Here is a 72089-nt window from a genome sequence, read left to right as displayed (position 1 = left end):
CGATTAGCCAACTTATGTAATCAGTTACATTACACAGGGGTAACAGAATTACAACCAACTTGCACTATGTCAAAAAAACATTTTTTATACCTATTAAAAAGGCCTTTTATACCTGTTTTTTAGTACCTATAGATGCAGGGGGTATAAAAAGTTTTCATCCTTTTACACCGATTCTAGAATCGGTATAAAAGTTTAATTTTTTACACCAGTTATTTTTGTAACAGGTATAAAAGTTTGATATTTACACCTAATATTCTTGGATCAGGTATAAAAAAGTCGCCTCTCTTATTAAAAAAACTCACTTTTATACCTGCTGGTAACATACAGGTATAAAAGAAGCACACTTTTATACCTTATGATGTTATAACCGGTATGAAAAAAATAAGACTTTTTATACCTAATGTGGCTTTAACCAGTGTAAAAAATGACATTTTTTTAAAATATTTGATTTGTATGTGCTACTATCTATATCGAGACCTGGAAAAAATTCAATCCAAGATTTACCTAACAATATTGTTTCTATATTCAATCCAAGATTTAGTTGAAGAAGATATTAGAATTATTTAAAAGCAATTTGTAGAAATTAAATATAGTAGGAAAGTCTTGTAACTTTGTAAAACTTGCATTTTTATTGCCATAATCGATTATGGAATGTCAATAATCGATTATCACAAGTCATCCAGGAATAATCGATTATCACCTCATATAATCGATTATCACATTTTTTGAAAATCTGTAACGGACTTGAATCATCGATTATCACTTACAATAATCGATTATTCGTGGCAGTTGAGACATAATCTTAGATATTCAGAACAGCTAGCTATATATTGAGTTTATGTGAAGATCAATGTAACGTTGTTGAACAGAAGCTCTTGCAGAATACTGTTTGTCAGAGGAAGTTCTCAGAAGCTATAGTTTAAGTTCCCTTGCTTGGTCTCGTGAACAGGAGAGGCTCGCGTGTCGTGTGTTGATAGTCGCAGCAAGCTCTCTTCGAGTTAGTAAGGTGCTCTGCCTGGTCTCGTGAATAGGAGAAGCTCGCATTTCGTTTGTCGATAGTCGGAGCGGTTCTCTTCGAGTTGGCAGAGTGTTCTTCTTCCGGTTCGTTCGTCGAAGGAAGGTTTATTTATCTGCTTTATTCATTATTTGTTGTAAGTTGTGAAACATCTTTTTAGTGGAATTGTTAATCACTTTTTACAGTGATTAACGACTGGATGTAGATTCTGTTGAATCGAACCAGTATAAAAATTACTCGTGTGATTTTCTATTCCCTACACTCTTTATCTTTTATGCATATCAACTGTTCGATAAATTTTCTGAAAGAAAATTGATTTTCTAAAAACGGACCAATTTATTTTAAAAAGGGTGACCGAACACGCTTTCTGCTACTCTAGTTTTATTCCGCTGCGTTACACTCTGTCTGGTACCAGCCAACAATTCGTATCAGAGCTTGCTTTGATAGTTTTTCAAAATTTGCGAAAATGGTCGGTCACAACCAACATCTTGTATATGCCGAGGGTGCTTCTATTAATAGACCACCACTTTTTACTGGTGATAACTATGCGTTCTGGAAAGTCAGAATGGAAATTTTTATGGGGTCTGTTGACAGAGGTATCTGGGAAGCTGTACAAAATGGTCCTTATATTCCTAAAAACAGAGTTGAAGGTGTAGAAGTAGAAAAACCAATTTTTGAGTGGACTAATGAAGAAAATAGACGAGCTCAGTTTGATATTAAAGCTCGTAATATTATTTCATCTGTTGTTGTCCTTGATGAATTTTATAGAATTTCTGTGTGTAAGACAGCACAGGAAATGTGGGAAGTTCTCAGAGTCACACATGAAGGAACAGAGGATGTGAAACGTGCAAGGAAGAACACTCTCATTCAGGAGTATGAGATGTTCAGAATGCAACCTGGAGACACAATTTCTGATGTCCAAAAGCGTTTCACTCACATAGTGAATCACTTGACAGGGTTGGGTAAGACTTTTGATACTGATGAATTAAATGTAAAAATTTTGAAATCATTGGACAGGTCGTGGCAACCAAAGGTGACTGCCATCTCTGAGTCTCAAAATCTCACTCAAATGTCAATGCCAATTTTGTTTGGGAAACTCTGTGAGCATGAGCTTGAGTTGAGAAGATTGACGGCTGAAGAAGATCAAGGTAAAAGAAAGACACTAGCCTTCAAGTCCGAGATCTCCAAAGGAAAGAACTCTAAAAGGATTGAAGATGATGATTCTGATGATGAGGAGAACATGAGTCTCATGATAAAGAAATTTGCCAAGTTTATGAAGGCAAAAGGTAAGGACAACTTTCGTAAGGAAAGGAGAGAAAATCAAGAATCTCCTTCAAGTGTTAAATGCTATGGATGTGGAGAAAAAGGGCACATGAAAACTGAATGTCCAAAGAACAAGAAAAGTGAAGAAAAGAAAGAAAAGAAATTCCCAAAGAAGAAGAAAGCTTACATAGCTTGGGAAGACAATGCATCTAGCTCAACAAGCTCAAGTGATTCAGATGAAGAAGCCAATATTTGTCTAATGGCTGACTCAGAAGATGCTGGAAGCCAAGTAAGTGATTCCAGTTTTGAATCTAGTGAATTAGACTTGCAAAAGGCCTTCTGTGAATTGTTGATTGAATCTGAAAAACTTGATGTTGCACATAAAAAACTTAAGAAAGAGCACAATGAATTAAAATTGAATTATGAAAAGTTGCTTGATGATGAAGTTGTCTTAAGAAATAAAGTTAGTTCTTTAGAAACAAAATTATCTGATGCAAATGCTACTGTTGAATCTGTTGAATGCTTGTCTTGTAAGAATCATATGTTTGATATTGACATACTTGAAACTTACTTGCAAAGGAAACCAAGACTAATTCACATGCTAAGACAAATCTTAAGAGAAGCAATGTTAAAAATAGAAATATGCATCAAATAAATAAGTCCAAAGTAAGAAGAACTCGTAGAGTTTGGGTTGAAAAGGGGACTTTTATTAAAAACTAAGTAAGTAATGCTTGTTGTTTTTACTGTATGAAGCATGGACACACATCAAACAAATGCAACATTAAACATTTTGGTGTTCCAAATGGTAAATATGCATGGGTTAAAGTTGTAAAATGATTTATACTTGCATGAACTAACCCCAAGGACCCATAATTAGATTGGGGACCTAAAACTCTTGCTAATTTGTTTTGTAGGAATCTACTAAGTCAAAGAAGTCATTGTGGTATCTTGACAGTGGATGTTCAAGACACATGACCGGTGACAAGAAAAGATTCATCTCTTTTGAGAAGAAAAAGCAAGGATTTGTGACTTATGGGGATAACAACAAAGGTAGAATCAAGGGTACCGGAGACATTGGAGGAGGAAATACATTGACTATAAGAGATGTGCTATTTGTTGAAGGCCTCAAGCATAACCTCTTAAGCATAAGTCAATTATGTGACAAAGGTCTCAAGGTAACTTTTGAAAGTGATAAATGCACTGTTTACTTTAAAGACTCTACTGATATTGCTTTGCAAGGTGTTAGGCATAACAATATTTATTTGATTGATATTGAAAGTGCACCTAATCATAGTATAACATGCTTAGTTGCTAAAGAAGAAAATCCTTGGCTATGGCATAAAAGAGCTGCACATATTTATATGCAACATTTAAATAAATTGATTTCAAAAGATCTTGTGATTGGTTTGCCTAAACTGAAATTCGAGAAAGACAAATTATGCACTGCATGTCAAAAAGGTAAACAAAACAAATCTTCATTTTCATCCAAAAGCATGATTTCAACATCAAAACCTTTAGAACTTTTGCATATGGACTTATTTGGTCCATCTAGAATTAAAAGTTTTGGTGGAAATTACTATGCTCTTGTAATTGTTGATGATTACACAAGATTCACTTGGACCTTCTTTTTAAATTTGAAAAGTGAAGCTTTCAAAGCCTTTAAATCTTTTGCTAAACGTATTCAAAATGTAAAAGACTTGAAAATCCAAACATTGAGAAGTGATCATGGTCGAGAATTTGAAAATGAATCTTTTGATAAATTTTGTGAAGAATATGGCATAACACATAACTTTTCTGCACCTAGAACTCCCCAACAAAATGGTGTTGTTGAAAGGAAAAATAGATCATTAGAAGAATTAGCTAGAACCCTTATGAATGAATCTAATGTGCCAAAATATGTTTGGGTTGATGCAGTTAGTACTGCTTGTTATGTGTTAAATAGGATGCTTATTAGGCCAATTCTGAAATTAACTCTATATGAACTGTTGAATGGTAGAAAACCAAATGTATCTCACTTGAAAATATTTGAGTGCAAATGGTTTGTCTTGAATAATGGAAAAGATAATCTAGGTAAATTTGATGCAAAATCTGATGAAGCAATTTTCCTAGGATATTCTTATACCGGTAAAGCATATAGAGTATTTAATAGAAGAACTTTGACAATTGAAGAATCAATGCATGTTGTCTTTGATGAGATTGTGGACCTTGAGGAAAACCCTCTTGAGTCAAACAAACCTATTGCAGGTGATGAGGATTATTTGAAGGAAGCTCTTGAAAAGATGTATCTAAATGAGAACTATCCTCCAAAACTTCAAGAAACACCTCAAGCTGTTGATTCTAAAAGCTATCAACAACTAAGAGGACTTTCCTTGAACAACATCATTGGAGACATTTCAAAAGGAGTAACTACTAGACATAATCTTAATAATCTTTGTCTAACTGTAGCTTTTGTGTCTCAGATAGAACCCGAGAATATAAAGGAAGCTCTTCAAGATGATAAGTGGTGTGTTGCTATGCAAGAAGAGCTAAACCAATTTGAAAGGAATGAAGTCTGGGAACTTATTCCAAAGCAAGATAATTATCAAGTCATAGGAACCAAATGGGTATTAACAAGCTTGATGAGGATGGAAACATCACAAAGAACAAAGCAAGGCTAGTTGCAAAGGGCTACTGTCAAGAGGAAGGTATAGACTATGATGAAACATATGCACCAGTGGCCAGGTTAGAAGCAATTAGATTGTTGCTTGCATATGAATCTTTGATGAAATTTAAACTATATCAAATGGATGTGAAAAGTGCGTTTTTAAATGGTTTCATAAAAGAAGAGGTATATGTTAGTCAACCTCCTGGTTTTGAGGATTTCAAATTTCCTAATCATGTTTATAAGTTGAAAAAGGCCTTGTATGGTCTTAAACAGGCACCTAGGTCTTGGTATGAAAGACTTAGTACCTTCTTACTTGATAATAATTTTTCTAGAGGTAAGGTTGATTCAACCTTATTTATAAAGAAAGTAGGAAAATACATCTTGATTGTACAAGTTTATGTAGATGATATTATCTTTGGGTCAACTAATGACTCCTTATGTGAAGAATTTGCAAAAATAATGCAAGGTGAGTTTGAGATGTCTATGATGGGTGAGCTGAATTTCTTTTTAGGACTACAGATAAAACAGATGAATGGAGGTACTCTTATTTCCCAAACAAAATATTGTCGAGAAATTCTTAAGAAATTTGGTATGGATACGTGTAAAGAAGCTAGTACACCTATGGGTACTTCATGCTATTTAGATAAGGATGAATCCGGAAAAGGAGTAAATGAAACTATGTTTAGAGGCATGCTAGTAGACCAGATATTATGCAAATTGTATGTGTGTGTGCTAGGTACCAAGCAAATCCTAAAGAATCTCATTTGACTGCTGTCAAGAGAATCTTAAAATACCTTAAGGGAACCACTTCTTTTGGACTTTGGTATCCATCTGATGCTTCACTTAGTTTAATAGGTTATTCTGATGCAGACTATGGTGGTTGTAAAATTGATAGGAAAAGTACTAGTGGTACTTGTCATTTTCTGGGCTGTTCTTTGGTATCCTGGAATTCAAAGAAACAAGCGTGTGTAGCCTTGTCTACCACTAAAGCTGAATATATTGCTGCTGAAAATTGTTGTGCCCAAATTTTGTGGATGAAACAACAACTGGAAGACTTTGATATCTTCCTTGATAATATTCCTTTAAAATGTGATAATATTAGTGCTATAAATTTAACTAAAAATCCCATAATGCACTCAAGGACTAAGCACATTGAGATTAGACATCATTTCTTGAGAGACCATATTCAAAAGGGGAATTGTCAAATTGAATATGTTGATACCTTACATCAATTAGCTGATATTTTCACCAAGGCATTACCTAAGGATAGATTTTTTGAGCTTAGAAGAGAGTTAGGAGTATTAGACATGTCTTAGGATCAACACTTATAAAAATTTTCACATTTTCGTAAAATTTACGCTTCATAATCGATTATCTCAAGGCAATAATCGATTATTCAAGCTTAAAACTCAAATCTGGGAATTTTTGAACGAATAATCGATTATCATCAGCCATAATCGATTATCACGCTGCCAGTTTCAAAAATAAAGTCGTTGGAGCATCCAATAACAGCTACAAACGGCCATAAACGGCTAGTTTTTCCATTCTTCTTATAAATAGCCTCCTATAATCGATTATTAGACACTTCTTTGCACCTAGAAACTACTGAAATCCAATCTTGAGCTAAAAAGCTCTCCATTTTTATTCACTTTCTCAAAATCTCACTACCTCAAACTTTCTCCATGGCGGATTCAAGAAGACATCGCCGTAGAGCTGCTGGAGCATCGTCTTCCTCTCAACCACGTCCTGCAACCATTGATGGGTGGATTTCAGATCAAGGAAAACATGCGGACTATGTTAATTCTTGGCAAGAAAGAAGAATCATGGCGGTAAAGTATATTCGCCTTGATTTTTTCCGTTTCTATGGATTTCAATTTCCAAATCTTTTTGTTGTTCAAGGACTCACAAATCTGGTGGAGCAAAAAGGTTGCATTTATCCCAATCTCATAAGAGTTTTCTACTTCAACTTGAGATATCGAGATGGGATTATATCCACTAAAGTAAAGGGTGTCTGCATAATTTTAGATGATGATGTGTGGACCAACGTTGCTCAACTTACCATCTGGGATGATGCTGTAAAAGTTCATCTAGGACTTCAAGATTTCAATAGGTTGATGACTTTCCAATCCTTCTTGTGTCACCCTAAACAGCAGACCAATCGAAGGCAATTGCTTGTTGGAGGTTTCAAGGTTGAAGAAAGGATGATTCACTACTTGATTGTCTGGATACTATGTCCTAGAGAAACCAATCATGCTCAATGCTCTGAGCAGGATCTACTTCTTCTGTATGGGATCCTAAATAACATACACATCGATTGGCCTGCTCTCATTGCTGACACAATGGTCAAAGCTAAGAAATCCCATTCTTATCAATTTCCCTATGCTCTTCTTATTTCTAGAATGTTGGAGTACAACGGTGTAAATATTGAAGGAGAACTTGTCCAAGCCATTCAAGCTGTTGGCTCAGAAATTGGAGATACTACCTTTCGTCAGATGAGATTCATTACTAGAGGACAAGTTCCCATTCACAAAGATGATGACCATCCTGATGAAGATGAAGATGATGATATTGATACTCATATGGCAGAACCAGTTAGTGTTGTTGCTCCTTCTGATGCTGGTCCATCTACCATGCCCTCCTCCTCCTCCCTCTCCATGGAAGAACATTTTGCTAGATTATCTAAGCAATTAGAGGATATGAGTCTAGCACAAAGAACACATTTTGAGGAGATTTATGAGTGGCAACAATCTATTGATGAGTACATGGTTGATCAATTTCTTGATCTTGATGTTCACCTATCTAACATCGAGAATCATCTCCATCTTCAACCTCCAGAAAGATCTCCTAGTCCTGAGTTTTAGATATAGGTTCTATGCTAGCATGTTTTGTTGTTTGCTTGCTATTTCATCTATGTTATAATTCTGTCTTTTATGTTTCTTCTTATAATGTAATCCTTCTTTTCATAAATAAAATGATCTCTTGATTATATGCATACTTTGTTTAATTGAGGGGGAGATCGTATTTAGGGGGAGCTTTTTACATCAAATCTTTTTGCTTATGATAAAAAAGGGGGAGAAGAATAATATAAGGGGATAAGTATAAATTAATACAGGTATTGCTAACTCTGTTGTTGTTTGTTAGCTTGTATGTTTTGCAGGTAAGCCAAAATTGCTTTTAAAATTGAATTTTTTGATCATCATCAAAAAGGGGGAGATTGTTACCAATAAGGAGTATTGGTAAATCTTGAAGAAAATTGTTTTGATGATGCTACAAGAAGTTTTAGTTGAAGAAGATATTAGAATTATTTAAAAGCAATTTGTAGAAATTAAATATAGTAGGAAAGTCTTGTAACTTTGTAAAACTTGCATTTTTTATTGTCATAATCGATTATGGAATGTCAATAATCGATTATCACAAGTCATCCAGGAATAATCGATTATCACCTCATATAATCGATTATCACATTTTTTGAAAATCTATAACGGACTTGAATCATCGATTATCACTTACAATAATCGATTATTCGTGGCAGTTGAGACTTAATCTTAGATATTCAGAACAGCTAGCTATATATTGAGTTTATGTGAAGATCAATGTAACGTTGTTGAACAGAAGCTCTTGCAGAATACTGTTTGTCAGAGGAAGTTCTCAGAAGCTATAGTTCAAGTTCCCTTGCTTGGTCTCGTGAACAGGAGAGGCTCGCGTGTCGTGTGTCGATAGTCGCAGCAAGCTCGCTTCGAGTTAGTAAGGTGCTCTGCCTGGTCTCGTGAATAGGAGAAGCTCGCATTTCGTTTGTCGATAGTCGGAGCGGTTCTCTTCGAGTTGGCAGAGTGTTCTTCTTCCGGTTCGTTCGTCGAAGGAAGGTTTATTTATCTGCTTTATTCATTATTTGTTGTAAGTTGTGAAACATCTTTTTAGTGGAATTGTTAATCACTTTTTACCGTGATTAACGACTGGATGTAGATTCTGTTGAATCGAACCAGTATAAAAATTACTCGTGTGATTTTCTATTCCCTACACTCTTTATCTTTTATGCATATCAACTGTTCGATAAATTTTCTGAAAGAAAATTGATTTTCTAAAAACGGACCAATTTATTTTAAAAAGGGTGACCGAACACGCTTTCTGCTACTCTAGTTTTATTCCGCTGCGTTACACTCTGTCTGGTAGCAGCCAACAATTGGTATCAGAAATTACACGCTTTCTACTATTTGTTTTACTGTTTGCACCTATAAATTACCTTTTTAAATTCTTAGTCCAATGGCCTAAAATAATCCCACATTTTTTTTACTTCCTCACCACCTCTTTTTTTCTTATCACACCCCACTCTCCACATCATCTTCCACCTCACCGTCCACATCATCTACCTTTTTCATTTATTTTTCCACCTCATTTCTATATTAATTTTTATATACCAATTTTTCTAATTATTCTACTCACATTTTGAATTTATATTTTATCCATCACCTTCTCCACCAATTTTTTTTATTCTTTCCTTCATCCATTTTCTTCATCTACTTTTTCACCACCTTTTTATATTAATTTCTCTTTCTAACTTTTAAATCATATTTTATTCACCACCTTCTCCACCAACATATTTTATTATTTCCTTCCTCCATTTTCCCCATCTACTTTTCCACCCCACTTTTATATTAATTTCTCTTACTAACTTTTATTTATTCCATTCACTTTTCTAAATCATATTTTATTCACCATCTTCTCCACCATTATATTTTATTATTTCCTTCATCCATTTTTTCCATCTACTTTTCCATCCCACTTTTATATTAATTTCTCTTACTAACTTTTATTTATTCCATTCACTTTTGTAAATCATATTTTATTCACCACCTTCTCCACCAACATATTTTATTATTTCCTTCATCTATTTTCTCCATGTACTTTTTCACCCCACTTTTATATTAATTTCTCTTACTAACTTTTATTTATACCATCTACTTTTCTAAATTATATTTTATCTATCACCTTCTGCACCAACCTTTTATTATTATTTTCTACATCTACCTTCTTTCTCTAATTTTGCCACCCACTTATTATATTATTTTTATTCATCAACTTTCTCCATTCATAACTCTATAAGTACCCATCCATTCTTCACTCCACACACACACAATTACATAATATCCATCTCTTCTCTCTCAAAATCTCTTCATTCCATCCCAAAACTCTACTTCATTTTTCTCTCACACTTTACTATTTCCTAATCCCTTTATACATATTAAATCACATACCATATTTCTACTTCAAGGTCATCTTCTTCACCTTATATCTACCTCTTCTCACAACTTATTACAAGTAAGGTTTTGCTTCATCATTCAAATCTTCGACAAGGTACACATATTCTTTTCATTCTATTTATATATGCATTTTGATCATTTTTTTTAGTTTATAAATTTATCTTGTTTTCTACCACAATTTTATCATATGCTTTTTCACATTTTTATGTCATAGATATTTCAACTCATCTCTCTTTCTTAACAAAAAGCAAATAAAAAATGACAAAAATATATAAAACTTAAAAAATATATAATAATATAAATAATTGTATGAGTACTTGTGCGATCGTACGCATCAGCCTAGTACTAATTCCCAAAATATAAAAATAAACAAAAAAGTCGTATGAGTACTCGTGCGATCGTATGCATCAGCCTAGTACTCATTACACAAAATTATAAAAATGAACAAAAAAAGTCGTATGAGTACTCGTGCGATCGTACGCATCAGTCTAGTATTCATTACCCAAAATATAAAAATAAACAAAAAAGCCATATGAATACTCGTGCGATCGTACGCATCAACCTAATGCTCATTACACAAAACAATAAAAAATAAACAAAAAGCTGTGTGAGTATTCGTGCGATCGTACGCATCACCCTAGTGCTCATTACGTAAAATCTAAATATTATATCAAAATACTAAAAAAAATATAAAATCTCCAAAAAGCCAAAATAATATCAAATTCTCATGTGATGGAAGAAGGATCCAGCTGATTCTGGTGCAAGATGGAATCAACGGAACTTCTTCTAGGAGCTTCTGGAATTTGAACTGGAAAGAAGGACGAGCATCATTTGGTTGCAGCGGAAAGAGATGAAATATGATGATGATGACCAGAGGAAGAATGGATGATTCGGTGATGAGAAACTGATGAAGCTGTGATGGAGAAAATGGAATGAAGGCAGAGATTTGGGTGCTGAATGGGATGCAGATTGGTGGAGATTTGCTAGTAATGGAGCCTAGCTAGGGAGAGAGGCTAGAGGAAACTCTCAAGCTCTCTCTTGGTGACCTTCAACAAGAAGAAAGTTCTGGACAGCATCAACAGAAAACAATTCTTCATTTAAATCAAAGGTGGGTTACAACCAATGGAGCAATGTATTTAAAGGAGAAACCAAGCTCCTGGTTCACGTCTACAACGTTAACTATGATGCAAGGGCCAGCTGTGCAAGTGGAAAGAAAACGTGAGTGGCTACGTGGCCTATCAAACAAGAAGCTGGTGAAGAAACGTGAGTGGCAACTGGTGCATTTGTTGACGCTGGGCGCAAACCCTCATCTGCTGAGCACTAGGCTTTCTTCAACTTCAACCAAGCTGCTGGTTGGAATGTGACTCATGTGGGCTTCCAAAGCAGCTTACTATGGATCCAAGTGAAGATTCCAACATTCCTCTAAGTGAAGATTTGGCTTGCTTCTTCATTCTTGATGTTTCCTTGTTTCTTGATTTATCAAGTTTCTTGGCTAGTTGATCCATGATCTCCTAGCTTTATTAGACCCTACAAAACACATATAAACATATTAAAGAGAATCCTACTAAGACTTAGAGAAAGAAAATTAAGAATGAGTCTTTAACAATCCATCTTCACTTCCCTTTCTTAGCCTTAGCTTAAGTTGATACTCCTTTGAATGGAATGCCCTAAATGGGTTTCCATCATACCCTCCCTCTTGAAAAACGATTTGTCCTCAAATCGGGAAGATAAAGAAGCACAACTTTGGTTTGTTACTTTCCTCCTGGATCAAAAATATATCTACAATAAGCATCAAATATATCTCCAATTAGTATCAATCCAAGAAAGAATTTTTTTATGGAAGTAACTTTAGAATAAGGACTTTGTTTTATAGTTTTAAAGAAATCTGAAAGTCCTATTTCACAAGTCACTTTTCTTTTATCTTGAGTTTCTTGTATCCCTAAGGGTAACAATAACTCAAGATTTAAATTGCCATATTTTGAAGAGGGTAGTGTAATGATAATTTGTGTGGCAATTGGTTTAAAAGAGAAGTTATCATGTAAAGACTTAAAGATAATTGAAGAAGAATTAAAGGATTGGAAACCTTCCCTTTTTGGTTCCCTTTGAATTGTAGGAGTAGAATTTGCCATCAGTAGCAAATGCTCCTTTTCTCTCTTTTCTTTTTCTCTTCTCTCATCTTCTGCTCTCTTCTCTTCTTCTCTCTTTCTCTTTTCTTCTTCTATCTTTTCTCTCAATTCCTCTTCTCTCCTTCTAGTCTCTCTCTTTCTTCTCTTATCCAAGAGTTTCTCAAGTTTTTCTTTAAATTCAATTTCCCTTCTAGAGAAATCATCTAGACCTTTCATAAATGTTTTTCCCTCTTGAATGAGGTGTCCCATTAATTCTAGGTCTCTCTTGGCTGAAGGAGGAACAAAGTTTCTTCTCATGCAAGCTCTTAGCTCATACCAATCATGAATGGAGGATTTTCTACCTTTCTTGACACTATATTGCCTATGACTCCACCACTCACTTGCATGTTCTTCTAATCTAGAAAGATATATGTTAAGAGCAAAGGATTCACTATCTCTAGCAAGAAAAGGATGTATTTTATCAATTTTTCTTTCCCAAGCTAAGTATGTTAAAGCACTAATGTCTTTACCAAAAAATGGAATATCTATCCTAGCTTGACTGTACCTTTCATCCTTCCTTCTTTCTTTTTGTTCACACTCATTTTGATTGTTCATGTATTGGGCAAACAAGTTCCTAAGCTCACTCATTTCTATTCCTCTCTTGGTGATCATGATTTCCTCATACATCTTTTTAATTTCAAAAGTGGATTCTTAGTTTGAAAAGGTTTAAGATTTTACCTAGAGACAATTCCCAGGTAAGAGAGGTGAGCCAAAGGCCGCTTAAATACCAAGTCTTACCTAGCCAGAATGTCTAAGGTTACTTACTTTACCATTTTCAAAGTAAGATTCACTATTGAATTTAAAATGGACTCAAACAATCTAAATGAAAGATAAAACACCTATACTTCTAATGGAACAAAATCTTAGAGCATGAAAATAAAAACAAAAGAAATCCTAGGTGAGGCTTGTAGCTTTGGCTAACAAGACACACTCACCGTCTACTATCAAAGCAAGCAAAGAAAATTGCCAAGATTGGAGAGAGCACCAAGGACTCTTCCAAATACTTGGTCTTAATGGCCTTTTACAAAATGAAAGCTAAAATGGAAACAGATTACAAATTTAGAATTCCAAGAGAATCAAGATACACTACTCTGCTGCTCCATATGTGTACTGCTTGAACTTGTCCAGCTGCCTCCTTGCTTGTTTTGATCATTCAACTCTTATACATTGGTGTTTCAATCTTGTAGACCAAAACTAGCTACTGCAGAACATGTTTTCTGCACTGGAACAGGTTGTATTCAGCCCTTGAGATGCAATCAGATGTATGCTTGATGATTGGCACAGTGCTTAATCAATGTTTACGTGAACTGCTGCAGTTAGCTACAGGATACATTCCAAAACAATTTTGCACAGAGAAATCTGGGGTTTGCACTCATCCAATTACTTTCTCGTCAAATCAGTAGCAGTTCAGCTTAGATAGATCCATTTGCATCTCCTTGAAGATCACCATTCAGTTTCAGACCTGCACTATTATATCAAAGAAAAGCTAATGCTCCAATTGAGCAAATTAATTCTTTAATTGCAAAAACCAATTCAAATAGGTGTTTCAAAAATCTTTTTGATCATTGGCATTGCCTTGCAAAAGAAAAACTGCATAGACATATTGAAAACCCACCAATTCCCAACTGGAAACGTGTAGGAAAAGGTTCCAGACCAGAGAAAACCAGTAATGAAAATTGGTGCAGCGGATGGATGAAATGATGCAGTGTTTGATGTGTTTTAATGGAGGAAAGGTGTATGGGTGAAGCCTCACAGCTCAGAGGGCCTTCCTACAGAGGAAGGAAGCTTGAGGAAAGGAGAAGAAGTAGCAATTCAAAGGTGACTTAAGAGCACAAAAGCTGGAAAACAATTTCTGCAGCATATCATTAAGCTCAAAAGTGAATCAATACAAGGAAAAGGCCCTCTTATTTATAGGTGAAGAGGAGCCTAATTTCTAATTCTAATTCCCTCCTAAATTCAAATGGTTCAGATTTATTTTGATCAAGCAAGGTCCATGCCTCTTTCCAGCTCATCAAGCAAGGTGTGTGCTTCCTTCCACATCAGCCCATTTTCACGTGGAAAATGTTGGTGCATGCCGTAAGCACCTCTTTTTGGCTCTTTTGCTTGATCTATTGATTTATCTTCTTGGATGGCTCAATCATAGTCTCCAAGATTTATTAATTCCTACAAAACAAAGTATAAATGCTTTTAGTTAAGAGAAGAAGGATTTTTATAAGTAACCTTCCATAGAAGCAAAATAGTATGTGGTCCTTCTTCCTCTTGAATCCTCTTTGCCATGGCTCTAGTAAGAGGTCCAATGTGCATCTTAGATGGTCTTCCATCAGACCCTCCCTCTTGAAAAAGATCTGTCCTCAGATCTGCTTCATCCTGTTGATCATCTCCTGTGAAAGGAATTAAATCGCAGATGTTAAAAGTAGGACTGACACCATAACTTTCAGGAAGGTCTAATATGTATGCATTATCATTTATCCTTTTGACCACCTTGAATGGACCATCTCCTCTTGGACTAAGTTTGGATTTCCTTTGAGAGGGAAATCTTTCCTTTCTCAAATGAAGCCAAACTAGGTCTCCTTTTTCAAAAACTATTTTCTTTCTCCCTTTGTTGTTGTATTCTGCATATTTTTGAGTTTGTTTTTCAATTTGGATTTTAACTTTCTCATGTAACTTCTTGATAAACTCCGCTTTAGAAGCACCTTCTTTATGAATAAATGAAGATGATTCTGGAAGAGGTAGTAGATCAAGAGGTGTGATAGGGTTAAAACCATAAACAACCTCAAAAGGAGAAAGATTAGTAGTCTTGTGGACTACTCTATTATAAGCAAATTCAATCTGAGGTAGATGTTCATCCCAAGATTTGTTATTTCCTCTTAATATTACCCTTAATAATGTAGATAAAGATCTATTTACTACTTCAGTTTGCCCATCAGTTTGTGGGTGACATGTAGTAGAAAATAGAAGTTTAGTTCCAAGCTTTTCCCATAAAGTTTTCCAAAAATGGCTTAGAAACTTCACATCTCTATCAGACACTATAGTTTTGGGTAAGCCATGCAATCTCACTATTTCTTTAAAGAAGAGTCTAGAGATATAGCTAGCATCATCTACTTTGTGGCAGGGTATAAAATGAGCCATTTTACTAAAACGATCTACTACCACAAATATAGAATCATACCCCCTTTGAGTTCTTGGCAATCCTAAGACAAAGTCCATGCTGATGTCTTCCCAAGGGGTATTAGCTATAGGAAGAGGTGTATAGAGTCCATGAGGCATAATTTTGGACTTAGCTTGTAAACAAGCTATACATTTAGAACAATGCCTTTGAACATCTATTCTCATGTGTGGCCAATAAAATTTACTTTTCAAAATGTTTAAAGTTTTATCAACTCCATGATGGCCCATGAGTCCTCCTCCATGACTCTCTTTGATAAGAAGTTTTCTAATGGATCCTTGGGGTATACAAAGTTTTCCTTTATTAAAAAGATACCCCTCAGAAAGATAGAATCCATCAAAAGGCTTCTTAAGACATGATGAATAAGTGGATGCAAATGTTTCATCATTTTCATATAACTCTTTTATGTCATCAAATCCTAATATTTGGGATCCTAGGGTTACTAATAATGCATGTCTTCTAGATAAAGCATCCGCAACAACATTAGTACTCCCCTTTTTGTGTTTGATGACATAGGGAAATTGCTCAAGATATTCCACCCACTTTGCATGTCTTTTGTTTAGCTTTGCTTGCCCTTTAATGTACTTGAGAGATTCATGGTCAGTGTGTATGATGAATTCTCTAGTTACCAAGTAATGCTCCCAAGTTTTCAAAGCTCTAATGAGAGCATACAACTCTTTGTCATAGGTAGGATAGTTTAAGGTAGGCCCCCTAAGTTTTTCACTAAAGTAAGCTACGGGATGTCCTCCTTGTATTAAAACAGCTCCTATTCCTACCCCAGATGCATCACATTCTAGTTCAAAGGCTTTGGAAAAATCAGGCAAAACTAGAATAGGTGCATGTGTTAACTTGTGTTTCAAAGTCTCGAAAGACAACTCCTGCTTATCACCCCAAATAAAAGGCATATCTTTCTTGACTAGCTCATTTAAAGGAGCAGCTATGGTGGAGAAATCTTTCACAAATCTCCTATAAAAACTTGCTAGCCCATGAAAACTTCTCACCTCTCCTACACTTTTAGGGGTTGGCCATTCTTGTATAGCCTTGATCTTCTCTGGATCAACATGTACACCTTCTTTTCCCACTTTGAATCCAAGGAAAATCACACTTTCTTGACAAAAAGTACATTTGTCAAAGTTGGCAAAGAGATGATGTTCTCTAAGAAGAAGCAAGACTTTTCTGACATGGTTAAGGTGTTCTTGAAGGCCTTGACTATAGATTAAGATATCATCAAAGTAGACCACTACAAATCTGCCTATGCATTCCCTAAGCACATGATTCATTAATCTCATGAATGTACTTGGAGCATTGGTCAAGCCAAAGGGCATGACTAACCATTCATACAAACCAAACTTGGTCTTGAAAGCAGTTTTCCATTCATCTCCTTCATGAATTCTTATTTGATGGTATCCACTTTTAAGATCAATTTTGGTGAAGAGATTTGCTCCATGTAATTCATCCAACATGTCATCTAGCCTAGGAATGGGATGCCTATACTTGATAGTTATGTTGTTGATGGCCCTACAATCTGTACACATTCTCCAAGACCCATCCTTTTTAGGGACCAACAACACAGGCACAGCACAGGGACTTAAACTCTTTTGGATCCACCCTTTGTTCAACAATTCATTAACTTGTTTCTCTATTTCTTTTGTTTCCATAGGGTTGGTTCTATAGGCTGGCCTATTGGGTAGGCTTGCCCCAGGCACCAAATCTATTTGATGTTCTATTCCCCTCAAAGGTGGTAATCCACTTGGTACCTCTTTGGGAAATATATCATCAAATTCCTTTAAAAGTTTTTGCAACCCTTTTGGTAGAGAACCAAGTTCATGAGTGATTGAAACAAATGCCTCTTTGCAATAAAGAAGGAAATGAGGTTGTCCAAGAAAAAGATTTTTGGAAATATTCAAGGTTTGATGTCACTTGATGGAAGCTTATCCATGCTTGAATGACCTGGCCTTGCAGACAAAACAGATGCAGCGGATGAAAAACAGTATTGGTGCAGTGAGTGAAATACAGCAGAGTGGATGCAGTAGCAATTGGGTGAGATTTTGGTGTATTTGAGTGGAGTAAGTATGTGTGGGAACCTCACAGCTCAGAAGGCCTTCCTACAATGGAAGGAAGCTAGAGGAAAGGGAAGAGAAAGTAGAGAGAATTAGTGACTCAAGAGCAATAGGGCTGGCAATGAATTTCAGATTTTGTTTTTGATTTTTTTTCAGGGCCTGTAATCTGGATTGGTTGGTTCTAACAGCTTTTTAACACTTGATACTTCTTCTTTTGATCATGTATTTTCATTTTTAAACATTGAACCAGCTTTTTCACAATCCAACAATGAATTTTACACTAAAATTACCAAACAGTGGCTGGAAAACAGAAACTGCACTAGAAAAATGAACTAAAATGGTGGTTTTGGAACCCAAAATGAGTAGTAGTGTTTCAGCAGCTTGGATGAATGTTCAAACAACTTTTATTCATGATATTAAACATGTTTAAACTCTTAAACAGCTGAATTAATGCTTACTACTCAAATTCACTGGTCCACTTCCAATTTTAACTCAAAATTGATGGTTTAAGTATCCAATCTGCATATAACTTCAATTTTGACCAAATGAACAGTATTAGCAACTTTTAATCATCCATTTAGACTTGTTCAAACTGTCCAAACACACAGAAATAGCAGGATTCGAAAATCACCCTTGCTATGGCCAAATTATGCAGCAAAAACCATCAATGAACCAACCAAATTTAGCTTTTCATGGAATCAAAAACTGGACAGCAAAGGAAATGACTCTAAGAAGTGTAAAAACATAGATCTAAGCTAGATTTAATGTGCTTAGCATGACCAAACTCAGATTATACAATTCAAGGAAACTTAGCACGGTGAAAAGCTTGGATTAAAACAGTAACAGTAATTTGAAACCAGATTTCAAGCAACTCAACCACTCATTTTTCAATTCTGTGATTATTAGAAGTTGCTATCACTTCAAACACATGTAAAAACAGTAAACAAACTTGTACAAAGCTTGAAAATAAAGAAATCTGGACTGCATCAGCTGATATCAAATTAATCCAGAAATGATGTTTTATGCAGATTTTTCTACTGGAATCAATATTTGCAATGCTAATTGGCTCAAATGATCAAAGCTGGACATGTTGCCATTGCTTTATATGATCAACATAGAGCTAGCAATTGCTCAGGACACACTTAAAACGAAAATGAAAGCTAGAACAGAATCAAATACTTGATGACAGAGTTGAAAAACTGCACAACAGGACATGACCATGACATTACTGGAAAATGAAAAAAATAAAGGTAGAAATGACTCAAACAAATAAAATTCACCGTTTAAAATGAAAGATGGACATAAGGCACTGTAAGAACACAGAATTAAAGGCTGGAACAGGATTACAGAAGCAAAATTAAAACTGAAACAGAAATAGAAAACAGAAACAGAAAACAGAAACAGAAAACAGAAACAGAGATGGAATTCAGCAGAATTAAATTGCAGAATGAGAAGAAATGCTTAGCTCCTTGGTGCGTGGAGAACCTAAGCTCTGGATACCACTTGATGGAAGAAGGATCCAGCTGATTCTGGTGCAAGATGGAATCAACGGAACTTCTTCTAGGAGCTTCTGGAATTTGAACTGGAAAGAAGGACGAGCATCATTTGGTTGCAGCGGAAAGAGATGAAATATGATGATGATGACCAGAGGAAGAATGGATGATTCGGTGATGAGAAACTGATGAAGCTGTGATGGAGAAAATGGAATGAAGGCAGAGATTTGGGTGCTGAATGGGATGCAGATTGGTGGAGATTTGCTAGTAATGGAGCCTAGCTAGGGAGAGAGGCTAGAGGAAACTCTCAAGCTCTCTCTTGGTGACCTTCAACAAGAAGAAAGTTCTGGACAGCATCAACAGAAAACAATTCTTCATTTAAATCAAAGGTGGGTTACAACCAATGGAGCAATGTATTTAAAGGAGAAACCAAGCTCCTGGTTCACGTCTACAACGTTAACTATGATGCAAGGGCCAGCTGTGCAAGTGGAAAGAAAACGTGAGTGGCTACGTGGCCTATCAAACAAGAAGCTGGTGAAGAAACGTGAGTGGCAACTGGTGCATTTGTTGACGCTGGGCGCAAACCCTCATCTGCTGAGCACTAGGCTTTCTTCAACTTCAACCAAGCTGCTGGTTGGAATGTGACTCATGTGGGCTTCCAAAGCAGCTTACTATGGATCCAAGTGAAGATTCCAACATTCCTCTAAGTGAAGATTTGGCTTGCTTCTTCATTCTTGATGTTTCCTTGTTTCTTGATTTATCAAGTTTCTTGGCTAGTTGATCCATGATCTCCTAGCTTTATTAGACCCTACAAAACACATATAAACATATTAAAGAGAATCCTACTAAGACTTAGAGAAAGAAAATTAAGAATGAGTCTTTAACAATCCATCTTCACTTCCCTTTCTTAGCCTTAGCTTAAGTTGATACTCCTTTGAATGGAATGCCCTAAATGGGTTTCCATCATCATGTATTTAATCTGAGCCAGAACTACGTGATCCTTGATTCTCCATCAAAAATGGAGATACGTAGGAGCAAGGTCAATCCTTGTCGGGTTCACCTCCCAAAAATCCAAAATTACCCATAATCATTCTCAAAAAATTTCTAAATCATTTTCAAACATATTTTTAAAAGAAATACGTACCCCTGATTTCTCACACGAGAATACGTAGGAGCAAGGTCAATCCTTGTCGGGCTTCCTAAAACTAAAACAATAATTTTCTTTTATTTCTATTGTCTTGCATTGTTATTTTCGGGGAAAAATGACATTTTGAAAACCACATCATCTTTGCACATTTAATTAAAGGTACTGCTTATGGGCAGGCGCTGTAGGATGCTAATACCTTCCCTATGTGTAACCGACTCCCGATTCCATAATCTTTTGTTTCGTAAACAATGTCTTTATTTTATGGTTTTTATATAGTTTTCCAGAATAAACTATGGTGGTGACTCCAAACTCTAATTTTCAAAGATTAATTATTTTAAAAAAAGTCTCACCATCAATCCCCGTCGTGATCCCGGTTACGACAGATATTAGTGAAATTCAATGTTTAATTAACACTTATGTGAGAACTATTGAGAGAAGACTATTAGATTTGTACTATACATGGGTAGCCGACCGTCCTAGGAAAGGACCATCTACACCGACCGGTAATTCAATGATTGTGAACCAGGTAAGATGGATGTCGTTAATGACCAATTAATACACTTGTTGACCATATTAGTGGGAAATATACGATATTTATGGGAAATTAACAGGTATATTATTAAATATTAATGGTTTGATTGCCGTATTAAATATGAATATACGACATTATTGCCATATCCAATATGAATTAATGAGCTTGATTGCCATAAGCCCTATAAATATAGGGTTAATGTCCAGGTAAAGACATCTTTATCTATTACAATAAAATATAGACCTCTTTATGAAACATATCTGACTTGAGCGTCGAAGTGTCTTCTGTAGGTCAACAACCCATCGGAATGAATTACGTTCTCGAAGAGGATTGAAAATCAAAAGAGAGAGGACAAAGCAAGGAAGGACGAATGATCCTCGGACCAATTCAACCAAAACAAGATCTATAGGTTCAAATGAATTGAAGTGTGGGTATAGATAATGCATGTAATGTAAGTTCGTGGCATGAACATGATAGTCTTATTGAAGTGGAATCCATGCATGTAAGCGTGGGGAGGTGTGAATGAGGGAGGTAGGGAGAATTTTGGTGTAATTATATTATATATAATATGATGCATGTAAACATGTGGCATAGGGTTACGTGAAGTGGAAAAAGGGTGTGGGGTCACATGGGTGTAGGTGTGTTTTGCATCTAAATGATGAAAGGAAGTTATGTGAGAGTGAAAACATGGGAGGAAAGTGTATATAATTTGGTGGACCCATGTGGGACCCACTTGGGGATAAGTGAATGATTTTTCGTGGTTAGGTAAAAAAGAATGGTATGATGAAGTATGGAAGATGACACATTTGTAGAGATAGTTGGTATTGACACATATTGCCTTTAATTCACAAGTTGTGTAAAGCTAATGGATTGACCATGATTTTGTTTTAAGGAAAAGTATGGTTTGCTATTATATTGCTTGTTATAGTCTTGTTATAGTCTTGTTATATATTGATGTTGTTTGACATATAGGGTTATAGTATGGACTTAACGACTGAATTATAAATGTTGTATTGGTGTTTTGATGTTTATTCTGTTAGCTCACCTTTGCGTGTGTTTTGTTGTGCAATGATTGTATAATTTGTTTTGTTATACGGGAGGAGATGTTAATATATCTATTCCAAGAGATGCTTAAATTGGTGAGGTTAATGAGAATTTTATTTTCGTATGAGTTATTTTAATTGTTGTTGACTATTAAGTTGGAATGATTTATTAGTTTTTTGAGATTGTATACTTTTGTTTCAAACTTTTATTAATGACGTTTAAAGGATTAAAACTTTTATTAAGATTATTGGTATCAAAATGATTTTAATTGACTTTTTTTTCCATAATAAAATCGGTTTGGTCAAGACATCCTAGGTTAAAATATTACAAATGTAAGGTTTAAAAGTAAAATGTTTGCATCAAATTGAATATCCTTAAACATAATAATGACTCTCTTAACATAAATAACTAAAGGTTAATTTCTTCACAAGGTCCAACCAAGTAAATTTTATAGACTCCTTAAAGAGTCAAGAGTCAAAACTACTCTATGAAACCTCATTTAATTTATACTTACTCGGATAGAGTATTCACAGATATATTTTTTCTCAAACTTCTATCCAATTATTTAAACCCATTTTATCGATTTTAATTTATACACTTTTATCGAAACCTTGAAAAACCGACCTATCAGTTATGTCTTTGGTCGGGTATCTCCTTTTCCTCCCCTAGATAATGGAATGACTAAGATTAAGATTGGAAAATGATGATCATTCTTTTATATAAAAAAAAATATTACAAGTGTTAGGTGAGTTTTAAAATTATAAATATTAAATAAAATATAAAATTCTTTAGTCGTCCTCTGCTAATTATTTCCCGCCTAAACATTTTTTTGTCTGCGAACCTGAGCGTAGCTTGTTCTATTTGCTTTTCCCTTAAAACCCTCTAAACCCTAAAACACTCCCCCTTTTGAAAATGCCGTCGGACACCGTCGGCAACGGGGCTCTGGTCCCCCTCACCGGAGACCTGCCGACGGTATACCCTCTCCACCATGGCCTTGCCTCTTCGATTTGTAGCCTCTCCATCTCCTGGTCCCGCGGTAACACCCTCCACCTCTCCCTTTTCTCCGCCACCGCCGCCAAGGTCGTCGAAGTTAAGCTTACCAGTGAAGATCCAGAGATTCCTGATGTTCACTGGCGCCGAATTGCCTACGGCTCTGTTGCGCCCTTCGCGCTGCTTCAGAGTCGGAGAAGCTCTATTTCCGCTCTCTTGAAGACTCCTTCTCCGTATCATTCTGATTGGTAATTGACCACAAGTTTGGGTGCCCGCTTGTTTAGATTCAATTTCGGAGAAACAATTATTTTTATGTTATTTTAATTAATTTTCTTCCTATGAATCAAAATAGAAATGGTTTAATTTTCTTTAATAAGCTGAGCGCAGCCAAATTTTTTGTTCTGAAAAGCTTTGGATGATGTCTTTGTTTCTTCTAAGGACCAATGCTATGAATGTAGTGTTGTTAGATTCGTTCAACTAAGCAGTTTATCCGTCTCGGTTGTTAATGAGATTGAGAAATTGAAGGCACACGTTATTTCTCTTTGTAACATTAGATTTTACTCTTAATTGGAGGCTTCCAGTGTTTCCATGTAGTATGTGCTGTATCAAATGTCAATGATGATCTTCAATTCTAATTTTTATTTTTCTATATTGGCTTTATCTGTGCGTTGGCAAAATTGATTATGAATGAAATTTATTTTGTAAAACTGATTTGAAGTGACGTGATTTACATTTGGATGATTTTATTATTATAAAAGCAAGTTATTAATATAAAAGCAAGTTAGCAGTAAAACTAAGCATAAATGTATTATCCAACTAAAGTTATCTAAAATTACTTTAGCTCAGAATCAATTCTGGACATATTCAATTCTTCAACGTGATACTAAACACGTGAAAATGCAACTTCAAACCATGTTAGCGGGGATTTCAACATGATTTTGGAGAAAGCAAACACAGTTCATCTCTTTTCTAGGGTTATTTACTCTGGTGTCATTGGAAGTTTCTCACTTATATTACATGTTTTGAATCGTGTTTTTGCTTAGGAGTTTTGTGTAACTGTGCCTGTTGACAATAACTTCATATTGTTTTACTTTCAGGTGGGAGAATGTCCTTCAGTATAGCAAGGAGATAGGTTCTCTTCTAGGGGGTTCAAAGTTGCCCCCAAGTCCTATAATTGATGACTCAAAGACAATTGTTAAGGTGTTGTTTTAGGTTCTAAATTGTTTTACTGTGCATACTGGGGCTTAGTCCTGCTTTGTGGGACTTACAATATTGAGAAGTCAATCACTTGCTTTTAATGCTTGATGTAGAGAGATGAAGAACCAACATCTTTGAAAGCTGCATGGGAGTTAATTGAAATATTTTATGTGGACAAGCAATCTCAATCATGGCTACCTGAAAGGCTGGTTGATTGGTTAGCTGTAATAATCTACTTTTATTTTCTTGATTGGATTCGTAAATGGTTGCATTTTATTTTGACACTGATCACTGTGCTTATTTTAGTTTACTACTGCATTGTATGACAGGATTATGACAGCCTATTTACTAGCACACATGAAACAATTCATGGCAAGCTTGTTGATTTTCAGAAAGAACTAGTCAACATACAGGTCTGGTCATAGCTGATCTGATGAATAATAATAAATATCTTCTTTTGTCTATGAAGTCAAAGTATTTGGAATGTTTAGGTCTTAATTCAATAGTCTTGAAATGGGTGAATATATATCTCGTTTTCCTACAGAGTCTCATTCCATATGTCATCAGGTTGTCAATATAAATATGTTTTGTGAAATTTTTTTCTCAAGACTCAAGGTTATACTGCATTTAATTTTTGCTTCACTTGATGGTATATAGTGGATCTGTCTATTGGGTAGTAGACTCCTTTTATTAATGGTGTTTTCTTGACTTCTAGTTCTATCCTTTTGATACAGTTCTCACATCTGCAATTTATCGTGTTTAAAGATTACCTTTTCTTGGAATCTCTACTAAATTTTTTGATAAATTGATTGTCATTGTGCTCTAAATTGGATATTCTCTTGGAATTGGATATTCTCTTGGACCTTAGTTCAACACTTTTGTCCTCTATCTTAGATAGAAGGTTTTGGTCTTATCCTTCTGGTATGTTTTTTTGAGTCTTACATGTGTAATCATATGCTGAGTAGGGGTTCCATTTCCAATTTGATGAACCTATTTGGAAGGACTAAGTTCTCTTAGCTAAATTAATCCTATTTTGAAACCATCATTGTTAAAATAAATACCACTTGAGATTGAAAACAGAAAAAAATGCTTTAGAAATAAATCATCTCTAAGCTTATTTATATATTTATTGGGGCCCTTACATCAAATATGCTTAAAAAAGATATGAGCAACCTACATATAGGTGACAAATCAGTAATACAAAATAGATATGTTAACAATTGGTTAACCTATTTTGACAATGTAATCTATTCAAATAAGTTAAACAATTCTGACACTCTTTCACTTGAAACATATAAATTGAATTCCAAGTGACCAAATGCTCTCTAACATACTGCCATGCGTTGATCGTGGTCAACTCATCAGGCATGTGTGTACCATGTGCCGCCTTTCCAGTGTTAGAATTGCACTTAACTGCTCCCTTTTGTCTAATTGGTGTCTTTTGGGCATGTTTCTACCCTAGCCCTTAGTTCGTTGCATCTTGCTTGCTCCCCTAATGGATAGGGTTTCTTCCCCTCATGACTACGGATTTTTACCTCTCCCATCATTTATTGTAATTTGAGATAATATCTTTAGAATCTTCCTAATTAGAGGAAATAGATATATAATATTTTATTTTATTTTACTTTCCTAGTTTCCCTATTTCCCTTTATTTTACTTTCCTAGGAAAGTAAAATAAAGGGAAATAGGGAAACTAGGAAAGTAAAATAAAATAAAAGATTATATATCTATTTCCTCTAATTAGGAAGATTCTAAAGATATTATCTCAAATTACAATATCATTGTTTGGGGTTGTCTTTGGAATGACCTTACCTTTTTTTTTCTACTCCTATTGTCTCCATGACAGAGCTCAATTGGAAAAATTTCTTATATTGGTTTGTGTCTATGTAGTTATGGTTCCTTGGTCAAAGATATCTTGACCATTTGGAAAAGGAAGTCAGTTTTGTTCCAAATGAAGAAAGATCTCAGTGGTAGAAACTAGGCTTCTAGTTATTTTCTATATTATGATAGTCAATTGAAAAAGATGTCTTAGAAATACTTAGATCCTTTAAGACATGTTCTTTTTGGAAAAAGGGCATAGTATGGACAAAACTTCAGGTCAATTTTCATTAGATAAACCTAAGTACATTTGGAATACTCATCAATAAGATTAACTAAATATCTAAAAGATGAGACACGACTTGGTCCAATTATCAAGAGGGATGACAGAAAAGACAAAATTACATCTTGATTGAAACTTTTAGGAAAAGAGCTAACATGTTTTTCTTGTTAAGTTGACTCAAATTCTAGTGCTTGAAGTCTATTAAGTTTAGGAACTGTTTTCTTTGACTTTGCAAGTGAATATGATCTAAGTGATTATGTAAAAGTTTTGGAGATGGGGATGCAAAAGAGGAGGTAGATCAACTAGTTCCAAAATAGTATAAGCTTTTAGATCCATATTCTATGTTCCCATTTAACAAGAGAATTGACATAAAAGGTTATTAAACAATTTAGAAGGCTTGGTTAATTCACTTAAAGATATAAGATTGAATGGACATGTGGGAACAAGGAGAGCATATTTTTTAAATCTGAGTAATGAGAAAGGGACTTGATCAACCCTTACGAGATGAGGATTTTTAGGAAAAGAAAGGGATGATAACAAAGTGGTATTACTAGAAATATTATTAGAAGAACTTGAATCAATTATCTATGGACTTTGACTTTCCACAAATTGTGAGATCTAAGCTATTAACAAGCTAGGATTTGTGTATGATTTTGTGTTCTTGTATATTTTATCCATAAATATTCCTGGTAATCTTTATAGAATTTGGGTTCAACAACTTTAAATTTAGACATATTCCCTTTCTCTTTCTTTAGACTTAAATTGTGTTCTATTTTTTCTTCCATGCGCCTCATCTCTTTAAGTCAATTAACACAAGCCATTAAATTGTTGTATAATCTTTGATGTTTATTCATTTGTTATGCAAAAGGATGGTATAGGTCGACTTATTGGCCCGTTTGTGTCATTCACTTTAGTCAAAATTAAAACAAATGGTTCATGAACTTTGTAAACTTCATGTCTTAAGAGTGTTTGTTGTGTCAACTTGGACAACATGTCAAATCTTCTTTTTCCAAGAAAAATGAATCAAGATGTAAATTTGTTTTTTCTGTCATTAACTTTGACAAAAGGGATGTAATGCCCCAATTTGGGTGTCACGAATCGTACTTAAAATTAAGATGTTTCAAAATTCTTATTTCACAAAAAACAATATTCATAAAAACTTTGATATTTAAAACTTGCGGAAATAAAATAAAGTCCTAACTGTACCAAATATATTATTCGATTACATAGTTTCGAAATTAATGAAATAAACAATGAAATAAAATAAACCCAATTACATTGTTTCTAATGTTTTTAGTATAAAAACTTTAAATAATCCAAGTCTTTTCCCCACTCTCGTGTCTTTATCATGCATACGGAGCATCTTCAACATTCTCTGCTCCCGTATAACCAAAGGTCGTACGATCATCATAAGACACAACAACAAACACAAACAATTATGGGTAAACTACCCTTAAAACAACCAATAACAATATAATATATGAATAGCAAAGAAACACGACATAACAACAAAATGTTCATCCCAACATTATCCTTAATAACGTCATCCTCATCAACAGCATGATCGTCGTCAATGTCCTTGTCATCAATATCATAACCATACTATTATTGTCATACTCATCAATTTGGTCTTCAACAACATCGTCATCATGAACCCCAACATCGTTATGAAGGACCTTAGTCTACCTCTTGTACCCAACCTCACACACTTGTTATATCGAACAAGGTGATTTTAGTCGTCTCGCCATCGCGACTAAAGGACCTGCTTTCCTACACTACAAGGACTTACAAGTAAAAATGTTGGCACATCGCACATCGGGCACTATACTCAGCAAACGAGTCAGAGTCTAGGCAAAACATCATTGTTCTCTTACCGCATCGCACAGTCGAAAAGGGTGCATCACTCGAACTCCACTCTCTTCCCGCATTGCACGATCGAAGAGAGTCTCTTTCTCGCATTGCATGTTCGAAAGCCTAAAACTCAGAATTTACTAGGTACACGAGTAGACACGTCCATCACCTTATAGGCATCCAACCAAAAGGCAAAACCCACATATAATAATTCGTAACCCATTCAATGCGTCTTCACATATTGATATTAACAACTACTATCATATAAAGTCAACCAAACACATACACAACAAATTATAAAACCTCATCCATATTCTAATGTGAACCCCCCCACGGGTCCCACCCAAATAATAGGTTACAAATGCAAACCAATCTAACATCAAGTGAAATAACCACTCAATTATTCAACCATATACTTATTGGAATCCAATTTATATTTCTTTTCAAGCCCAATTACTTTTATTCCAATTTTATTTCTATTATTGGCCTGTACTAGTTCATAGGTATATATTTATTTTTATTTTTATTAATGTTTCCATCTTCTTCCTTGTGAGTACAACTGCCCCATCTATCCACAAGTCGAACCAGCAAGCAGGTTCACTTGTGACGTGTCGGTAACCACCACAACTCCTCACCGCAAGCAATGGAAACCAACTGCAAAAAAATTGGCTGACTCCTCCTTAACTAAGTCAATTTATGAGAAGGAACTAATAGCTTTGGTGTTAGCCATTCAGCACTAGAGACCATACCTCTTGGGTCAAAAATTTATTGTGCACATAGATCATAAAAGTTTGAGGTATTTATTGGAACAATGGATAACTACTCAAAATCAACAAAATTGGTTGGCAAAATTGTTGGGTTATGAATTTGAGATTGTGAATAAAGTGGGGGCAAGAAGCATGGTGGTTGATGCTTTATCATTGAAATTTGAAGATTCAAGTGAGGAAGAACTAGAGTTGGGTGTGTTATTAAGCCTTTTTAGTTGGAAGTGCACTTGATTGATACCGAAGTTCAATGAGACATGGTTTTAAAATATAATTGTGAAGACTTATAGACCAGTCCAGATTTGCATGGTCATTGTACCCTCGAGCATGACCGGCTATGCTACAAACATGGATTAGTTCTTTTAGGAACTTCAAATCGACACTAGCATTGCTACATGAATATCACAACACATATTGGTGGGTGGGGGAACACTTGGAAATGTTTTGCACCTACGAGCCCATAACGCAGTCTGTTTAATGGAATGGCATAAAAAAATGATAACAAATTTTATAGCTGCATGCCTGGTTTGTTAGTAGAATAACTTCTATACAAGGTCTTCTTCAACTGCATCCCATTCACCTGGCAGTATAGGAAAATATAAGCATTGATTCTGTAACAAGCCTTGATGATAAGAGATGAAGCATTTAGGCAGTTGAAATTTCATTTGGAAAGAGCTCAATGACAGATGGCTAAATTTGCTAACTGACACAAGATAATTTCAAAGATCAAAGTTGGTTATTGGGTATATTTGAAAATTTGTCCTCAGACATGTATCAATGCCCACAAGATTATAGCCAAAGTTCTTTCCATGTTTTTGTGGTTCATACCTTGTCCTCAAACAAGTGGGACCTGTGGCTTACAAATTACAACTCCCTGAGACAGAAAAGAGCTGCTAGTTATTCATGTGAAAGGAAAGATCTCCTTTGTAAGCATTTTCTGGTTTTTTTTCCTAAGCGATAAAGACAGAAAGAACACCAAATTTAATCAGCGGTGCTTTGGGTTCTTTTGTTCGTCTCTTCGATCTTTTGTTCAAGTATCATATCAAAATTTTGATTCAATGTTCCCTCTAAAACATCTGACTTACCAGCAAATCTATGGTTTCAGATGTAACATCAATGCAATATTAAGTCTTCTTACCTTGTTTGAAGCCTCTTTGCCATTGAGATAGAAGTTAGTAAGAAGAGGTTAGGGACAGGTAGGAGGAGTTTAAAACGCAGTTAGGGGAAGTTTTAATTAGTAATAGTTCTGGTTGTTGAGTGTTTTATTTCTGAACAGGGAATGCCCTGTGTAGAAGGGAATGTTTTCCCTTGAAGACTGTGATTGTTTTTAGTATTTTCCATTCAATAAACTGCTGCCTCATAGGGAGGATTCATTTACTGTTTCTGATTGTTTATTTTGAGATAGAATCTAGGTTTCTTGTCACCAAGAAACCTAACACACACACACACACACACACACACACACACACACACACACACACACACACATATATATATATATATATATATATATAAAATCACAGTCTTAATGTTTGTTCTCAACTAATATTGAGCTATTTCTCTATTCTTTGTATTCCAAAAGAATCTACCTCAACAAATATGTAATATTGTCTATTACTTTTATATTATGTCTCATGTTACCTAACATGTTTTTTGTTTAGCTAATGTCTATAATGAATGTGTTTTATCAATTTCTTCAACGATGAGAAAATAAAATTACAGAATCTATGTATGCAGGTTATTGAGGATGATCCCAGATACTGGGAATTATTATCATCTGCACTGTCAGTTGGTTGGCTCGATATAGTGGTAATGCTACTGCATTTCTGACATTTTTCTTCAGCATGTATTTCCTTTTAAATAATGACTTTTATGTTATGCTGCTTTTTACTTGTAGGTGAAAATGCTGCGGTTGCATGGATCTTACCAATTAGATCAGCTCAGTAATCGGGAGGTTGGCATGGCAATTGTGAAAATGTTATTATATGAAAGAGATGAATTTACGCAATTTTGTTTCAGTAATTTTGTAGTTTGTATGTTACTTTCTTGGTAAAAATCCGTTTTTTATTGTTGCCTGTAGATGAAAAGTACTCAACTAGATTGAAATCTCTTTGATAGTTTGATCCTATATTTCTTCTACTGGTTTTTGTTATTGATATTTTACTTGAAAAGGAGAATGATTTTTATTATTATCATTCATATCTATTACATTTTCCTTACACCTATTTGTAACAATTCAATCTTCCGAAAAAAGGAAATAAAAAAAAAGTATATTGAAAAATAAACTAGAAGATTTGTTAGAGGATTAAAAGTATATGGGAGAAAAGGAAGAAGAAAGGAGTGCTTAGTAAGGAGAACTAAGAGCGGGAAAGGTGGTTGATAGTTAGTTAGTAGAGGGCAGGGGGATTAATACTATATATAGGAGTTTGTTTGCGTAAGGGGGGGGGGGAATTAATTCTTTTGTACATTTGAGTATAGACTGGATCATTGTTCCGGTGGAGGGAGAGAGGCTTCCTAGAAGGGGTGATTCTTGTATTCAAATTCTCATAACATCAATATTCAGTTCTGTTTGTGTGTTTTGGTGAGAGGAGAGAGTTGATTGACATCTTGACTAAAGAAGCCTATCAAGATTTTACAAATATTTTCTCTAATTAGGAAGATTTTCCTCTAATTACAACACTCCCCCTCAAGTTGGTAAATGAATATCAATCATTCCCAATTTACCTAAAATATTTTGAAATCTATCATGAGGGAGCCCTTTTGTAAAAATCTCTTATATTTGAAGTTCTATAGGAACATGAGTTGTAATTACAAAGCCTCTGTGTAGACTATCTGTGATGAAATGTCTGTCAATCTCAATGTGTTTGGTCTTGTTATGTTGTACTAAATTATGGGCAATGCTCATGGCAAACTTATTGTCAGAATATAATTGCACATGGTTATCCACCTTGACTTTAAGGTCATCCAAAATGATTTTCATCCAGAGTCTTTCACACATTCCTTGAGCAAGAGCTCAAAATTCAGCTTTTGCACTAGAACAAGATACTCCGTCTTTCTTTTTGCTCCTCCATGTTACTAGACTATCTCCAAGAAACACACAATACCCAGAAATAGATTTTTTGTCAGTAATAGCACGTGCATAATCAACATCAGTATATATTTTCATAGTCAATGTGTCTTCCTTTTTTAATAATAGCCCCTTTCTTGGACTTGACTTTAAATACTAGAGAATTTTGTCAACTGCTTGCATGTGTCTCTCTCTTGGATCATGCATAAATTGGCTCACTACACTAACTGCATATGCAATGTCTAGTCTTGTGTGTGATAGATAAATCAGTTTTTCTACCAATCTCTGATATTGGACCTTCTCTACAGGAGCACTTTCTTCATTTTTAGTTATGTGATTCTATTCTATAAGAGCGGTTGAGGTTCTACATCCTAACTTTCCTATTTCTTTGAGGAGATCAAATACATATTTTCTTTGGGAGATGAAAATTCCGTTCTTGGAGTAAGCAACCTCTACTCCAAGAAAATACTTGAGTTTTCCTAGGTCTTTCATTTAAAATTGGGTTTCCAATTTTTCTTTTAATGTCAATTTATCTGTTTCACCATCTCTTGCAATAATCATATCATCCACATACACAAGCAATGGAGTGAGTTTACTTGTAGAAGAGTGCTTTATGAATAGAGTATGATCTCTTTTGCTCTGTTTGTATCCCAAGAAAATCATTGCTTTTTGTAAATCTTCCAAACCATGTTCTAGGGGATTGCTTAAGACCATTCAATGCTTTCTTTAGGAGGCATACCTTGTTTCTTTCATTTTTCACTTCAAAACTTGGGGGAATCACCATGTACACTTGCCTATTGCTGTTGCACACTTGATAAAGTATATTAAACAGACCAAAACTTCTTTGTTATGATCAAAACCTGAGTATCTAATGTTAGAACTTAAGGTATTCAGACTTTCATCTAATGAGAGCTTAACTTGTCTTTGCCATAACAGTTTTATGTTACAGCAATGATTTCTCTTGTCGTAGCGGTGATTTCTGTTAGACTGGTGGTTAGCGTAACCAAGGTAGTTAAAATCAAGATCTTACTCAAGATCGTAAAGGAAAATATAAATCCTAAATCGGAATATCGTAATATGGATCATAAGATCCAACAAATTTTATGAAATTTATTTTCACACAAAAAATCACTTGAGATTAAAAAAGAAAGTATATTTCTAGAGGACTTAGTTGATCCATCTTACAATTTTCTATTTATAATAATAAACCGATACAAGAGGACATGGAAGATTAAGGGACAGCCGCAGACACCTAGGTGCAGAATTAGGTACTACTATAGATACAACTCATAAAAGCTAACACACTACACCCTAAGTAGGCTTAATGATTGTTAGGATATTTATCCTATTTTATCATCATTATAGTGTGTCAAGGGTTACCCTATTTATCATGATTATATTGTGTCTAGGATTACCCTATTTATCATGATTATATTGTGTCTAGGGTTACCCTATTTATCATGTATTTGTGTATCAATTTATTCTTATAAATAGAAGATTGTGAGAGGGATCAATCAAGCCCTCAAGAATTATTTCTTTTCAATCTTAAGTTGGTATCAGAGCGGGTCGATCCCGCTCTGGTTTCTGTCTCGTAATATATATCTGTCCGGCGCCATAGTTCTTCGTCGCCCGCCGCTGCCCGCCGCTGCCCGCCGCCGGCCACCGTCAACCGCCGGTCACCGTCGCCGCCGCCGGCCACCGTCCGGCCACCGTCGCCGCCGGCCACCGTCGTCCGTCGCCGGCCGCCGTTCACCGCCCGCCGTTGCCGGCCACCGTCGTCCATCACTGTCACAGTTTCCTTCGTCTAAACCCTTAGGGTTTTTTTTGTTCCTCGCTAGTACTATTTGTCTTCTTCAGAGATGGCGTCTGGCAGTACTCTTTCCTTCTCTGGAAGTCCATCAATTACCTCCGAGAAGCTAAATGGAAAAAATTATCTATCATGGTCTGCTGCTGTTGAAATGTGGTTCCTTGGCCAAGGGCATTATGACCACCTTGAGCGAGATGGAAGCCATGTGCCTACTGAAAAAGCTGATCAGTGGAAACAAGCAGATTTCCAGTTGTGTACCCTGTTATGGCAATCAGTGGAACCCAAACTTCTTGTATCTTTGAGGGCTTTCAAAACTTGTCACTCCTTTTGGAAGAAAGCCCAAAGCATTTATGCCAACGATATTCAACGTCTCTATGACACTACGAACAAGCTTGCATCTCTTAAAATGGCAGACCATGATATGGTGTCCTTCATGGCTGAAGCCCAATCTGCTGTCGAAGAACTTAGGATGTTTTTGGAAGTAGATCCATTAGAGGATATCAAAAAGAAACTAGACAAATTTTACATGGTGTTGATCCTTCGTGCCCTACATCCCGATTTTGATCATCTCAGAGATCAACTTCTAACTAGTCATGAGGTTCCCTCTATGGAAACATTGACCACTCGCCTTCTGCGTGTCCCGGTATCTCAAACTCAAGAAGCGCATGAACTAGTGGAACCATCTGTCATGGTTGCCACACGAGGAAGAGGAGGACGTGGCACTAGAGGAGGAGGACGAGGAGGTCGGGGACGTACTCAATGCACATATTGTAAAAGGATGGGTCATACTCAAGAGAATTGCTACTCCTTACATGGTTTCCCTTCCAAAACCGCCAATATTTCGAAGACTGAAACTTCCACTTCGAAAACTGAAACCTCCACTTCTATGTTTTCTGAGGATGAATATCAAGAGTATTTAAGGTTAAAGTCTAACAGCTTGGCACAACCATCTCAATCTCCCAATACATCAACAGCCTGCGTTTCTCAATCTATGGAATGTCAAAATTCATGGGTAATTGACTCAGGTGCTTCTGATCACATTTCTGGTAATACCTCTTTGTTCTCATCTATTTCCTTTCGAGAAAAACCTCATTTCATAACCCTTGCAAATGGATCTAAAACTTCTTCCAAAGGAGTCGGTCATGTTTCTTTGTCTCCCTCCCTCAATCTCAACTCAGTCCTTTTTGTCCCTAATTGTCCTTTTAATTTAATTTCCTTAAGCCAGTTGACTAAAATGTTAAATTGTTCAATAACCTTTGATCATAAATCTTTTGTTATACAGGAGCGTGGTTCGGGGAGACAGATTGGAGAAGGATATGAAGCTGGCGGATTATACCATTTTGGATCTCGTCCAAGGGTGTCTTGTGTTGCTGCTCCTAATCCTAAAGTGCTACATGATCGACTTGGCCATCCTCATTTGTCCAAATTAAAAAAGATGTGTCCTGAACTTAGTGGTCTCCAAACTTTAGAATGTGAGTCATGTCAATTAGGAAAACATGTTAGATCTTCCTTTCCTAAAAGGTCTCAATCAATATGTAATTCTAGTTTTTCCATCATCCATTCTGATATATGGGGACCTAGTCGTATCTCCTCCTTTGGTTTTAGATATTTTGTTACCTTTATTGATGAATATTCAAGATGTACTTGGGTTTATCTTATGAAAAATCGTTCTGAATTGTTAGTTATCTTTACATCCTTTTTGAATGAAATCAAGAATCAATTTGGTCAAGTAATCAAAATATTAAGAACTGATAATGCAAAAGAGTATTTCTCATCCTCCTTTTCTGCCATCTTGAGTTCCCATGGTATCTTACATCAGTCTACTTGTCCTCATACACCACAACAAAATGGTATAGCAGAACGAAAAAATAGACACTTGGTTGAAACTGCTCGTACCCTTTTGCTTGGTGCCCATATTCCTGTCCATCACTGGGGGGATGCCATCTTAACTTCATGTTATCTTATTAATAGGATGCCCTCCTCCTCTCTTGATAATAAAGTCCCTTTCTCCATTTTGTTTCCTAATGATCCTCTCTTTCATACATCTCCCCGAGTGTTTGGCTGTGTATGTTTTGTTCATGACATGTCTCCAGGTCTAGACAAACTCTCCGCTCGCGCTCTCAAATGTGTCTTCTTAGGCTATTCTCGACTTCAAAAAGGATATCGGTGTTACTCTCCTGAAACTAAGAAGTATTACATGTCTGCCAATGTCACATTCTTTGAACAGACTCCTTACTTCTCTCCATCTGTTCAGGATGTTTCTATCCTCCAGCAAGTCCTTCCTATTCCAATGGCTGAGTCAAATAGCTCCACTGTCTCTGTCATTCCAAGTCTTGATCACAATCCTTCTACACCTGTTTCTCCACATACTGAGATCATCCCACACAGGGCCTCAATGGATAGTCCACCTCCCCAAGACAATGTTGAATCTCCTACTTCAGATTCTTCTCCCTCGTCACCTCCTCCCACGCCTCCTGGTGCAAATGATTCAGCATGGCCTATTGCCCTCAGAAAAGGTACTCGTTCCACTCGGAACCCTCATCCCATTTATAATTTTCTAAGCTATCATCGATTGTCGCCCTCCTATTTTTCTCTTTTATCCTCAGTGTCCTCTGTTGTTATACCCAAGAATGTGAAAGAAGCACTTGATCATCCTGGATGGCGACAAGCTATGATTGCAGAAATGCAGGCTCTTGACCACAGTAATACTTGGGAGCTGGTGCCCCTTCCCCCAGGAAAAAAGGCGGTTGGTTGTCGATGGGTGTATGCAGTTAAAGTTGGCCCTGATGGTGAAATTGATCGGCTCAAAGCTCGGCTTGTTGCCAAAGGTTACACTCAGGTTTATGGTCTTGATTATTGTGACACTTTCTCTCCTGTAGCCAAGATGACTACTATTCGTCTCTTCTTTGCCATGGCAGCCATTCGTCACTGGCCACTTCATCAATTGGATATCAAGAATGCCTTCCTACATGGTGATCTTGAGGAAGAAGTTTATATGGAGCAACCTCCTGGGTTTGTTGCTCAGGGGGAGTCTGGTATGGTATGCAAATTGCATCGATCTCTATATGGCCTTAAGCAATCCCCACGTGCTTGGTTTGGAAAGTTTAGCTCCATTGTTCAAAAATTTGGGCTAAAACGCAGTGAAGCAGACCATTCAGTTTTTTATTGTCATTCTTCTCTCGGGAAATGTGTTTACTTAATAGTATATGTTGATGATATTGTCATTACAGGAAATGATGCTGTTGGAATATCTCAACTAAAAGAGTACTTGTGTAGACATTTTCAAACCAAGGATCTTGGAAGTCTCAAATACTTTTTAGGCATTGAAGTAGCGCAATCAAAAGATGGAGTTGTAATCTCCCAAAGGAAGTATGCTCTTGATATATTACAAGAAACAGGCATGATTGATTGTAGACCGGTAGACAGTCCCATGGACCCAAACCAGAAATTAAGGACAGAAGAAGGTGAATTATTCTCCGATCCAGAGAGGTATAGGAGGCTGGTTGGCAAACTGATTTATCTCACTATTACAAGGCCAGATTTATCCTTTGCAGTTGGAGTGGTTAGTCAGTTCATGCAGGCTCCATGTGTTGACCATTGGAATGCTCTCATTCGCATTCTAAGGTATGTAAAGAAGGCTCCCGGGCAAGGATTGTTATATGAAGATAAAGGAAGCATTCATGTCTCTGGGTATTGTGATGCAAATTGGGCAGGTTCACCTATTGATAGACGGTCTACAACAGGATATTGTGTTTTTCTGGGAGGAAACATTATTTCATGGAAAAGTAAGAAACAGAATGTAGTAGCTCGATCAACCGCGGAAGCCGAGTATAGGGCAATGGCATCATTAACATGTGAACTTATATGGGTGAAACAATTCCTTCAAGAGCTTAAATTTTGTGACATCCATACTATGAAGATGTATTGCGACAATCAAGCTGCTCTCCACATTGCATCAAATCCAGTGTTTCACGAGAGGACTAAACATATAGAAATTGATTGTCATTTTGTTCGTGAAAAGTTGTTGACCAAAGAAATATGTACTGAGTTTATTGGGTCAAACGATCAACTCGCAGATGTATTGACTAAGTCATTAAGGGGTCCTCGGATTAAGTTTATTTGTTCCAAGCTTGGTACATACAATTTGTATGCTCCAGCTTGAGGGGGAGTGTTAGGATATTTATCCTATTTTATCATCATTATAGTGTGTCAAGGGTTACCCTATTTATCATGATTATATTGTGTCTAGGATTACCCTATTTATCATGATTATATTGTGTCTAGGGTTACCCTATTTATCATGTATTTGTGTATCAATTTATTCTTATAAATAGAAGATTGTGAGAGGGATCAATCAAGCCCTCAAGAATTATTTCTTTTCAATCTTAAGTATGATGATACATAGATATAATTATTCTAACAAAATCATTATGTGCCACTCAAAATTTATAACTGAACTTCATAATGTATAAAATGAAATAGTACATCATTAAATAGCTCAAAAAAAAGTGAAAATTTGTGTATTTTGGGGATGGAAGAGCAGCAGTCTAAACACATTTTGATGAAAGGAGAGCAGGGGATTCACTTGTGGGAAGAGAGGGAGTCACGTTGTGGCAGTTTTTCTCATTTGTAGAAGGGAGGGAGTCACACTTTTATTTCATCAGTGTGTGACAGTTTTAACAGAGTCACTTTTTTTTTTCTGGGCGCAACAAGGGCTGCTTCTTGAGAGGCACCATCTTTTTGTTATCTTTGGGTATAGTAACAGTTTTAAGTAATTGGGCTTAAATGGGTTAAAGTTATTAGGTTAGAAAACAGTTTCAACCCATTAAGAAAAACCCTAGAGCTGTTTCCCACCACCCTTCACCAAGAGTTTAACAGTGAGGCCAACGGAGGCCACCACTAACAGGTAAGTTGACTCTACCAGAGTTGCTGCTGCGAGTCACTGTTGATAGAGGTGGCGCCAAGAGAGGCGTCACTGCTGAGAGAGGTGGCGCCATCGATAGAAGCACCGCCATGAGCTCTATCAGCTTCTCCCTCGTTGGGAGGGACTGCATTGCAAGAATTGCCGCTCTTGCTGGAGTTGCGATTTATAAGGGCAATCCACTACAGTCTATGAAGAACGTGAGTTTTAAGTGAAGCGAGATCAGAGAGGGAGTAAGATGGATCAGTTATAACTAACTTGTAACATAATTGCCGCTCTTGCTGGAGTTACGATCTAGGTCCTGATTTTGACTACATGAATGTAACTATTTTGTTAGACAGTTACAACTAACTTGTAACTAGTCTGTATATAGTCTTTGTCAACGGTGTCTCATATTTATCTTGTGTCTTTTACCCTTTTCATAATAATAAATCAGTGGATCAATTTTCTAACTGCTATATTTCATTATTTTTTCTCACTCCTTAATTTTTTGTACAGTTAGAAAATGGACTTGTAGAGACGGTTGCTACTCTTATTTCCAAAATGCCCCGCTTTCACCCTGAATCTGTTGGAAAATTAGGTGAATGCTATAAATCCAAGCCTGACTTTATCAAGGTATTTCCAGATTCCATTTTATTTTAAGATGTACTATTACATTTTGCTTCTTGTCACGATTATGCTGTTGCATATTTCTATTCTATAGAGCTGGGAAAAATGGAGGTCTCAAATTACAAAACTGGACTGCAGTCCATTCTGGATTCAATGTGATAATCAGCAAACTGTTGAGGGCCTGAGAAATTTGCTACAAATTATGCTGGGTAACACTGACAGTCTCTGCATGGCTACATGTTATTGGATTGAATTATATATTTCTCATTTTCTATACATCAGGCCATTTACAATGGTATGTTCAATCTACATATGCAACTATTAATTTTAAAATGTATTTTTGCTCATGCTGTTGGCTTAAATGATTCCTTTCTTGTATTGCCTGTTAATTAAGTGGACCTTAACATAACATTGTATATCCCCTTCTCTTCTCCTTTTGCTAACAGGGAATAGAAAGCATGTGTAGTTTGGCCCAGAAATGCATCCAGTTAAAACCACAATCTAATACCCATAGGTTGGCAGGACTTATGGTCGGAATTCTTGAGGAAAATACTGAGGTGATTATTAGACTTTTACTGTCCATTCACGTTTTTAAAAAAATTGGGCCTGCTACTGCATATTTTCCACCATTATTCTGTTATTTAATTAAATTCTTCTTTCTAAATTTTAAACATGAATGAGCATTTTACAATGTATGTCTCAGGTTGTTTTGGCCGAGTGTTCCAGAGAATTTGGCCCTTGGTAAGATGCTTGCATTTCATTAGCTTATTTTGCTTTCAAAATAATTGTTTCATCAAAACTCCAGACAAATTATGCATAGTTTCTCATGTAGTTTGGTTTGGTGATAATGGCACTGTGTATGTGCTATGTATCAATAAAATAGGTTGGTGGCACATGCCATAGAACTGTTGACTGCAGGGAGTGAGCAAGCAGAGGTTCTTCTGCATGAGCAACGATATAACTTGGGGGGAATCAGCATAGTGGAACTACACCGGCTTGTATATGCTCAAATTCTATCATCACATGCATTGACTTGGCAGGTAAGTTTAGCTACTTCTGCATGAATCATGAATTACATGAAACTAATCAAACTAATGAATCATGAATGTCTTAATTCACATCAGAATTTGCTGTTGCACATAGATAAAGGTCTTGGATTTTGACATATATGGTTGATAGATTGAAGTAAGGATGATACTGATGTCTCATAATAAACAGGATTTAGCAATACCAAGAGACCAAAACAAGCTTTGCGAAATGAAAGTTTTTTATGAGATTAGATTTTGATGAATATGATAATGTTATTTGAGCAAGTAATCTCTTTGGTGCTCTTATGGGATAATGTTTACATATCTGCAGATAGCTCCAATATATTTATCATCGTGCGTGAAGCAAGGAATGGGCTTATTAGAGAATTTATTATATAGGCAATCTATTCAACACAATAATGTGTTGCTTAAGGTAACTGTTTTAGCTTCTTAATGTTCATTACTATTTGTTCCCAAGTATATTGTTTATATACATTTGACTGACAGACATATACTTGCTACTCTTGTAGAACATTGAGATATGCCGGTTGTATGAGCTTGATCATATTAGCTCAAACATCATGAAGGTAACTTGCGCATCTTGATTGTGTGTTTGGCTTCAGTGTTAAAAAACAGCCCCACCGTTCTTTTCACTATATGCACTAGACACTTGAACTATGTAAGAAAATAAAGAATTATTTTATTGATAACAATCACATCAATTACACGGTCAAAACTTTTGATTGTGTGTCGGTATATGTAGTACTTGAAGTTGAGAGAAAATGAAAAGTCTTGTATTTTTGATTAAGAAAGTTTGATACAACTTACTACTGTATTTATAGAAGACAGTAGTTCTGAAAGATAAAAGGGCGGGAAACCCCTAACAAAACCCTAACATAAATATTAATAATAAAATAAAGACATTATACTTCAACACTCCCCCTCAAGCTGGAGCATATAGATCATATGCACCAAGCTTGGAACATATAAATTGAATATTACGCCCCCTTAGAGATTTGGTTAGAATGTCTGCGAGTTCTTCATTAGAGTTGACAAACTCAGTAACAAGATCCTTTGACAATAACTTCTCTCTGATAAAATGACAATCAATCTCTATGTGTTTTGTTCTTTTACGAAACACTGGATTGGAGGCAATGTGAAGAGCGGCTTGATTGTCACAGTACAACTTCATCCGCTCATTTTCACAAAATTTCAACTCTTGAAGGAGTTGTCTAATCCACACAAGTTTTGTTTGGACTTAGAGAGTATAGGAAAGGAGAAAAGGGAAACAGAACACTTAACTGCTAATCAGTTAAGTGAGGGGGCGGGAAAAGGCCTATATATTAGGACCCTTTAATGTTTCAGGGGGGAGTTGTGTAGTTTGTATGTGTTGACCGGTCTTAGCACCAGGTGGAGGAGGTTAAGCTCCTACGATACAATGTATTTTTGATTCATTGTTGTGAATACCATTCATACTATTCTTTTTTTACAGGTTCTTGATTGTTTGTGTTTGGGAGAGAGAGAGAGCTTGTTAGGAATTCTTTCTCGAATCCCTAACAAAGTGGTCCCACCTGCCGGATTCCCATTTGGAGAGGGGTGTTGGATTCTTGGGGAAAGGAGCGTGATGGAAGGAAGAGACAATTCTTGGGAAAGGAGAATCAGCGAACAGAAAAGGGAGCTAGCAGAATGGAAAAAAAAATGCAAGAAATGCGGCAGGAAACTAGAGAACTCTTGCGAGTTCTTGGAGGAAGGGTGTGGACCTAGGAAAAGGGACTAGAAGGCAGTCCAAGGTCTGTAGATGAAGATCAACATTCTGTTAACGAGAATCAGAGGAGAAGGGAATGCTTGGAGGAGGAACTGGATGAAGACCGAAGAGACGCCCAACCTAACCGGGGAAAAAGTGTAGGATTACCCACTTTTGAAGGGTTTGATCCGTTGGGGTGGGTCTCTAAGGCAGAGACGTTCTTCGAGTTGTAAGGTGTGGTAGAGGAGGAAAAGGTGCGCCTAGCTGACATCAGAATGGAGGGGAGCGCTGGCTATTGGTTCAGAGCCTGGAACTGGAAGGAGAAAGCCAAGAATCGTTCTTGGGAAGGTCTGAAGGGGGCAGTGGTGGTGCGATTTGGAGAACGGAACGGGGGTACCATCTTTGAAAGGGTGGCGGCCGGTAAGCAGTCGGGAACCGCGGAAGAATACTTCCCAGCATCGAACGTGAACGATCGTACAGTCAAAACGGTCTACCAGTCATTGGCCGAGCAGTTTGAGGCCATAGAAGACCAGTCGTCTTGGGGACGAACAAGCGGTGAGGTGACACGGTCGGAGGCCGATCGCTATAACCCATGCCGATCGGGAGTTGCTGAGTGGTCTGAGGCCAATCACCCAGGCTGATCGGGAGCCGCCAAGAGTGTGGGGTCAGCTTGGAATAGGCACGGTCTGCCAGGGAACCGAACGGTATTGGTCATTAAAGAACGAACGGTTGCATGCAGGGGGGAGGAGCCGAACGGCATAAAGATATGGAGAAGAGAACCGCACGATAGAGGATTGTTGGATCCAAACGTAAGAAGACCGGAACCGAACGTGAGGGAACTGCTGGAACTAAACGGTCTGCCAGGGAACCGAACGGTATTGGTCATTAAAGAACGAACGGTTGCGTGCAGGGGGGAGGAGCTGAACGGCATAAAGATATGGAGAAGAGAACCGCACGGTAGAGGACAGTTGGATTCGAACATTAGAAGACCGGAACCGAACGTGAGGTAACTGCTGGAACTGAACGGTCGAGGACTGCCAAAACCGAACGGGAGAGGACGTCGGGAAGCCAACGTGAGAGGATTGCCGGATCCGCACGGGAGAGAACTGCCGGACCAGAATGGAAGAGGACGGGAGGAACCAAACGGTCTTATAGCTACAGTAAAAGGCCGAACGGTTTTACACTCAAAACGGTCTCCTAATCATTGGCCGAACGGTCTTACAATTAGATTCAAAGGTCGAACGGTCTTACAGTCCAAACAACCTCTCAGTAATTGGCCGAACGGCCATACCATTAGAATGAAGGATGAGGAGGGGAAGGTGGATGGAAGAATCAATGCGTGGGAGAGAAGGATAGACTTGGTGAAGAGGTGGACCAGCGAACAAAAGAAGGGCCTTACCATTCGTGAGGCACCTGCAGAGGGGAAAGAACTCTTTGAAGCTTTGAAAGACATCGAAGACCATTTCTTCACGGCTTATAATTCTAGAAATGAGGTGACCAGAATGCTGGAAGCTAATAAAATCCAAGAAGGATGGAAGTTATTGGAGGAAGAATTGCCACCACCCAAACCTCCAGACCTGAATTGGAGGGCAGTTGCCAAAGGGTTCCATTCATATGAGTACACGATGATGAAGCGGCGCAAGGAGATCAAATCTCACGTTTCCAACCTTGAGGACAAGGTTGATCTTCAAGGGGGGAGTAATGTTAGGACTTAAAGAGTATAGGAAAGGAGAAAAGGGAAACAGAACACTTAACTGCTAATCAGTTAAGTGAGGGGGCGGGAAAATGCCTATATATTAGGACCCTTTAATGTTTCAGGGGGGAGTTGTGTAGTTTGTATGTGTTGACCGGTCTTAGCACCAGGTGGAGGAGGTTAAGCTCCTACGATACAGTGTATTTTTGATTCATTGTTGTGAATACCATTCATACTATTCTTTCTTTACAAGTTCTTGATTGTTTGTGTTTGGGAGAGAGAGAGCTTGTTAGGAATTCTTTCTCGAATCCCTAACAAGTTCACATGTAGTTAGAGCCATAGATCGATACTCAGCTTCAGCACTACATCGAGTAAGAACACTTTGTTTCTTAGTTTTCCAAGATACAAGGTTCCCTCCAAGTAAAACACAATATCCTGTGGTAGATCTTCTGTCAATTGGACAATCAGCCCAATCTGCATCACAATATCCCTCAACTCGAGTGCTTCCCTTGTCCTCATACAACAATCCCTGTCCTGGGTTCCCTTTTACATATCTGAGAATGCGAATCCCTGCATTCCAATGATCAACATGTGGATTTTGCATAAATTGACTCAACTCCCACCTAATAAGAAAGATCAGGTCTTGTTATGGTAAGATAGATGAGTTTTCCAACAAGCCTTCTATATCTCTCTGGGTCTGAGAAAAGTTCACCTTGGTCTTTCATTAACTTTTGATTTGAGTCCATAGGGCTATCAATGGGCTTGCAATTTGTCAGGCCTGTTTCCTCCAAAATATCAAGAGCATATTTTCTTTGTGAAATGATGACACCTTCCTTTGATTGTGCCACTTTAATACCAAGGAAATATTTTAGCCGACCCAGATCTTTGGTTTGAAAGTGGTTGAACAAATGATTCTTTAATTGAGCAATTCTAGTGACGTCATTTCCTGTAATGACAATATCATCAACATACAGCATAAGATAAACACATTTATCAGGAGAAGAGTGACTATAAAATACTGAATGATCCGCCTCACATCGTTTCAATCCAAAATTCTGCACAACCCGACTAAATTTACCAAACCAAGCTCAAGGTGATTGCTTCAAGCCATAGAGGGAACGGTGTAATTTACAAACTAACCCAGACTCCCCCTGAGCAACAAACCCAGGAGGTTGGTCCATGTATATCTCTTCTTCTAGATCACCATGAAGAAAGACATTTTTAATGTCCAACTAGTAAAGGGGCCAATGACAAATGGCAGCCATAGCAAGCAAAATACGAACAATACTGATCTTAGCCACAGGAGAAAATGTATCACAATAGTCGAGGCCATAGACTTGAGTATATCCCTTAGCTACTAGACGAGCTTTTAGACGATTCCAATAGGACCAACCTTAATAACATAGACCCATCTACAATCAACAGGCTTTTTACTAGGAGGAAGAGGAACAAGGTCCCAAGTGCCATTGTGTTCAAGTGCCTGTATTTCATCAATCATGGCTTATCGCCATCCAGGATGAACAAGTGCCTCATGAACATTATTAGGAACCTTAATGGAAGATAAGGAAGAAACAAAGGAGAAATATGGAGGAAACAAACGATGATAACTCAAAATTATAAACAGGATAAGGATTACGAGTAGAGCGAATACCTTTCCGAAGGGCAATAGGCCAATTATTATCTTAGTCAAGAGAGGGTGAAAAGGATGAAGGATCCATGGTTTGGGAATCTGATGAAGGAGGATCTGAGTCTCGAGGATCTTCAGTGTTCTGAGTTTGAGATTGTGCGACGCTGATATGTCAGAAGAGGTGGAGGAACAATGTCATTTGCATTTTGAGTTTGAGGTAAAGAAGCAGGAGTAACCAAGGGATCACATGATGATAGAGGAAACATTTGTTGAACAAATGAACGGTCCTCCATGGAGGACAAGAAAAAAGGTGTATCTTCAAAGAATGTGACATCAGCAGACATATAATACCTCTTGGTTGAGGGAGAATAACATTTATACCCTTTCTGAAGGCGAGAGTATCCCAAAAAGACACAGTTAATAACTTTTGCAGAGAGTTTATCAAGAGCTGGAGAAACAATATGAATAAAACAAGTACACTCAAATATACGAGGAGAGACATGGAAAAGAGGGTCATTTGGAAAAATGATAAAGTGAGGGACTTTATTCTCAAGAGAGGAAGAAGGCATCCAATTGATCAGAAAACAGGCAGTAAGCACTGCATCACCCCAATGATGAACAGGAACATTAGTATTCAACATCAGGTAGCGTGCAGTTTCAATGAGATGTCTATTCTTTCTCTCTGCAATGCCATTTTGTTGTGGAGTGTGAGGACATGTTGACTGGTGTAAAATTCCTTAGGAAGATAAGAATGAAGAAAATGTTGCAGAAAAGTATTCCTTAGCATTATCACTTCTGAGGATTTTAATTGTCTTCCCAAATTGGTTCTTAATTTCATTAAAAAAAGACACAAATATAATATTGCCAAAAGTTTAGATCTCTCTTTCATTAAATAAACCCAAGTACATCGAGAAAATTCATCAATGAAGGTTACAAAATAATTAAAACCAAAAGAAGTAACATGACCGTCCCCAAATATCAGAGTGAATAGTTGAAAAGACAAAATTACATCGCGTCTTAGACTTTTTAGGATAGGATGATCTAACATGTTTTCCTAACTGGCAAGACTCACAATCTAAGACTTGAATGTTTTTGAGACTTGGAACCATCATCTTCAACTTAGATAAGCTTGGGTGGCCCAATCGATCATGCAAAAGTTTTGGGGATGAAGTTGCAAAACAGGAAACTGAGGAGTTAGGTTTTAAGAAATAAAGTCCTTGTGACTCATGTCCTTCTCCAATCAGACGACCTGTACCATGTTCCTGTATAACAAAGGAATTAGCAGAAAAGGTTACAGAACAATTTAAGGAACGAGTCAATCGACTCAAAGAGATTAAATTGTAAGGACAATGAGGAATATACAAAACAGAATTCAATTTTAGTGAAGGAGATAGGGAAACTTTGCCAATCCCCTGAGATGCAGCTTTGGATCCATTGGCAACAGTGATGAAATGAGGAGTTTTCGAAGAGGACATGGAAGATAATGAAGGGATGTTACCAAAGATATGATCTGAGGCACCTGAGTCAAGAATCCATGGACTATGACCTTTCACAGATTGAGAGATGCAGACAGTTGACACATTTGGCATTGAGGAGGATTGGCCAAGATTAGAAGATTTTTCTAGATTCTGAATTATCAGATTTAGACACATGAGAAGCTTTGTCTGGAAAGCCATGCAAGGAATAACATTTATCTTGGGTATGACCCATTCCCTTACAATATGAGCATTGAGGACGTCCACTTCGACCACCATGTCCTCCTCGATTGCTCCTACCTCCTCCTCTTCCTCGCGGTGTCACCCTTGCTGATGTTTCAATAGCATCACTTAAATCCTCATCTTTTACTAATGAAGGTACCCGAAGGAGTCGAGTAACTAAGCCATCCATCGACGGGATTTGATCACCAGCTAAAACTTGATCACGTAAATGATCAAAATCAGAGTGTAAACTTTTCAAAATTAGGACCATGTAAAACTTGTCAAGCTTTTTGTTGAGATTTTCTAATGAATCAGCTACAAAGAAGTTCTTTAACTCTTCTACCGCAGCCCGAGCTTTTGCTACATGGGAAACCATATCATGGTTGACTTGTTTGAGACTCTTTGGGTTGCATCGAAAAGACGTTGTACATCATTAGCAAAAATATCTTGGGCCCTTTTCTAAAGAGAGGAGCATGTCTTATAAGGTCTCAAGATATCTAGAACCTCTTGCTCAACCGACTGCCACAAAACAACACATAATTGAAAGTCTAATTTTTGCCACTTGGATTTTTCTTCATCTGGGACCATAGAAATATCTTGTTCAAGGTGATTATGGTGTCCTTGACCAAGAAACCACAATTCCACAGCAGAGGACCATGATAAATAATTTTTCCAATTCAGTTTTGTAGATGTAATGATAGGGGTAGCAGATAAAGACGAATTACTTCCAGTAGAAGAAGCCATTTTAAAACTGTGAGAAGAAATGGGACTTAAGGTTTCAAAAACGTGAGGGAGAAAACCCTAGGTATGAGCCCAAGCCAACGAAACAGAGAAACAGGAACCAAAACACACTCAAGAAGCCCCGGCGAGACGATCTATAGTGACGAGGTGTAACTCCGGCACTGGGAAGGCAGCGTGTGCAGAACACGCGGTCGAGACTGGCCAGAAAGAAGCTCTGGTGCGGAGGCTTCGGAGGACAAGACCACCATTGGGTTGCGCTTCTCAAGGCGCACCTAACCCTTGACTTCGTCGGAGAAAACGACGTTGGGCGGTGGCGGACTGGCCGGAAAGAAGTTGCACGTGGCGTCTGGTGAGGAGGCTTCGGAGGACGGGACCACCAGGGTTGGGTTGCGCTTCTCAAGGCGCACCTAACCCTTGACTGCGCCGGAGAAAGCGACGTTGAGCGGCGGCGGCGGCTGCGGCAACGGCGACGACGGCGGACAACGGAACGAACGGCGGAAATGACAGAGAGACGATGCCGCTGACGATAGACAAAGAAGACACAAGGGTCTGGCTCTTGATACCAACTTGAAGTTGAGAGAAAATGAAAAGTCTTATGTTTTGATTAAGAAAGTCTGATACAACTTACTACTGTATGTATAGAAGATAGTAGTTCTGAAAGAGAAAAGGGCTGGAAGCCCTAATAAAACCCTAACATAAATATTAATAATAAAATAAAGACATTATACTTCAAGAGTAGTAATCAAAACCTTTGTAGAAGGAAGTAAAAATATGCTGAAATGAATCGGAATATTTGAAGATATATTTTCCTAATTACTATGGAGATGTTGAGACTATATTTTATCCTAATAATCTTCTGTTCACAACAAGAACTGATCTGCATAAGAAATATGTAGATTGCTGGAGTATACCACTGGAAGCATGGTCATAAGGGTGCTGGGGTATTCTGGCTACAACAAGCCCAAGATTCTAGTTGTCTTGATAGGATTGCCCAACAGTTGTTTGATTCTGTTGGAAAGTCAATATCTGATGAAAGCTTCAAGGTAGTTCTCATAATACTCCAATAAACAAGTTACTGAGATTTTCATATATTCCTATTAATGAATTTGTTTTCTTCATAATTATTTAGATTTCTAATTTTTTCCATTCTTTTACAGCAATGGGAAGGCATGATTGAACTACTGGGTTCTGAATCTAAGCCTGCTGGGGGTCTTGAATTTTTGCACAAGTATGAGTGTGCTATTCAATGCATTTTCTTGTTTCCTTGTCTTTGTCTAATTATATATTATTTTCATAGTTCTTGCATTCATTAAATATTGTAAAAATATCAGGTACAGGGATTTCAAGAAATCCCTTCAGAAGGTATCTGTTGGAAAATCAACTGAGATAGCCAGGCAAGCTGTAGGCTCCCTGATGCTGGTATTGCTCACACTTCTGTGATTACTTTTGCTATTGTAAAATTTTGTGCTGATTGAACAATCTGGTCTTTTCACTTGTTATTAGCTGATCTAGTTGGCAACACCTTGTGATAAGCACCCAAGCACTTGAGAAACCCATGCTCAAAAGCTAGCTTTTAAGACTTAAATACATATATTACTCAATGTGAGACTTATGCACCCATAATAACCAAGTCCCTATCATAGCACTGTCCTAAGAACCAAAATCTTAGCTACTTTCATTTTATGAATCTTCACTCAACTATCGAGCAATCCACTGGTCATACTCCTTTGTAGGTTCCTTTCTGAGACACCAATGATCCACTTTGGTAGCGATAGATTTCTTTTGTAAAGAAATCAATCTATCACTCAAAACAACACTCACACACAGTTTACTGGAAAACAAGACTGTATGATTCTTCTGATCAAAGAATACAAAAGTACAGTTCAAAACTCTCAAGGGAACACTTTCTCTCCATAGGAACAACTCCTATCTATACAAAGAATTTACCAAAAGCTACCCCTGGCACAAGACCTCCCTGCCTTCTTATAAAGGCTCCCCAACCAACTAACCAACTAACAACTAATTCCTAATCTGTTTCCTTCTATTTTGCACACATTATATCCTATCACATTATATTCTATCATTACACTCCGTTGCAGAACAACCTTCTCCTCAAGGTTGGAATCCCGAAGCTTGATCTCATGGCTCATCTTCATCAATGTGTTATCATATGAAGGGAACCCACTGGTTACTGTTTGCAAATTCAGGTTTGGAGACTTGGGTGGTGGACGATATGAGAGAATTGTTGACTTCTTCTGTTCCATTAATGACTTCTTGTTAGTTTGAGTCGAAGCCTACCAGAGTGGTAGTGGACTTTCCGGGGTACAATAGGATAGCTGCTTGGGAGGAAAACATCAACAAGGAATAGGCGATCATGATAAGGTGTTACCTCTTCCCCAGTAATTACCTCCCTAAAAAAATCTATTATTGATTCATAAACTTTGATAAATATTGAATCCGGAAAATCCTCCTCCAATGACTTCTACTCTTCCTGGATTCTTTTAGCCCAATTTTGTGAAATCCTCAAAATCTCATCTCTAACTTCATCGACTCTTGTAGCAACAACACTCTCGGCAGCTGCTGCTCCATTATTTCCAACAAAACTTGATTTAACAGTATAACTAGAGAGTGGGTGAAAGTGAAACTTTTTTCAACCACATATCATTACTAAATCTGGTTCTAGGAAAATGAAATGAAGATCCAACCAGATTTGAATGATTCACAGGGTTACCTCCATCTACTGTCAAACTCTCACGTAAAATTTTCACACTCACACTCCCAATCTGTTACTGCTGCCCAACTCTCACATAGCATGCTTCTCCTATTCCCTTCAACTATCCGTAGAGTTGTTGCCATATTTTTCCAAGAAAGGTTTTGAATTTTTGGTTCCAGGTCTTGAACCCTTGGACTACATTTTCTTCGCTATTTGGGTGTTTTGTTTATCCTATGGTGTTCTGAACTTCAGAAGCATTTGTTGCCCTTGTTTGACCTTGGGTGTCAGTCCCTTCAGAAGTGGACAACTCTTCTCTTTCCACCCACATAAGGTACACCACACACCTTCAGCTCTCTTCTCCATATTGGCTATTCCCCCCTTTTCTGGGTCTACCATCATGGTCGGTGACAGGGCAAAAGGACACAGTGGCTGTGGATACTATTCATCCAAAAAAGATCCAAGATCGAAACCTTAAACTACCGATACCATAAAATTGTATATGTTCTGAATGTATTGTGTCTAATGCAAACCATACAATGTTTTTATACTATTTTACAGAATCAATAATAATTAAAATATCTAATAATTAGGAATCAATCATCCTAATTTCCTAGATTATCTAACGGTTAATTCCTTACAAATCTCTGTAACAGCTGAATACATTCTATCAAGATTACTACAAAATATGATATGATTTTTCTTTTGCTGCAGCTTATGAAAAATCCATCGACTCCCCAGCGCTTTTGGCTGCCTCTTCTGTATGACTCAGTGAGTTATTTTATATTGTTCATTATATTGAGTTAATATGTAAATTGTATCCTCTCTTTAGATACCTTTCATAGTTTTTTGTACCTCCAAAACGAGTTCGTACTTGGTACCTCAAAAGTTTTTTGATATCAAACATTAAGTATATAAATTTGGTCCTAGCTGTATTTTTATTGTTCTTGAATTCACAATGTTGACATGCAACCATCCTTGTGAGATATTTTCTGATATGTAGAAGAAATATTAACTACCAAAATTTGTATGCCACCACTGTCAGTGGAAAAGTAACCAAATAAATGTGAGGAGTAGCAAATTCACATATTCATTTAATGTTTGTATAAAAAGTACCGCAAATTTATAGCGCTAGCAATTTTAGTATGAGACAATTTTGGAGGGACTAAATTTATTTAACCCCTTTAACATTATGCATGTAGTGGACCCAATGAAAATCATTATGCTGAAATGATTGCGACAATAATAAAATTGATATTTTGAAATATTTGTGCTGAAATGAATGTACCTGAGTCAGAGGGCTCCTTGGTATGCGAAGTTGTGGGGAAAGGTCATTGTGTGCAGCTAGCATATACAAAGATGCTATCCCAAATTTGAACCGCTGTTTCTGTTGAATTAGTGCTCGTCCTCAAACCCATTTTCCATTAAGCTTCTCATTAATATTCCTTTTAGAAATGCCATTTGGCACATTCTTGTGTGGTGGTCTCTTCGCATATTGTATGCATATTATTCATCTTTCTACCATTAGTATCTTATTTCCTATTTCCTCGTTGATAACGAGTCATTTTAATTGACGCCTTCACCATTTAAATATATATTAATAATTCAACACTTTCTTTCTTTGTTGATTTAAAGCATTGAATATGTTAAGTTTTTGGCACTTAGGATTCGGAAGGTTATATTTGCAATCATATATTTTAGTAATTAATTTTTTCGTCGCCTTTTCCTATGTTTTATGATTGATTCTCTATCTTTGATTTTTGCATCATATTTTTGCATTCGTGTATATTTAAATGCCCAATAGTTCCAGCTGTATATTTTACTTATGGCTGTACTGTTTGTTTTCTTTGGGACAGTTAAAGCTGCTCAATTGGAAGGATTGCCCTCTTTTAGGTGTCTCCGAGACCAATCTTCTTCTGAACAAACTTCAAGATTTATCTCTGGTAAAGCTGCGCCCGTACTATACTGAGCCTAGCTTACCCCCTGATGCACTAAGCTCTATTAGGCTGGCTTTAGCTACAAATCTTGGTCGTGCCATACTTGATGAATAATCTCACCATTATATATGTTAGTAAGTGAAGACTATCCACATCATTCAAACCACACAAGGCAATTGGAAGAGGTTGTATATTGCTATTTTTCAGTGGTTGTCCCTTGTAAATTTGTATGGAAATAGGGCAGTTCGGGCTTTGCTTGTATGCTTATTTTTTATTTGGAGAATTATAGCGACTATTTTAGCGGGAATTTTAACCTATTTGTTTATATTTGCAAGAATTAAAATCTCAGCTTATCATGTAGAGTTTGATCAATTTTACCTTTTATAACAATCCAACGAAGATAAGTGTTGGATATAGTAAAACTAGATATATAATTAATCTTTCTTGCACAAATAATACACAATTGTAATGTGAAAACCTGAAAACGAAAGTAGAAGAGGATCCCAAAACGAAAATGTAACGGTAAGCAAGGAGAGAAAAATGAAAATGGAGAAATCCAAGTGAAGAAACGAAATCAACTATGGAATTGCCATTAAAATGAGTTCAGTACATAAAACGAAAAGGAAAACCCCGAGGAAATGATAGAATGGAGAGGAAGAGTAGGGGTGGTGGCTGCTGGGCACTAAAACCTAGGTCTACCTTTAACATGGGTTTTTCCAAATTTTCTCAAAAATGGGTCCAAAACCTAAATCTAGTCTAATAATTAAAATATGGTTTTAAAATACATTAAAACAAAATAAAAACTCGATAGATAAATTTGAGGTGGATAAATGAGGGCAAATGAGGTGATAACTCTTTTTATATCTCAAAATACAATTCCTAAAATTTTCTTGAAAATAATAATGAAAATAATTAAGTTCAGATAATTCAAATTAATTAAAATAAGAATTACTGGTCAAATTATATTCAAATAGTAAAATTGAAAAAATATTGAACAATTAAGCATAATTCACTAATTAAATTTGGTGCACAAAGCTAAGTGAAAATGAAAAAAATAATGATTTATCAATCATGTATGAAGTGAAGCTTGACCTGAATATGTTTCGCGTGTGAAGGCAATGTTGGAATTTTAGACAAGCTAATTGCAGCATTGTTATCACAAAATATAGGAATTGTACCTTAATTATGATTATAGTCTTCTAGTTGATTACTGATCCATAATAGTGGAGAGTAGTAGTATGCAACTGACATATATTTAGCTTCAGCGGTTGATAGTGCGATTGTGTTCTACTTCTTGCTCAAACATGATACTAGGTTTCCTCCAATGAAGTGGCAGCCTCCACTTGTGCTTTTTCACTCAACTTTGTCTCCAGGAAAAACAACATCACAATATCCTTCAAGATCAAATCTTTCTCTCCTTTTGTAGCATAGACCAAGAGATGTTGTTCCTTTTAGATAGCGAAATATGCATTTAACAGCACTGTGATGTGTTTCTATGGGATCTGAATGGAATCTTGCACAAAGACAGACACCGAACATAATGTCAGGTATAGATGCTATAAAATACAAAAGTGAACTTATCATTTAATGATAAAGAGTATTGTCCACTTTTGTTGAGCTTTCATCTAGCCTTAGGATAGTTGTTGGATGCATTGAAGTCTTTATCACCTTTGCGTCATCCATTTTAAACTTCTTGAGCAACTCATTTATATACTTCGTTTGATGTATATAAATTGCATCGTCTTCTTGCTTGATTTGTAGTCCAAGAAAGAATTTTAGCTCGCCCATCATACTCATCTCGAATTATTTTTGCATCATTTTCAAGAAGTCTTGGCATAACTTTTCATCAGTAGCACCAAAGATAATGTCATCAACATATATCTAAATGACTATGAAGCTTTGATTGACATTCTTCCTAAAAAGCATGGTGTCTACGTGACCTCTTGTGAAACCATTCCTTATAAGGACAAGACTTAACCTTTCATACCAAGATCTGAGAGCTTTTTTTAGACCATATAAGGCTTTGTTAAGTTTGAAGACGTGTGTGAGATTAGTTTTGCATTCAAATCCTAGGGGTTGTTCCACGTACACTTCTTCCTTAATATCGTTGTTTAAGAATGCACTCTTGATGTCCATTTGATAAAGATTAATTTTTTTGAACGTCGCGAATGATAAGAGAATGCGAATGACTTCTAACCTTGCTACAAAAGCATATGTTTTTGTGTAGTCAACTCCTTCTTGTTGGGAGTAGCCTTTCACAATTAGTCCGACTTTGTTCCTGATTACATTTCCATGTTCATTAAACTTTTTGCGATAGACCCGTTTAGCATCGACTACATGCTTTCCATAGGGCAACTCAACGAGTTCCCATACCTCAATTTTCTTGAATTGATCAAGTTGGTTTTTCATAGCTTTAATCCAAGAATTGTGTTCAAGAGCCTCATTGACGTTTGATGGCTCAATATGAGAGATAAGAGCAGTGCTTAGTGGATTGTGATACGATCTTGTCCTTACGTTCATTGAGACTTCCGATAATTTTTCTAAGGGATGATCCTTAGTGATAAGACGATGTGGGCTAGTTGGTTCCCTTCTTTCTTCACTAGTATCGTTGAATGACTCTTCGAGTTGATTCACGACTTCATGGTTGGGATCTTTTGATGCATTTCCTTCCTTGGATATACAATCGTTTAACTACAATTTAGAAAAGGAATCTTCTAGCTCTGACTTACTCTTGTCAAGCTCATGGTTAAATTTCCCATGAATGGGTTCTTCGACCTTCAAGATTCTAGAGTTTTATACCCTAAATGTTGAGGTTTCTGAGTAACCAAGCATGATTCCTTCATCACTATGAAAATCATATTTACCTAGACTATCCTTGGTATGATGAATAAAACATTGACAACCAAAAGGATGAAAATAAGAAATATTTGGCCTTTTGTCCTTCCATAGCTCATAGGGTGTTTTATTGAGGATTGACCTGATATAAACTCTATTTTGAATGTAGCAGGCAGTGTTAACTGCTTCTGCCAAAAAATGTTTAGGAGTATTGAAAGCATCTAACATAGTCCTGGCCATTTTGTTTTGCAAAGATATATTTTTCCTCTCAACAACTCCATTTTGTTGTGGATTTCTTGGAAATGAGAAATTATGTTTGATGCCAGAGTTTTCACAAAAGTTTTCGAAAAAATCATTTCAAATTCTCCTCCATGATCACATCGAATAAACATAATTTTCAAATATTTTTCAGTTTCTATCCTTTTACAGAGTTTGCAAAAGACATTAAAAGCCCCATCCTTATGAGTTATAAATAGAACCCAAGTCCACCTAGAAAAATCATCTACAACTACTATTCCATAGCATTTACCACTCATAGATTCAATATGTAGGTCCAAACAAATCTATGATAAGCAGCTCCAGAGCTCGTTTGGTCGAAACCATATTTTAGTTTTGAAGGATTCTTTGACCTGTTTGCTCTTCATGCAAGCACTATAAAAGAATGTATCGTTGATTGATACATCTGGCAGTCCTCTTACGAGATCATGGCGTTGCAACTTAGAGATTAATTTTATACTTGCATGTCGTCTTTCATAGAGACTAAACATGAGACACTTTGAGATTATAATTCATCCAGATTTATTTTATACAAGTTACCTTGTCTATTAGCAGTAAATACTAAATATTTATTACTATCTAATACTCTACATTAGCCTTTTTCAAAAAGATTATAACCACTATCACATAATTGACTTATGTTAAGAAGATTATGTTTAAGACCATCTACTAACAAAACATTATCAATGGAAGGGGAAATGTTTGTACCTATCTTTCCAATTCCAATGATTTTTACTTTTTGGTTTCCTCCAAATGTGATCGAACCTCCTTTCTTGTCCCTTAGGTTTAGGAACATACACTTTTCTCCCGTCATGTGACGTGAGCAACCAATGTCTAGGTACGAGGACAAAACTTTCTTTTCGATCATTAAACACATCTGCAAGAGGAATTATTTGACTCTTAGGTATCCATAACTAGTTCGATCCTTACTTGTTAGAAATATGCACTTTCTTCTTTTCAGATGTTAGTGCATCACAACTTGACCTACTAAAAGTAATAGGGTTAGATTTATGTACATGTTTTGTATTGGGTTTTCTCTCAACAGACTATATAACCTATCATTTCCCTTAAGTATTCTACTTAGGATTTTTGTAAGGTTATTGTTTTCATGCCTAAGGGATTCTATGACTTTATCATCCTTATCTACTGTTGTATTATCTACATGTGTTTTAATTTCTGTCCTAGTTACTTTCTTCTCATTTTTAGTGACACTCAACTCTAACCTAAGACTATTGATTTGTTGAAGAATGTTAATATTGTTTCTAGACATATTTACTTTATCCTTTTGGTTGTTTCTATGTGCAAGGAGTTCTATACGAATTACATAAATTTTTATATGTACAGGATAGTTTAGACGAATACGAAAATAGTTCATAATATGCATTTCTTATTGAGTGTAGATAAGAAAAATTTACCTTGTCATCGTTTGCGACCAAGCATACTTTGACGTCTTCGTCTTCGTCAGATATGTCCAGGTCTTCCAAGTGCTCATCAACATCTTTGTATTATTTAATCTAGGCCATACTAACTTTTTCTTCATCTTTTGAAGCTCGAAACATTCTGATATGAAATGTCCAAGTTTGTTGCACTCGTAATAGACAATTGTATATTTTGGTTGTTTGTTTGTTGTACCGTTCTTGGAACCAGATCCAAGACGTCTGGTCTTGAAAATTTTGCCTTTTCTTTTCCTCCATAATGTTTGGAGCTTTCTCGTGATGAATGAAAGCTAATCTTCGTCGTTCTTGTCCATGGAGTCATGTTCATCGCCTTACTCCTTGGAGGATTCGTCCGTTCTGAGAGCCTTGGTGGGTGTCTTCTTTACAACTTTGAGCATGATGCTTTTCTCCTTCTTGATGGAGCCATCTTGAAGAAGCTTGAGCTCATGAAATTTTAGTATCCCTACCAGCTCTTCTGGACTCATCCCGTCTTGATTCTTTGACGTATGCAGAGTTATGACCTGATGTCTCCATTGCTTGTTTAGGATAGTTTTGATATGACTTTCCTAAGGATTTCAAGTATTTAGGATCTTTTGGAATCTATTGAACATGCTTTAAATGTTTTCATTTTCAGGCATAGAAAACAGTTCATACTGTCTTGTCAGCAAGCTCAGCTTATTCCTTTACACTTCGTTTGATCCTTCGTATGTGATGACCAAGGTGTCCCACATTTCTTTTGCTCCTCGATAAAGCATGAATCTTCATGTATTCTTCTTCTAAGAGAGCACACATCATAGAGTTACGAGCTTTAGAGTTTAGTAGGTATTGTTGTTTCTACTCGTTCCTCTTTCTTTTCGAGAGTGACTCTCCTTCTTTATCTATAGGAATGTAGTTGTCATTCTCTACAACGTCCCACATGCCAATTTGAAATGATTAAAATAATGCAATCATTCGTGGCTTCTAGTAGTCGAATTGCTCTCCCTTGAAAAACAGAGGACGGTTGATGACGTATCCTTCGTTTTCCATTCCTCAAGATTTTTTCCTCGAGTCTTGGTAAGAACTAATCCCGTGAGGTTAGGTCTGATACCAACCAAAGTACCTGAGAAACACTAGAAGGGGAAGGTTGAATAATGTTTATGGAAAACATTTTTCACAACCCTTCTAATATAACACGTTATCGAGTGTGTGAAATATTCTTTCGAAAGCTTAGACGATCGACTTGAAATATATTGATATGCAATGATAAGATTGTCGTGCTATTGATAATGTTTCCATTGCAGTGCTTTGTGAGGACTTCCTTAAAAAGAAAGGATTGTTTAGCTTGCAAGTTCTTGTCTTTTGAAATATAAAACTCAATTACAAGTTTTTCAAGAGGATTGTTTAGTAGATAAGAGAAAATAACACATGATATTTTATACTTGTTCGCTCCAACTGAGCTACGTTCAGTCTCCTCCATAAAGGGTTTCACTATAATCTTCACATGATTACAAATACGTATTATGCTAACGGTTGAAAATACCGTTATTTGTGATGTAATTTTGATACTAAATACACCCTTTTTCACTTAGAAACTTGCTTGGACTCATGCTTTTTCATTAAGTTGTGTGAATAAGAGAGTTGAGGTTGAATTTGATGATTTTATGACTAATTTCCCTTGTTCTGATAGGTAATGAGAGAATGCGGAAAGCAGAGATAAAGTGCTAAGGAATTAGAGCTTAAAAAGGGCTGGAAAAGTACCAAAAGGAGGAACCGCACGAAGCTTGGGCGCCCTATCTGGAGGCTTGAGCCTCGAAAAAACGACGTCCACCGCCCGGGCGCCCTCCTAGGCCGCTTGAGTGGCGGACCCCGAAGCCTGGGCGACCAATTGAAGGCTCAAGCCCTACATGAGAACCGTCCACCGCCCAGGCACCCTAAATGGGGCGCCCGAGCGTCGTGCGTCATGGATCAGACCTTGTTTTTGTTCTGTTTTGACTCTTTTGGACCGGGCCCTATTTTTACTCTTTTTCGACTCTATTTAAAGGACCGAGGTGCTCTAGGTTTTGTATCTCTGGCTGGAGCAACACAACAACACACTCTTCTACTCTCTAAAGGCGGATCTGGAGGCGGGAGCTTCCTCTTCTACTCTTAGGGTTTCACTATCTCATGTTTTTCTATTATTCATCTAGTTTCTCCATGTCTATGGGGAACTAAACTCTATTTGTTGTTGGGGGATGATGTAACCTTGTGAACTCTCATGTATTTAAATCGATTCTTAATTTATATGCTTTTTCAGTAATTGTTAGGGAATTCATCTCTTTCAATGCTTGCTCTATTTAACTCATTTAGTAGCATGATTTATGAATTGCATAAGTGTCGGGAGGTTCCTTACAATTCAGGTTCTTGTTGAATTCTCCTAAGGGTAATATTTCTCAAGGATGAGGGTATGAGTACTTGGTCGTCTTAAGCTCTTGATCTTCAGACTTAATTTTCTATTAACGCTATGAATTGCACGAACTAGGAATTAAGGCAGGCTTATTGCGCCGAGGGATCGGGTTCTAAGTAATTTAGTGAGTGACGTTAACATTAATGTAAAAATAATAATTCTTATATACATGTGAGTAAACTTGGTGAAATCAAACCCTAACAAGATATTCATCTCATATTAAACAACATTTGTTCATCTTTCTGTTACTCTACTATTGATCAATTTGCATTCATATTTAATTTTATGTCTTTGCATTTGAAACCAACAATCTCGTTTTATTTAAGTCTTAATTAATCGAGTTATCACACAACTATTTAGTGCCGAGAGTCCTCTGGATACGATACTTGGTTTTACCATTTTATATTACTTGTGCGATTTGGTACACTTGCCAATCCATCAACATATTAGCACCACACTTGGTACTCAGTGACCTCACAAAGATTTCCTTTGAGTTATAGCACCACACCTAGTACTGAACACCTTGTCGAGATTTCCTCTGAGTATTAGCACAACTCTTGGTACTCAGCACTCTGCAGATATTTCCTTTGAGTATTCGCACCACTCTTGATACTAGAGTACTGCGCCTAATTCCTCAATTCAAAAGAGTTCAATTGTAAATATTTTAATTCTGTTCAAAATTGCAATCAACGATTGCTTACGAGTACTTTAGACTAAATCTCTTTATGAGAGGATTTGATTGCAATACAATGCAGTCCAAACACTCACATATGTTTCTCTCTTCTCTCTTACAGTAGTAAGAAATTTGACGCTTAAGCTCGTTAGTATCTCTTTCCCTTTTTCTCTTCTCTTCTTTTTTCTTCAGCTCAGATGTATTATTTATTTGAGCTCTTTTCGCTCCATCTCTCTTTAGGATTGATATGTCATTGTAAGTTTTTCTTTGTGCTCTTTAGCTATCCTCTTTTTTATCCTTTTGATTTTCTTCTTGACAGATCTTTTATTTAAGGCTTCATGAATATTTGTTTGTTAGATTGAGTTTGTAGTTTGTAGCCTTGATACTTGTGTTTTATCTTTCTTCTTTTCACAGCAACCATTGTGTAAGTCAACTTTGTCAGAGCAGACATGCTTTTTCAGTCCTTTGCTTGAAGTAGGTTGTACGATCTTTTTAGACTGTGCTTCAAGAAAGGAACATTCCATGATTATCTTCTTTGTCTCTAATGTCCACATTTGATTTTTGAACTGTAGCATTATGGATGCATGTAGAATAACTTATCTGTAAAATTAGAGTAAACTGTGCATGTAATATATATGACTTTCGACATGTATGGAGTTGCTACTGCTCTTTCATTTCCGAAGCCCGACTCTAGTATTCCTTCAAACTTAAAACTAGTTGAAGAGTGGACTTACGCAAACCAGGTATGCTGACACACTTTGCTTAGTGTACTTTCTAATGACTTATTCGATGTGTGCTGTTCCTACTAGGAAGCAAAAGACATTTGGGACTCGTTGATTGTCAAATTTACTACTGAAGATGTTGTCAGACAAAGATTCGTCATAGGAAACTACTACCGTTGGGAGATGATTGAAGCCATGGACATAAATACTCAAATCAATGAATACCACAAGTTGCTCGAGGATATCAAAGCAAAGCATATTCTTCTACCAGGTGAATTTGTTTCAGAACTTCTGATCGAGAAATTGTCGCCATCCTGGACATATTACAAAAAATAGTTGAAACACAAAGACAAACAGATGTCTCTACCATAACTCATTACACACATAATAATTTAAGACACCAACTGCAAGGCCCAAAGCTTTATTTACAAAAGAAAATATCGTAGAAGTAAAACATGTGCTCAAAAGGTATGAACACAAACCTGATCATAAAAAGAAAAATAATTTTCTTAAATCCCGTCCCAATGAATCTAAACCCACCTTTAAGAAGAAAGGAAATTATTTCGTATGCGGAAAGTCAGGCCATCATGCACCACAGTGTAGGCATAAGAAATGACAATCCTCATTGGACAAATATAACCGTTGGACATGACATTATTGGTGTCTTCATTTCTCAAGTAAATTTGATAACCAATGTGAGCAAATGGGTGGTAGACTTTGGTGCTACCAAGCATATCTGTGCAAACAGAAGTGCCTTTACCACTTACACTAGTGTAAGAGATGGAGAAGAACACGTCTACCTCAGAGAAGGACCACTTTTGTTCTGGGAAAAGGGAAAGTTCTTCTTAAACTCATTGATGAATTAATATTTTCTACTATTCACTTAGCTTCTTGTATTACATTTAATTAGGGAATTGTGTTTAAATGTCCAATTTTTCCTCAATTTTGATATTTGGGCTTAATTTAACAAATAATTCCTATTTTAATTAATTTGGATTATCTGAGGCTAATTATTTCCATTATTAATTGTAGAAAAATTTTTAGAATATTATTTTGGGACTCCAAGAGGGTTGCCACGTCATCCTCTACTCTCAACATCAACATTTTAGTTTAAATTTAATTATAATTTCATTTTTTTGTAATTTTTGGGTGGACCTAGCACTATTGCGCACAATTTTGGTCATTTTTGAAAGAAGCTCAATTGTGGGCTGACCTAGGTTTTGCTGCCCATGCAGCAACCACCTTGGCACACTTCATCCCATCATTTTACGTTTTCAAGAGAAACTTGGACATGAATAGAGGGATCTCTTCATTTAGGTTTTCGTTTTCTTTGTTTTTTTCATTTTCATCTTGTTTGTGAACTTGTTTTTAGATTAATGAAATTTCAATTTACTGTTCTGGATTGTGTTCGTCTTTTGTGTGTTGCCATTACATTCTCCTCATTTAGTTTCCCCCTATTTTGTTTCTATAAGCAAATGCATTTTCATTTTTGATTTCATCTTGTAGTTTGAATTTTGTTTCTGCATTGAGTTCATTTTTCTGCATTAAGTTTTGGTTTCCTAGGATATGTTCTGTTTGCATTTCTAGTTCTGTTCGCATTGCGTAATAATGAATTCAAGTTCGTTTGGGTGTTTTAATTTGTATTTAATGGTAGCTTAATTGTGTTGGGTTGGTAATTGGTGAAACTGCAATATTTCCATAAGATAATTGCGTTATCATTATGCTCTTACCTCGCCTCAAATAATCTGTTTACACTTGCAGTTAGTTACACACTTAGTTTTCTAATATGTATATAATCTTCGCTTCGTAGATTAGAACCAAAAATGCTTAATTTATGGTAGAGCAAACCGATTAAATGTGTGCATTATCAAAACTGTGTTCAGTCTTCGCTTAGTACGCTAATCAGTGTTGGATTCGGGTGAAAGAAGCGTATAATTATTGGCATCAGGGATTGGAAGCACTCTAGGGGAGCCAATAACCAACCTGTTCTTAATCAATGTTTTTATTCGTGTCTTTGTTAGTAAACTATCCAAAATTCCCCCCACTACGTGTTTTATCTATTGTCTAAACCACATTTGGTCCTTGAGATATGACCTAAGGGTCACTTCCTAATATATACTACACTTAATTGCACATTAATTTGATTCAGGTACGACCCGACCTGATTAGTCACATCTGGAAAGACTTTGACCTTGAGTGATGTGTTACATGTGCCATCAACCAGAGTGAATTTAATCTCTATAGCACTACTAGGAAAAATGAGGGTTAAAGTGTCATTTGAGTCTGACAAGATGATTATGAAAAAAAATAATGTTTTCGTGAGCAGGAAATATTATGATCAAGTACTCTTCATACTGAATGTTTATGAAAATATTAATGAACCAAGTTCTTCTGCTTATATTGTTGACTCTAATGATATATGACGTGTTAGATTAGAACATTTGAATTCCTTGTATATTTTGAAAGTACAACGACTAGGAGTAATTATTATGCATGATAAATAGAGTAATAAATGTGATCTATGTGAAGAATCTAAAATAACAAAGAAAACATGTTATTTTGTAGAATGCCAAACTAAACTGTTAGGGTTAATTCATACTGATCTAGTTGATTTGAAACAAATCATGTCTAGAGGAGGTAAAAATTATTTTGTGACCTTTATAGATGATTATTCTAGATACACCAAAGTTTACTTAATCAAACATAAAGATGAAGCCTTTGATATGTTTTTAACCTATAAAGCAGAAGTAAAAAATCAACTAAATAAGAAAATTAAGAGGATTAGATCAGATAGAAGTAGTGAGTATATTTTGTGTAATGAATTTTTGGTTAAAGAAGGAATTATCGTTGAGGTGACCCCACCATATTCACCTGAGTCTATGGAGTAGCTGATAGAAAGAATAGAACTCTTAAGGGAATGATGAATGCTATGGTTGTTAGTTGTAGTGCTCCTGGTAACCTTTTGGGAGAATTCTTGCTTACTACATGTTTTTTTAATAAAATAGAATACCTCATAAGAAAACTAGTAAAACTCTTTATGAGCTATGGAAAGGCTACCAACCTAACCTTAAATACCTAAGATGTTACCAATGAGGAGCATTGGTATCTTGAAGCTACTGAAGTTTTGATGATGTTACAAGCTGAAGAATTGAAGACTCTTGTTGTATCTACATTAAAAGCAATTGTAGAAAAAATTGTATAGGAATAACTTTGATGATGTAAAAGTACTTAGAAGTTTTCCTTTTTGGGAGTCATTGTGCAAATAATCGATTAGCAAGTGTAATAATTGATTATCACGAGCCAAAGTAGAAAGAGATTGCTCACGCAAATAATCGATTATTACACAGAATAATCGATTATCACTGTTTGATTTAATATTGCCCAGGTCGCGCAAATAATTGGTTATCGCTTAGAATAATGAATTATCATTTTTTAAAAATACCATAACGGACACAAATAATCGATTATCATTTATAATAATTGATTATCACTGGTAGTTGAGAGATGTCTTTTCAGTTTCTGACCTTTAAGGAACCTTAGGCTATAAATAGTGTTTTCCATAGCTCTTAAAAAGAACTTTTCATTTGAGATTTTTAGAGTTGTGTCTGATAATGGTTGAAAGTACCATTATCAGTGATGCAATTTTGATATTAAATCAACCCTTTTTGACTTATAAGCTTGCTTGAACTCATGTTTATAGTTTAGTTTTGTGAATAAATGAGTAGAGGGTTTACTTAATGATTTTATCACTAAATTCCCTTGATTTTGAAGGTTGTTGGAATGAATTGAAAGGGGAGTTAAAGTACCAAGGAGTTGGAATGCAGAAAAAGAGAAAAAGTCAAAAGTCAAACTGAATTTGAGGGCCCCCTTAGGGGCCTTGAGCGCCAGCCAGTCAAGGCTGAGTGCCAGCTAGGGGCCCTGAGCGCCAGTTTCATGTATCACACAAAGCCTGGACCCTTTCCAAGGGCGCTGAGCGCCAGTTCTCTCGCAGTTTTGCCCGGTTGCCCTAAGTAGGGGCGCTGAGCGCCAATATTATGGGGCTTGGACTTTATTTTTTATCTATTTAAGGACATGCTCGACCTAGGGTTGATATCTCTTGATGGCTTGAGCACATAAACACACTTTTCGCCCCTTGGAGGCAGATTTAGGGATGTGGGAGCTCTCCTCTTCAGTTTCTAGGGTTTGTCTATCTCTCTCATTCCATTGTTCATATAGTTTCTCCATGATAATGGAGAACTAAATTCATTTGTTGTTGGGGACGATGTAACCTCTAAACTCTCATGTATTTGAATTGATTTTGATTTATATATGCTTCTTTCATTAATTGTTAGGGTTATTCTTCTTTGCTCAATGCTTGTTATGTTTAACTCATTTACGTCATGATATATGATTTGTTTGAGTATCGACAGATATCTTACATTTCATGATTTGGAGAATTTCTCCTAAGGGACCTAATGCCTAGACACAGGGATAGAAAGCTTGGTTGTTTTAAGCTTCCGTTCGTAATGCATAATTAATTATTAGGGATGCAAGACATTATGGTGTAGTAATTAAGGATAGACGTCTTTTGCCGAAGACATCGGGTTCTAAGTAATTTAGAAAGTGACATTGACATTTAATAAATAAGAATAATTCTTATATGCATGAGAGTGGTTAGGTGAAATCTAAACCCCAACAACATTATCATCTCATATCATTAACTTCATCCATTCATTCTAGTGTTTAGCCTCAATTGATCAATTAGCATTCATATTTACTTTTGTTGCATTTGCATTTGAAAACCAACAAAATATCTTTTTCGTCTTAATTAGTTAAGTAATTACACAATTGTTTAGTGCCGTGAGTCTCTTGGGAAACAATACTTGGTCTTACCATTTATTATTACTTGATATGATTCGGTACACTTGTCGAGGTCTTAACAGTGCCTAAGAGAAGCTCTCTGTGTGTGAAAAGAACTAAGTGATTTAAGAATACAAATTTTTTTTAAGGAAGTTCTCAAGTGTTAGTATGCTCGAATGAAGTCTTGTGAATAGGAGAAGCTTGCGCTTAATGTGTTTAAGGTCGAAGTGTTTCTCTTCAAGTTGATTGAGCAGGTTCTTCCATTCGTTTGTCGAAGGAAGGTGTTCTCTGTTCTTAATCTTTATTTGATCTGATTGTAATCTGTAAACAATATTTTAGTGAGAAAGTTGATCACTGTTTATAGTGATTAACAACTAGAGGTAGAATCTTTTGATTCGAACCAGGATAAAACATTTTGTGTGATTTTTTCTATCTCTACACTTTTAATTTACCAACTGTTTGTTAAAAGTTCCAAACGAAAATCACAATTTTTAAAAGAACCAATTTAGCCCTCCCTTCTTGGCTTTTGACCGATACACGCTTTCTAAACCTTTTTGCTGCGCGATACCGGTTGTTCCAACAATTGGTATCAGAGCTTGCTTTTATAGTTTTTCAAATTTTTCAAAAATGGGCGGACATAACCAAATGTATGTAGAGGGTGCTTCAATTGATAGACCTCTTTTGTTTACGGGGGAAATTATGCTTTTTGGAAAGTAAGAATGCAAATTTTTTTGAAGTGTATTGGTAGGGGTATTTAGGCTGACCTAGGTTTTGCTGCCATGCAACAGCTACCATGGCACACTTCATACCATCATTTTAAGTTTTCTAGAGAAGCTTGGATGTTAATAGAGGGAGCTCTTCATTTAGGTATTTGTTTTCTTTGTTCTCCTTATTTTCATCTTGTTTGTGAACTTATTTTTAGATTTATGAAATTTCAATTTACTGTTATGGATTGTGTTCGTCTTTGTATGCTGCCATTACATTTCCTCATTTAGTTTTCCCCATTTCGTTTCTATAAGCAAATGCGTTTTCGTTTTTGATTTCATCTCATAGTTTGAATTCCGTTTCAACATTGAGTTCATTTTTTTTGCATTGAGTTTTGTTTTTGTAGGTTCTGTTATGCTCGTATTTCTAGTTTTGTTCGCATTTCTTAATAATGAATTCAATTTCGTTTTGGTGTTTTAATTTCCATTTAATGGTAACTTAATTGTGCTGGGTTGGTAATTGGTGAAACTACAATGTTTCCATGAGATAATTGCACTATCATTATGCTTCTGCCTCGCCTCATATAATCTGTTTACACTTGTAGTTAGGTACACGCTTAGTTTCCTAATCTATATTTAATCTTCGCTTAATAGATTAGAACCATAAATGCTTCATTTGTGGTAGAGCAAATCGATTAAATGTGTGCATTATGAAAATTGTGTTTAGTCTTCGCTTAATAGACTAATCAATGTTGGATTAGGGTGAAAGGAGCATATAATTATTGGTAATCAGGGATTGGAAGCACTATAGGGGAGTCAACAACTAACCTGTCCTTAATCAGTGTTTTCATTCGTGTCTTTGTTAGTAAACTGTCCAAAATTCTCACCCACTATGTGTTTGACCTATTGCCTAAACCACATTTGGTCCTTGAGAGACGACTTATATGGTTCACTTCCTAGTATATACTACACTCAATTGCACATTAATTTGATTCGGGTACGACCTCGATCACTCACATCTCGAAAGACTCTAGCTTTGAGTGATGTGCTAAATGTGCCATTAATTAGAATTAATGTAATCACTATAGCACTACTAGGAAAATGGGAGTTAAAGTTTCATTTGAGTCTGACAAGATAATTATGAAAAAAAATAATGTTTTCGTGGGGAAGGGATATTGTGATCAAGGACTCTTCATACTAAATGTTTATGAAAATATTAATGAACCAAGTTCTTCTGCTTATATTGTGGACTCGTATGATATATGACATGCTATATTAGGACATTTGAATTCCTTGTATATTTTGAAATTAGAATGAATATGATTTATTATTATGCATGATGAATAGAGTAATAAATGTGATATATGTGAAGAATCTAAAATAAAAAAGAAGACATGTTATTCTGTCGAATGCCAAACTAAACTATTAGGGTTAATTCATACTAATCTAGCTGATTTGGAATAATTCATGTCTAAAGGAGGTAAAAATTATTATGTGACCTTTATAGGTGATTATTCTAGATACACCAAAGTTTACTTAATCAAACATAAAGATGAAGCCTTTGAAGTGTTTTTAACCTATAAAGCAGAAGTAGAAAATCAACTAAATAAGAATATATAGAGGATTAGATCAGATAGGTGGTGAGTATGTTCTTTTTAATGAATTTTGGGTTAAAGAAGGAATTACCCATCATGTGACCCCACCATATTCACCTGAGTCTAATGGAGTAGTTGATAGAAAGAATAGAACTCTTAAGGAAATGATGAATGTTATGCTTGTTAGTTATGGTGCTCCTGATAACCTTTTGGGAGAAGCCTTGCTTACTACATGTTTTTTTAAAAAATAGAATACCCGATAAGAAAACTGGTAAAAGCCTTTATGAGCTGTGGAAAGTTTACCAACCTAACCTTAAACTGGTAAAAGCTACTGAAATTTTGATGATGTTACAAGTTGAAGAATTGAAGATTCTTTTTGTATCTACATTAAAAGAATTTTGTAGAAACAATTGTATAGGAATAACTTTATGATGTAAATGTACTTAGATGTTTTTATTTTTAGGGAGTCATTATGCAAATAATCGATTATGAAGTGTAATAATCGATTATCATAAGCCAAAGTAGAAAGAGATTGCTCGCACAAATAATCGATTACTATACAGAATAATTGATTATCACCATTTGATTTAATATTGCCTAGGTCGCGTAAATAATCAATTTTCCCTCAGAATAATCGATTAGCATTTTTTAAAACTACCAAACAGACACAAATAATCAATTATCACTTATAATAATCTATACTCACTATTAGTTGAAAGATGTCTTTTCAGTTTTTGACCCTACAGGAACCTTAGGCTATAAATAGTGTTTTCCACAACACTTAAAAAGAACTTTTCATTTGAGAGTATTAGAGCTGTGTGCCTAATGGAAGCTCTTTCCGTGTGAAAACAACTAAGCCATTTGAGAATATAGAAAAAGTTTGAGGAAGTTCTCAAGTGTTTGTGTGCTCGAATCAAGTCTTGTGAATAGGAGAATTTTTCGCTTAGAATGTCTAAGGTCGAAGCAGTTCTCTTCAAGTTGATTGAGCAGGTTCTTCCTTTCGATTGTCGAAGGAAGGTGTTCTCTGTCCCTAATCTTTATTTGATCTGATTGTAATCTATAAACAATATTTTAGTAAAAAAGTTAATCATTGTTTGTAGTGGTTAACAATTGGACGTAGAATCTTTTGATTCGAACTAGGATAAAACATTTTGTGTGATTTTCTCTGTCTCTACACTTTTAATTTACCAACTGTTTGTTAAAAGTTCTAAAAGAAAATCACATTTTTTAAAAGAACCAATTCACTCCTCCCTTCTTGGCTTTTGACTGATACACGGTTTCTAAACCTTTTCGTTGCGCGATACCGGTTGTTCCAACAGAAGAGTGTGGGGGTGCCTAGCTAAGGTGATGTTACCCGATCCTAAGAAAAGGAAAATAGGTTCTAAAACCTCTGATTGCATGTTTTTAGGCTATGTTGAACATAGTGCTGCCTATAGGTTTTTAGTTGTTAAAAGTAACATACTTGAGAAAAATTCTATAATGGAGAAGAAAAATGTAGAGTTTTTTGAACATGTTTTTCCCTTAAAGGTGAGTGAGATGTCTCAACTTGTTCATGATAATAATAATAGTGATACCATAAATGAGGATTTGAGAAGAAGCAAAAGATAGAGAAAGGAAACTTCCTTTGGAAATGACTTTTATACTTATCTTGTTGATAATGATCCAACATTCTTTTTACAAGCTACTAGTGCTTTTGAATGGTGATTTGGAAGTGAAAATTTATATGACTCAACTTGAAGGGTGTGTTGTACCTAATCAAGAGGATAAAGTATTCAAACTCTTAAAATCCTTGTATGGTTGAAACAAGCACTAGTTCAAAAATCACGTACAACGTCGAATATTTTGGGCTTTTCACAACTAATTCGCGAACGACGTCATATTAGGAGACGTTAAATTGACGTCGAATTTTTTAAATTCAACGTCAAATTAACGTCGAATTTTCTCTATATACCACGTTAACTTGACGTCGAATTTTTTCAATATTCGACGTTAATTATTATTTTTAATTAATTGTGATCTTTTTTACAACTCTACGAAACCTGAAAAGCAGAAAAATAACAAATTTCAGTTTTTGGTATTTTATAAAGCATGAACTATGAATGTGTAGTGTAGTATCAACAACAAACAATAATAACCAATAATAAATAAGTTCAATCAAACAACAACAACAACAAACAAGTTCAACAAAACAAATAACAAACAAGTTCAACACATAAGTTCTTCAAAACGAAAACGAAAACTAACATTCAAAAGGTGGGTTCATCGGAATAAAGTTTCGTCACCAGTGAGAGAGAAAGCTGAATGCGCCTATGAAGGACAAGAGCACGGAAATAATCGGTTAAAACAAACAAAAATCATACATAAAGTAGTTAGTTAACATGCATTTGTATGAAATGAAAGAAAGATTACATGTGATGCTCGTCAAATTTCGTTGGAGAAAAGTTTGAGAAAAGAAGAGGATATCGCGCGCTAAGATAAAGTGAATGAATTTTCAATCTCTTGCTCAAATTTTTATTGAATTCACTAACCTTTTGACGTCGAATTTAAAGGACATTCGCCGTTTTATATCCTTTTACGTCGAATTACAATTCTAAACGACGTTTAATAATTGCATTTATTTATAAAAATGTCACCGCTCATTTGTAACGTTGGCTATTCAGTGGTTGGATGTTGAAGCGTGACATTATACGTTGTTTTTGTATTAGGGAAACACCAAAACAATGACATGAAAAACTTGATAAGGTGTTGCTTTGTGATAGTTTTTCACCTAATGATGCTAATAATTGTGTGTACTATAATTGTGTGTACTATAAATATGACATGTTAATCTTGGGTACATGTAATGAGATTGTCGCTAGAACAAAATTGTTTCTAGGATCAAAATTTGAAATGAAAGACATGGTGAAGCCAATGTGATTTTAGGTATTAGAATCATAAGGAAGGGAGATGATGAAATATTACTATCCCAAGAACAATACATTAAGAAAATTCTTAAGAAGTTTAGGTTTTATGACCCAAATCTAATGACTACCCCTTATGATGCTAATTCTAAATTAATGAAAAATAAAGCAGAATCTATATCTCAGCCTCAGTATGACCAGATGATTGAGAGTTTACTACACTTGATGAGCTTTTCTAGACCTGATATCGCTTATGCGGTAGGTAGACTGAGTAGGTACACTCAATGTCAAAATGAGGAATATTGGGATGCACTTGCTAGGATTATGAGATACTTAAGAGGGTCAATGGATTATGCCATTGAATTCGGTGGATTTCCCGCTATACTAGAAAGGTACGGTGATGTTAACTGGATCTCTGATTTAGATGAGACAAAATCCACTAGTGGTTATGTATTCACACTTAGGGGTGGTGCAATTACATGGAGATTAGCCAGAAAAACAATTATTGCAAGATCAACAATGAAATTTGAATTTGTTGCTCTTGAGATGGATGGTAATGAGGCTGAGTGGTTGAAAAACTTTTTAGCAAACATTCCACTATGAATGAAACCAACCCCATAAGTATCAATACTCTATAGTTGCCAATCGATAATAGCTATAGCTAAAAACAATAATTACAATGGAAAGAAAAGAAATATACAATTGAGACATAATTTAGTGAAGCAACTGCTAAAGAGTAGAACTATTTCCATTGATTATGTGAAGTCAGAACGGAATCTAGCAGGTCCTTTGACAAATCTCCTAGGAAGACAAATGATATTAAAAACATCGAGAGGAATGAGACTTAAGCCACTTGTAAACAAACAAGTGATGGTAACCCAACCTTTATGATTGGAAATCCCATGAATAAGGTTCATATGGGTAAAAACAAGTCACTTGTTAGTTCTGATAACAGTAAATTGATTTTGAACCAATTATGTCTTTTCCTATGGTGTGAAAGTGCTAGAGACTGCATTATTGAGAGACTAAACTTTGTCATTAAAATTCTAAGTGGTGGAAGAATTTTAGCTTAAACAAAGTGATGGACGAGGTGAATCTGTTAAGAGAGAAATTGAGTAGAGGCTTACTGTGATTATGATGCTTTTGAGAGGGGGAAACCCTAGCAGATGAGGTTTCTTCGAAGTGGAAATGTGAGTAATGAGGATGCGCGAGTAGAAAAGTGGAAGTGATGCGCTGACGTTGATGTGACAGAGAACGCGTGGCTGAAGGGGCATGACGCGTGCCTGAAGCGGATTGGAGGAAGGAGTACGTCATGGAGGAGAAGCACCGTGGAATTTGGAAAATGGAAGTGAGAGAGTGTGCTTGGAAGGTGGCTAGAGGGAGTCTTTGGGCTCTCTAGCATATGACTTTCAAGAG

The 72089-nt window shown here is 36.2% G+C and overlaps 1 protein-coding gene across 1 annotated transcript; it reads left to right on the top strand.

Annotated features, from left to right (window-relative positions):
- Positions 1-22600: 22600 nt before the first annotated feature.
- On the top strand, positions 22601-52643 carry LOC124838362 (nuclear pore complex Nup85-like protein). The gene is made up of 18 exons (XM_047313954.2): positions 22601-23025; positions 23875-23977; positions 24088-24198; positions 24304-24387; positions 30428-30499; positions 30588-30644; positions 38984-39100; positions 39189-39389; positions 39541-39651; positions 39798-39835; positions 39978-40134; positions 40454-40555; positions 40653-40709; positions 48521-48667; positions 48782-48852; positions 48956-49043; positions 51049-51105; positions 52191-52643. The coding sequence occupies exons 1-18, from the start codon at positions 22700-22702 to the stop codon at positions 52383-52385; spliced, it is 2094 nt and encodes a 697-aa protein (XP_047169910.1). The 5' UTR covers positions 22601-22699; the 3' UTR covers positions 52386-52643.
- The last annotated feature ends 19446 nt before the right edge of the window (positions 52644-72089 follow it).

This window comes from Vigna umbellata, chromosome 1 (assembly GCF_029865625.1).
Source record: "Vigna umbellata cultivar VRB3 chromosome 1, Vumbellata_1.0, whole genome shotgun sequence".
In the NCBI taxonomy this organism is placed as follows: Eukaryota; Viridiplantae; Streptophyta; class Magnoliopsida; order Fabales; family Fabaceae; genus Vigna; species Vigna umbellata.
Note: the sequence above shows the minus strand (reverse complement) of the source record. Positions and strands in the feature narration are given on the sequence as shown.

Coding starts and splice junctions, on each gene's coding strand:
- LOC124838362 (XM_047313954.2), top strand. CDS start 22,700: ATGCCGTCGGACACCGTCGGCAACGGGGCTCTGGTCCCCCTCACCGGA. Junction 39,390..39,540: donor ACATCAGGCCATTTACAATG/GTATGTTCAATC, acceptor TTTTGCTAACAG/GGAATAGAAAGCATGTGTAG. Junction 49,044..51,048: donor CTGTAGGCTCCCTGATGCTG/GTATTGCTCACA, acceptor CTTTTGCTGCAG/CTTATGAAAAATCCATCGAC.